The sequence below is a fragment of the Dermochelys coriacea genome, chromosome 21 (assembly GCF_009764565.3).
Source record: "Dermochelys coriacea isolate rDerCor1 chromosome 21, rDerCor1.pri.v4, whole genome shotgun sequence".
NCBI classification, from domain to species: Eukaryota; Metazoa; Chordata; order Testudines; family Dermochelyidae; genus Dermochelys; species Dermochelys coriacea.
Genome location: NC_050088.1, coordinates 16987424 through 17057377, shown reverse-complemented (window position 1 = coordinate 17057377; position 69954 = coordinate 16987424). Strand labels below are relative to the sequence as shown.

General features: G+C 50.0%; 2 protein-coding genes across 2 annotated transcripts; both read left to right on the top strand.

The window, feature by feature from the left end:
- Positions 1-4418: 4418 nt before the first annotated feature.
- Positions 4419-23504, top strand: PSMA5 (proteasome 20S subunit alpha 5). The gene is made up of 9 exons (XM_038379508.2): positions 4419-4732; positions 9257-9323; positions 12448-12574; positions 13990-14057; positions 15363-15470; positions 15575-15633; positions 16606-16708; positions 18497-18583; positions 23209-23504. The coding sequence occupies exons 1-9, from the start codon at positions 4704-4706 to the stop codon at positions 23284-23286; spliced, it is 726 nt and encodes a 241-aa protein (XP_038235436.1). The 5' UTR covers positions 4419-4703; the 3' UTR covers positions 23287-23504.
- Positions 23505-32162: 8658 nt separating this feature from the next.
- Positions 32163-68866, top strand: SORT1 (sortilin 1). Its single transcript, XM_038379507.2, has 20 exons — positions 32163-32382; positions 44394-44453; positions 47397-47470; positions 48870-48972; positions 49482-49652; positions 50037-50110; positions 51658-51707; positions 53031-53161; positions 53550-53694; positions 55612-55767; positions 57154-57260; positions 57854-57956; positions 58223-58391; positions 58808-58998; positions 61204-61393; positions 61917-62033; positions 62675-62783; positions 62948-63054; positions 64033-64156; positions 65130-68866. Exons 1-20 carry the CDS (start codon positions 32194-32196, stop codon positions 65142-65144), a joined length of 2385 nt encoding a protein of 794 aa, XP_038235435.1. The 5' UTR covers positions 32163-32193; the 3' UTR covers positions 65145-68866.
- The last annotated feature ends 1088 nt before the right edge of the window (positions 68867-69954 follow it).

The following is a 69954-nucleotide window of genomic DNA, read 5'->3' as shown; positions in this document are numbered from 1 at the left end:
AAACACCAAGGGGAAGAGTCAGCGAAGCTGGCTTAGGAAGGTTGAAATGATAGCTCTCTGCACCAACCTGCCCCTCCTCCCCCAGCCCTGGGAGGAATTTAGCCACTGGGTTAGTTCCACCCATCATCACTGCAGTTTTGATTCCAGCCAGGGATCTTTGCTTGCAGAGGCTATTTCTGTGCATCCCTCGGGTTCCTTGCATATGTCGGCTTCCCAACCAAGACTGCTCACTCTTTGGTTGCAATGGAGGAGGGGAGGTTGAGGCCACTTTCTGCCATGCCAATCTCCTCCCCAATGGATTTGCCATTGACTTTGGGGACCCTTCGCCTGCATTTGTGTTGATAAAATCCAGCATAAATCTGAGTTGGATCTGGCCCCAAAAGTACAGTCCACAGCAGTGTTCCCGCTAATTTTCCCAACACATGTGTGGAATGAATTTTGTTATGTGCACCAATATGGAGGTGATGTGTGACACATAACCAAATCCATGTGGCGAGGGTGAAGTGAAGGGGTTCGGCGTATAGGAGGGAGCTCAAGGCTGGGGCAGAGGGTTGGGGTGCACGGAGATGATGACTCTGGCTGGGGTCGAGGATTAGGGGTATGGGGTTCAGGTTGCCCCAGGACTCCCCCCAACTCTCTCTCCCTGCAGCAGGACCTGGGCTGGGTGGGGAGAGGCGCATCTCCCCTGGCCGCGGCAGGTCCAGGAGAGGCCAGGCTGGTGCTGCGGGAGGGGCACCTCTCCCCCAGCCGCAGCAGGTCTGTCCGCAGTCCCAGCCACTGGTGACACTCGGGGGAGGAGCAGCAGCGGCTGTGGGCTCCTTTCTGCCCCCTCCTTCCCCCCATCACTGGCAGGCAGCCAGCGGCTGCTGCCTGCTGGTGCTGGGGACGGGGGGTGGAGAGAAGAGCCCTCAGAGGAGCGAGTGGGCAGAGGGCAGGAGGAGAGAAGCCCTGGGCCAGCAGGCCTAGAGGGGATGGAGAGGAGAGGGGCCAGCGTTGTGTACACTGGCTCACAGCGCAAGTGAAGTGGAGTGACATGATGGGTTGCCAGGACCCCTGCTGAGCGTGGGCCTGCCGCCATTATAAACCCAGTGCTGTCTGGGCTGGCGTCACTCCCTGCCACAGCAGATCTGGAGCTGGGGGAGAGGCATCTCTCCTGCCGCAGCCCTGAGCGCCTGCGCGGAGCTTAATAGGCTGCTGTGCTACCACCCAGCCACGCAGCTTAGGGGAAACCTAGCTTCACATCCAAAAATAAACTGGAGTAAAAGGAGAAGAGGTCTCTGTAGGGTGACCAGAGTCCCATTTTTATAGGGACAGTCCTGTTTTTTGGTATTTTTTCTTACATAGGCGCCTATTATCCCCCACCCCTGTCCCGTTTTTTCACAGTTGCTATCTAGTCATCCTAGGCCTCAGGATCGTCCAGACTTTAAGGGGAAAGCGGATTTTATGTCTAGCATTAAAGTTCATGGACTAAGACCACCTGAAAATAAGAGAAGATGCTGACTAAGCTGTGCTGGAGGGCCCTGGTATAATACAAGCCATAAATAGGGTCCTACCAAATTCATGGCCATGAAAAACCCGTCATGAATCATGAAATCTGATCTACCCCTGTGAAATCTGGCTATTGTAGGGAATGAGCAGGCTTGGGGCTCCAGCTGTGCACTGGGCTTCAACTGCTAGTCCTGGAGAGGCTGGGGAGGGACAGGACTTCCTCTTCCCTTGCACAGGTCGCTCCCGGGGCTGGGTCAGGTCACCCACGTCCAGGAACCTTCCCCAGCTGCAGGAAGCTCCAGAACTGCTGGCTGGGAGCCCAGCTCTGAAGGCAGACCACTGCAAACAGCAGCGCAGAAGTAAGGGTGGCAATACTATACAATGACACCCTTACTTCTGCGCTGCTGCTGACAGCAGCACTGCCTTCAGATCTGGGCAGCTGGAGAGCAGTGGCTGCTGGCTGGGCACCCAGCTCTGAAGGCAGCGCCACTGCCAGCAGCAGTGCAGAAGTGAGAGTTGCATCATATGGTGGGGTCATCATCTTTGGAGGGGCCAGCCTTACGTGTGGGTGAGTGGGCAACTGCCCAGGGCTACTTGGTCAGGGGGATGCTGTCATCGTCCCCACACACACACAGCCAGCCCAAGGCCCCTTTAGCCCATGTACTCAGAGTGTGGGAGGGGCAGAGCTGGGGGTGCCCAGCTGGGGGCTCCTAATATGCACCACGCTCCAGCTTCTAGTCCCAGCCCAGCTAGGGAGGGATGGGACTTCCTCTTACCCTGCACAGACTGCTCCCAGGGCTGGGTCAGACCCACCTCCGGGAACCTACCCCAGTTGCAGGAAGCTCTGCGGCTACTGGCTGTGAGCCCAGCTCTGAAAGCAGCACCACTGCCAGCAGCAGCCCAGCCAGGACTAGCAGCTGGAGCCTAGAACATGGTAGGAGCCCCCAGCTGGGGCGCCCCCAGCCATGTCCCTACCCAGCTGTGGGCCCAGCTCTCAGAAGTTAAAGGGGCCTTGGACTGGCTGTGGGGGAGCAGGGAAACCATGGCACCCTGCTGACCACAGGGCCTTGGGCAGTCACCCACATCACCCACCCATAAGGCTGGCTCTGTCCCCTCCAAAAGCAACGACCCGCCCCCGCATACCATGCCACCCTCACTTCTGCACTGCTGCTGGTGGCGGTGCTGCCTTCAGAGCTGGGTGCCTGGCCAGCAGCCGTCCTCTGGCCAGCCAGCTCTGAAGGCAGCTGTGCAGAAGTAAGGGTGGCAATACCTCAACTTCCCTACAATGGCCTTGCAATCCCCCCATGACCCTCTTTTGGGTTGAGACCCCCACCGTTACAATACTGTAAAATTTCAGATTTAAATATCTGAAACAGTGAAATATACGATTTTTAAAATCCTATGACCGTGAAATTGACCAAAATGGATCATAAATTTGATAGGGACCTAGCCATAAGTTAATATCTTACAGGTGTAAAGTCCAGGGACTTGTATGTACATTCAGGAGAAGATAATTCACAAGTGGATTTCAGTTTTCAATCAGTCTCTAAACAATTAAACCTATAATGTTTGTGGAGTGTTTGCAAAACAGCAAATCTGAGATTTACAGAGGTCTGAAGGTGGTTTACCAGCAGTGCTGATAATTCAGAGTTTGTGATTTGTACTTAATTATTTATTCTGTAAAGCATCACAGATATCTGTAAAGGCTACCCCTCCTCCTATCTTAATGATGAATCTTTGGGCTAAATCCTAGTGAACATCTCACTCTTGACTGGTTTGGAGCACCCCAAGAGCCACAAGGAGTTTGGAGCAATCCAAGCTCTGCAGATGGGAGATTAGCTGTGGAGCAGCCAGGGTGCTACGGTGGGAGGGGTGATGATGGTGGGACCAGTGTGTCCCCAGGTGCTAAGGTGTTAGGATAAAAAGCTACGTGGCCTGGAATCCACAGCTCTTGAGAACCAGCATGAGTTACAGCACGAGGCCAGTTTTGTGTGTACAGATCAACCTGCACAGTATGAAGAGTCAGTGTGCACAATAGAAGAGGGTGAGTACAGCAGCAGGCAGTGGCTGCACAGGGGTGTAGCTGCAGCAATGTTTTCATGGATGCTGATGTTTGTGGTGCAGTTGCAATATTGACAATCTCAGGCATTCAGAAATCATGACTGAGGCCCCTTAAAATCATGATTCATGTAAAAATCATGATATTTTAAAACATATTTTAAAAAATAATACATTTTGGAGTATTTTTCTTTCTCTTCTGCTTTTAGAGCTACTAGGATGCATTCACTGTGGGATCTGGGTTTTTGCTGCAACAAAGCAGGGGTGCGGGAGAAATCTTTTTTTAAAATGAATGCCAAAAGTCTCATGCAATCTCCTGATCTCTGCAGGTGGGGCTTTAATGAAAAAACACAACCGTTGTGAGACTTGCCATGAAATCTCCAGTTGTGCCCAGTGACCCCCTCGTGACCAGTAGTAAGTGCTGGGAGCAAAGGTTTCAACCACGCTGGTCTGGTTACTCTAGACCTGGTGCCCAACTGGGAGCAGAAGCCACAGAACTCAGGACCTGCTGGCCTCAGCCCCTTCTACTGCACCTGCCCCACCTCCACCCTGCTGGGTCCTGCCCTACCCTTCCTCTTCCTCCCCATCGCTGCTGAGCCCAGCCCCCCACTTCCCTTCCCTTCCCTTCCCTTCCCTGGTCGGCCCAGCCTCCTTCCCCGCCCCTGCCCCTGCCCCTCCCTTCTGGGCCCAGTCCCCGCCCCTGCTGGGCCCAGCAACTGCCCCTCCCCCCTCCCTGCTGGGCCCAGCTCCTTCCCCGCGCGGCCTGGGCCGGCCCGCTGCTAACACCTGATGCCCCGCCCCCTCATTACCATCTGGCTTCTTCCCCCATCGCAAGGATTGAAGAGGGGGGCGGGATCCCCATACTCCTTAGACCCTGGCAACCAGCAGCCAATCAAGGCTTGGCAAGGGAGCGCTTGACCAATCGCAGAGAAGTAAGACGGGATCCCGCCTCGGATGCCTATTGGCGAGGGCATGGTGACGTTTCAGGTGCTTCACCAATTGGGTAGCGGGGGGCGGGGCCGCGCAGGCGCAGTGCGGAGCCGGTTGCTGACAGGGCCGCTCGCTGGAGGTTTCGGGCCTGGCGTGGGACTTGGACCCGGACTCGGCGTTTCCCTCCCCCGCACGCACCGGCCTTCAGCCCCGCTCCCGTCGTCGCCATGTTCCTCACCCGCTCCGAATACGACAGGTGAGCGAGGGCGGGCCCGCCCCGGCGCGGGCCTAGGCCCAGGATCTGCCTCGTCATGGAGCCGGCCGGGCCTGGGGCCGGCCCAGCCTCCGCGACCCCTCCCGCTGAGCCTCTCTCAGCCGCGCCGCGGAGTCCCCGGAGTGCGGGGGGTGCCCCTCCGCGTGGGGAAATCTGCCCCCGTGAGCGTCCCCGCTCCCTTCTCTCTGCCCCCCCAGCCTCCCCGCCGTCTCTCGGTGGGGAAATCCCCCTCCCGGTCCTGTCCTTGGGCCTCCTCCCTGGCGGTGTCAGTGGGGGTGAGAATGAGGCTTGCTCCTAGTGATTCCCCTTGGTTGATCTCATTCCCTTCCTCCTGGCCCTGAGCTGGGCCTCCTTAGTGGGGGAGTACAGACCCCCCTGTGTCATCCCTCTGGAAGGGTTAAGATACTGGGGCCTGATTAACAGCAAGCTGGTGGAGGCCAGCATTTGGGAGCCCTGGGGAATGGCAAAGGATGCTTTAGCCACCCAGCCTTAATGTCTCTGAGGTAGGAAACTTGGGGCTTGTCTACTTTACGCCCGCCTGAGCACAGCAAGTTTCAGCGCTGTAAAGTGCCAGTGTAGCCAATGCACCAGCGCTGGAGCTATTCCCCTCCTGGGGGTGTTCTTTTTATAGCGCTGGGAGAGCTCTCTCCCAGCGCTATGCTGTGACTACACAAGCCACATTAAAGTGCTAAAGTAAAGATGTGCCCTTCATGTCACGCTCAAAGGAACACCATCAGATTATCCCACTATAGTATTCTCCTTTTCCACTCATGGCACCCAACTCTCCCTGAAGTCTCTTGAGATTAAATGCCAATAGTGCTGCAGTATGGCTAAAAGTCAGATGTAAAGCAGCAGTAACCGAGTAGAGTCCAAGTTAGCAAAGCCATTTTGGCTCTGTCCACACTACAATTACAGGTGGCCGTAGACTTCATTACAAGAAAGAGGCTTATTAGGAAGACAGGTAATTGTAGAGTAGTTAGAGCCTTGTCCCTAATTCAACATATTGTGCCTTTGTATTGTAATTTAACTGTTGTTCCCAAACACTTGGGCCCTGTCTATGCCATAGCTCAATCTGCTTTAAATATGATGGTTGTTAATAAAGTGTTAATATAGTTTCCCTGATCAGAGTACATGAGGCCTACCTACTCACGTTAGGCCTCCTACTGTCTGGCTTGCAACTTCAGAACTATAATGTAGGCAGGGCTTAAAAAGCAGGCTGGGTTAGTCACAGAAGTGATTCTGAGTTTTCAGGCTTTTGGTTTCGTTTTTAGTTGGATTGAACACTGTTTTGTATGGCTATAAAACTGCCATCAAAGCAAATAAATAAAAGCTACTCTCTCAGAAAGTTTGGGTCACTATGTAGTCATGAGCTAAGCTATTCGCGTGGATGTGACAAATGTGAATTGAATATGCACCCTTACACTCTGACAAGTTTCAGAGTAGCAGCCGTGTTAGCCTGTATCCGCAAGAAAAAAAGGAGTACTTATGGCACCTTAGAGACCAACAAATTTATTTGAGCATAAGCTTTCGTGAGCTACAGCTCACTTCATTGGAGCATCCAATGAAAGCTTATGCTCAATTAAATTTGTTAGTCTCTAAGATGCCACAAGTACTCCTTTTCTTCTTACACTCTGAACATATTTGGAATTGTTCAAATAATAATTTTGCAATAAAAACATGGCTGATTGTTCCTCACACAGTTACAAATCCTAATACAAACTTGCAATTGTATTCCAAAAGTATTGCAATATATTCTGATATGACAGCAAAGTCATTGGGTACAAAAACAACACAAAAATATAGAGATCATGATGAGACAATTTTTCATTGATTTGAGTTTTATTGCTGAGAAAAATTCAAAGTTAATTAACTTTGATAAATGCCTGAGTCGCAGCTAATACTTTTACCTTTTCATGGTTTTGTTGTGTGTATATATAATTCAGATGTCTAAGGTCCTGATCCTGCAAGGAGATTTGTGTGGGCAGAGCCCCACTGCAGTCACTGAGGCTTTGTGTGTGTGCAGTAATCCGACCACAGAGCCCCATGCAGGTGCAAGAGTCTCTCCATATGGAGCTTATTGCAGATTTGAGGCAGCAGGGTAGATCCTTTCCATGGTAGGGTATAATCCAGAATTCTGTTGGAGCAATTAACCCCTCCCCCCCAAAAAAACAAAAAACAACTGAGTGACCCTGAAAGAGTGTTAGCAGAAAGATATTTACAACTTCTCTGATGTACTGTAAGAATACTATATACATCTCACATTTCTATCATTAAAGCTATTTTCCCCACAGTATTTTATGTGCTGCAGGGCGACTTCAGACTTGCAATGTGGTGGGGGTAGTTAGGAAGAGAGTAACCGCAAAATGTAGCTTGTTGCTGCTGTTGCGAGTTGTCTTAGTGTCCCATTGAGCAGTTTCTTCCCATCTGAAGTCTCTTCAGTTGTCAGCAGCTTGATCATTCTACCCTCTTCAGTATCTCTTTGGGGATGGGAACCAGCATCTGTTTTGCCCATCCCTTGCATGATGATCGTCTTCATGGGAGCAGCTGGGGGGCTCTTTCAACAGCAATTCCTAATGCAAGTTTGCCTGCAAATTGTGGATCCAGAGCAAGATAGTACAGGCACCCAGGCCTTCTAGCTCTAGATTTTGGGTAGTTGGTGGGACAAGACTGCTTGGATTCCTTCTCGAGCATTTGTAGGAGTGTCTCTTCTCTTCCCCCCTCCCCCCCACCCGCTTTCCACTCCCTCACAAAGGTTTAAATAGACATTCCCTTCATCTCTTTCCACCAGTAGATTCATTTCTTTATTGTGGTATTGCTCCTCTTTCTAACGGCCCAACCCAAAATACCAATTAAGTCTCTTTTATGAAGAAGGGGTAATGCAGTATTGCTAGACTAGTCCAAGATTTTTTGTGGGTAGTGGCATGGAATGAGTTCCTGACATATGCCGGTGGCTGTCTGTGCTCCGGGTACCAGTATCTGGACCAGTCAGCTGGGGCACTGTGCTGTACCAAGTATGAAGTTGCATACAGTTATATTTAAAATGATACTGTCTTCCAAGGTAAGGCAGGAGTCACGTGTTAAGAAATCTCCCAGAGTCCCCACAGATTTCTGGATGTTAGTGGAGCATTTGGTGGTGGTGTTGCATTCTCTTAAGCTACATCTGCACTACAGCACTTGCATCGGTGCAGCTGCATTACTGTAGCGCTCTAGGCCCCAGTTTTTCAAAGTACAGGTCACGACCCATTACTGTGTTGCGGAATGTCAGGCATTGGGTCGCTTTGCTGATTCAAATTATAACTATTGTTGCTGTGCAGCAGCTCTACAGGGCTGCACAGCAGGGACCTGGAGAGGAGAGAGGTAGGGGGTGGATGGGAATTGGGGAGGGTAGCAAGTGGGGGCTTGGAGGGCTGCTGTGAGCCTCTTCCCCGGAACTTGTTGCTGCTGGCCTGGAGAGAGGGATCCTTTCCCTGGAGCTCTGTGCAGAGGGAAGAGAGGCCTGTGCTTGGTGCTGGCAGCTGGCAAGGGGGGAGAGAGGCAGGCCCCTCCCCCAGAGCTAGCTGCTGGGGTGGGGGGAAGAGGGCTGGGCCTGCCTGCTGCACCCCAAATCCCTGGCCCCAGCTAGAGCCCTCATCCCTCCCCCCATATCCCAATCCTCTGCCCCAGCCCTGAGCCCCGTCCTACATCTTGAACCCCTCATCCCTGATCCCACCCCGCAGCCCTCACCCCCACATCCCAACCCTCTGCCCCAGCCCTGAGCCACCTCCCACACTCCTTACCATAGGCTTACTAAGGCTAGTGTCTAGTGTTAGTTATGTAAAGGGGGTTAATCTAGAATGTATTGCAATATTATGATTTTATGAAAACTCTAGTCAAAAGATATAATTATTTTGGGTCACTGGCATTAACAATTTTCTTCAACTGGGTCATGAGGAAAAAGTTTTAAAACCACTGCTCTAAGCCAACAGGAGAGCTCTCCTGTCAGTTTAATAACTCCTGCCTCTGCAAGAGGTGGTAGCTATGTAGGTGGGAAAAACTCTTGCTAAATATAAGCAAGGTAATAGCCTTCCTGAGCCAATGGGAGCATACACTGTTTAGAGTCCAGTGGCCGTTCTAGTATCTGCTTGTGGAAGATCCCTTGAAGCATTTCTCCCCACAATTATAATTGGACCCACTGGAGTTCTAGGGCATCTTCTGCTTCTTTGTCCAGTCCCTGCTGCTCTTTCACTCCTTCCTCTTTTTAAACTCATGGATCTGCATCCCTCTAGTCAATATCTGCCATGTTGGTGTTCGCTTTCTGAATATACAGATGTCATGCTGCTGGATGAGGAATGTACATCTATAAACATATCCAGCCACTGACTAAAATGCCATCGTTCTGCATTACCAGCTGACTTGACTTGGTGCCATTAGGTCCCTCTGCAGAGTAGAACCAGGAACTATTTTCTCTGATGTTTGTCCTTAAGTTTTTGGCCTTTTCTCTATCTCTGATTTTTTTCTTAATTGCAGGGGTGTGAATACCTTTTCTCCAGAGGGGCGGTTGTTCCAGGTGGAATATGCCATCGAGGCTATCAAGGTATTGCAAACCTCATTCATTGTTAATACATTGCTATCTATAGCCCAAACGCTCTCAGTTGTGATCGGGCTTAGTCACTAAGGATGGGAGAGCTCTTAAGAAAAGTCCTGTTGTTCATTTAAGTAGTTGACTGTCTTCATTTGAAGTGAGGACTGAACCAGTGCTCTATCATTATTTATTGTTCCCTTTTTATACACACACACCTGGTGGATCTCTTGTGTTCATACAGTGATGCTGGTTAATAGTAATCCTGATGACATCTTGCAGTTGAGAGCCAATCCTGTTCCATTGATGATGTTCGTGGGCTTCGGATACTGGCAACAGGCATGCCACTTATTAACAACTTTTTCTGGAGGAAAGACCTCAGCTGCAGGCAGGTTTGCAGGGCTACAGCAAGGAAAGGAAGCGCTTAAGGCTGCACAGAACGTCTGTGTGCTGTGTCCTGCTCTAGCACTAGTGCTTGGGCTTGGTAGGTCCCAGTGCTTCCTTCTCCGGCTGCAGCCCCACAAACCTGCCTGTGACCAGGAACTGCCATCCACATCCATAGTGGCCTGTGGTACCCACGTCCCAGCCTAATGGGGGATCCCCTACCAGAGTCCTGGCACTATGGGTTGGGAGGGGAGGCTGTGGGATGGGCAGCAGTAGGGAGGGAGACTTCAGCCCAGATCCTGGGGCTTTCCATGGAGAGTGTAGGTTCTGAGGCTGCACAAGGCTGCACAATACCTCTCCCTGTGCTTTCCTGGCTGCGTCCTGGCCTGACACCGGGGGTTCGGGCTGTCCAGTGCTTGTTCCCTGGCTGCAGCCCCGCAAACCAGCCTTCTGCTTATTGGCAACTTCTGGGTAGCAGCAATTTTTACTGGGAACTAAGAGTTTGCTAATAAGCAAAATCCATTGTATAATCAATTGAATTGAATGTCAGTTAACACTTAGGAACACCACAGCCTGGAGTAGGGGAAGGGGAAACCTCTTCCCCGAAACTACACACTCAGCAAAAGCTTGGGGAAACTATTGAACGCTAACATACTGCCAAATGTTGTTAGAACCGGGTGGGGGGTGTCCTGGACACTTGAGATTATTAAAGATCCCATGGCATTTTTGAGACTTGGTGTTAGCTCCAACATATAAACCAAATTCTTATTTGAGTAATTACATTCTACCTCCTTAAATGCCTCCCTGTAGCTTCAATTAAAAATATTCACTTGATGCCCTGAACCTTTTTGGGCTAATGGAGCATTGCATTCTGGGATGTGTAGTTTCCACATACCACCTCTCTCAAAGATTACCAGATTATAACTGTACTCTATTCTATGTTAACTAGGTGACCTTTATTTTCTTGGCTAATTGCCAAAGAAACCTGGGGTTTGTGAGTGCCAGTTTATAATGGTTGAATGTTCTTTCTATTGCAAGTGATGCAGTTGTCTCATTGCACATGCACAAGATGTGTTTTAAATTAGTTGAGAGATGGAGGTGTATTTTTTCTAATATATGAAGAAACCAACAGTTTCTCCCCAAATTTGATGCGGAGGGTTTTAGTGTAAGTGGCGTTAAGGAAAGAAACCTTTTTTTTTTTATAGGTTCTTCGATAGCCTCTATTTAGGGATTAGCGTTAAGGGTCCATGTAGATGAATATCTTCTCTGTGTTACTATTTCCCACTCAAACACTTTGGCCACAAGGAGCAGGCAAGGTGCAGCTATTCAGTTTCATCAAGTTTTTGGAAGCAAAAACTCTTAAATGCATTCTAGTAGTCAGCATGTTGATGCATTCATATTGCTCATAAAATACATATAATAAAGCTGAAATCTAATCCATAGGATAAACTTGCTTGTCTTTATTGTGAGTTTCACCAATAAGCCTGGAAATGAATTAAATTTATGCAGCTCAAATATTGCCTTTAAGATGTTTGGTACATTATTCCATGTATTGGGAGTGCAGGGGGATCCTTCCGTGTGCAGGGAAATAAATTGGGGCAGTTGGTAATGCAGTCTTTGCAGGACCTCAAACAATCATATTTTGTTTCATAATTACAGCCAAAGCTTTGAATGTGGTTCAGGCAAGATATATACTTAATAAGGGATCCAGGTGGTTCAGTCTTTAAGAAACATGCAGGTGAATATGATGCGACTTCCAAAATTAGGGAATTCTTGTGTGGATTTGACAGTGGCATGATTTAGGGCTTGTCTACATGGGGAAATTTACTGATATAGTTATAAAAGTAAACTTCCTTGTGTAGACATGTTATGAGCAGGCCTGTGTGGCCTTTGTCAGTCACCTTACTTCATTATTCCCATTTCCCTGTCTCTGAGAGGAGTGTAATACTTAATATCTCGGAGGGGAGTTGAGAATGCAGTAATTAAGGCATGAAAAGCAGAATTTGGTGAGAGTGCAAAGTACCTCTCTTTCACTTGGTGAAGACTCCTAAGTAAATTCTGCAGATAGTAAGAGATTTCACAGCAAAGGAAAGAATAAAAGTGACTAAACTAATACAATTAATCTGCAAATATTAGTTATATCCTGTTTTATATCCATGGAAATCAATGCATCTGATTTTAATTTTGTTCTGCAAAAGAAAATTCACAAGGCTCTTTTTAATCTGTAAAAATAAAAAAAAAATTCATTTGAGATTATGGTATATTTTAGGGAGGAGATTAATTACTAATCTGCAAGAGGGTTTCTGGGTCTCAATGAACTTTCAAACTGCACATCCTGAGCAGCTTAACTTCAGTTCCCAGATCAAATTATGACCTCTTAGTTTAGCTCTCACTGTGCATTATCCTGTATTTGTTGTGAATGTACATAACTGTAGATACATTAATGCCGCGGTTCTCAAACTTCGTATCACCACGACTCCCTTCTGACAACAAAAATTACTACACGACCTCAGGAGAGGGGACTGAAACCTGAGCCCTGCCACCCCAGCTGGGCGAGGACGGCAAAGCCTGAGCCCTACCCCGAGCTACTGATGTTGTAGTACAGTAATGGCATCATTCTGGGGGATAGAGGTACTACAAATGATGTAGGTCAAGATGAGCATCCTCATTTTGTGTAGATTAGATACCAAAGTGTAGGCGCCCTAATGATGTTGTAGATTACGTGTGATGGTGGTAACTGTGTATGTGTTCTTAGCTTGGCTCCACAGCCATTGGGATTCAGACATCAGAAGGTGTTTGCCTGGCAGTGGAGAAGAGAATCACCTCCTCACTTATGGAACCCAGCAGTATTGAAAAAATTGTAGAAATAGATTCTCATATAGGTAAGAGTAATGCAGGTTTGTTCCTTCTCATGGTAAGGCCTGTCATATCCTTCCAGCCCTGGACGTGTAATGAAAGCTTCTCCAGAAGAGTTTCATGAGAGACTTGTCTTGAAACATGGTTTCTGAAGTCATCTCAGGCCCTCACGTGGCTTTCTTTGGTGGGAATGAACAAGCAACTCCCAGCAAATACAGGGTGCTGGTTACTGGTTTTCCAGGCTCCAGGCCAGCAGGACATAGTTGCAGGAAGCAGCAGCTGAAATGCTCTTTCTGTTTGACCTCCCTAATGAAAACTCATCCCCAAATTTAGATCTGGGAGGGTAGGGAATTATTGTAATGTAAAGGTTTGATTCCAGGCCAGTGTCTGTGCTGGGAGCTCACTGGTTGGATCACTAATGTTAGACTGTTCCTCTGTGCTCAAGGCAGCTTATTGCAGCTGCAGGGGGCCCAAGGAAGATTGACTGGGCAGCTTAAAATACGTCATCTTAAAAAATTAGAGCCCTCCAAAGCACTACTCTTCTAAGTGATAAGAATTGGTGTGGGCTGTGCTGCTCGTGAAGAGACAGGCTAGATTCCCAGGAAAAACCTTTCTCCTCCGCTTTCTTACACTACAGCCCTTTCCACAGCTACCAGAAGCCATATGGTATTGCAGGTTGAACAGATCAATTTATTTATAGCCGCTTATTTCAACCAGCTACAAACATGCAACTTTGTGGCATTCTGTGTGTATATCAAACACTATTAGGCAGAAAGATGACTCTTCCAATACTTAGATTTTTGGTCAATAGCCCCACAGGTCCTCCCACCCCAACCCTTCACTCTCACACATTTAGTAGGTTCCCAGCCTAAATTCTGGCTGCCTTGTGCTACCCAGCCACTAATGAATTCACCCTTACATTATGCCACCTATGTTCAGGAAGCTGGTGAGTGGCTCCCTGTGGAGCCTGATTGCTGTCTCAGACCTCTTACTATGCCACTGCCAGCTAATAGAGAAGCAGCCAGCCCTCTTTTCAGGGGAGGATGACTTTATTCTTTCCAGCAGGTTTGGCTAGTGCCTTGGATTCTCTTCCAAGGTTTCAGATTCGGTTCCTTTGTCAATTCACTGCAATAGTGTTTTTTTGCATAGCTCTGTATACCGGAATGCCAGGCATCAGCCCTGATAAGCCATAGCTTTAGCCATCTAGCTAAGTAGTAGAATATTGCCTATCTGGCAATTCCATTTGCATCCAGTGTTCTTCACTTTCTGACCTAAATTATTGTATAGTGTTACTGAATGCTGTTACACAGCACCACATTTGGTCCAGTGGGTGAAGGAGTACTTATGTCACTAGTAAAATGCTTTGGGGATTTTGGAGACAAAAGTGGTAGATAACTTAATAAATGAAGTTATTTGTCACACTCTCTCCCCTTTGTTTCAGGCTGTGCCATGAGCGGATTAATAGCTGATGCAAAGACTTTAATTGATAAAGCAAGAGTGGAAACACAGGTAAAGCTTTCTCTAGTATCTCAATACAATGACCTGACTCTGAGAATAGATTATTTTTCTGGCCAATTGGATGGTCCCAGCACTTGCAGACCTGGGTAGCAAAGGCAAACAATGCTGAGCAGGAGGAGAAACTCGGAGCCAAGCCCAGCAGCTGAAATTTCACAGGTGTTTGGCAGAACTGACTCTCTCACACTTAAAGAAAAGGAGTACTTGTGGCACCTTAGAGACTAACAAATTTATTAGAGCATAAGCTTTCGTGAGCTACAGCTCACTTCATCGGATGCATTTGGTGGAAGTTTTTTTCCATCAAATGCATCTGATGAAGTGAACTGTAGCTCACGAAAGCTTATGCTCTAATAAATTTGTTAGTCTCTAAGGTGCCACAAGTACTCCTTTTCTTTTTGCGAATACAGACTAACACGGCTGCTACTCTGAAATCTCTCACACTTGTTTGTTTTGGTCTTTTTAGTAGTGAGAGCTTGGTATGAAGAAGGAACTGCATTAAATTCTGTTGTAGAGGAGCTTTTCCTGGGGGACTCGGAGCTGGTATGGGTGGATAAAGGCACATCAGCACTGTTCGTCCCCTTCTTTTGGAGTAACATGAAATCCTTCTCTCCTTTCAGCTGAGTGTAGTTCTAAAATGCACTGACTTTGCAATCACCCTAGTAGTGTCCCAGGGTCTCAGGAGTCCCTAAGGGAGCAGTAAACTAGTAAAGGGACCAATCCACTACTTCTGAAAGAAGCCCTTGTGAATTTGTATTATTTCCAAATTACTCGGTTTTTCCCATCCCAAACCAGGCCATGAAGATACTCTTCTTCTGAGAGGCCCATGTCACAGACACACATCCTTTAGTTTGGCATGTCACTTCTGAGCAATATAGAGCGTTCCTTGCATTATCTCCATCTTGTGATTGAATGTACTGCCCTTGTAATGCCTCAAGCCCCTGCCAGGTCAGGGAATGGAACTGGAGTCCAGAAGCTGGGAATGGGTGACAGGGGATGAATCACTTGATGATTACCTGTTCTGTTTTGTTCCCTGTGGGGCACCTGGCATTGGCCACTGTCAGAAGACAGAATACTGGGCTACATGGGCCTTTGGTCTGACCCAGTATGGCCGTTCTTATGAGTCTCCCGCGTGGCAATGCAGAGCACCATCACAAGACTACATGGCAGGCCCATTACCTTTGAGACCCTTTTATTCCATCAGAGCATTGGCTTTTGCATGTGTCCTGTTGAGAATCATGCGCAAGAACTGGCATTTGGAAAGGGACAGGTAGTTCAAGCCCTTGTATTATCTTCTCCTAGAATCACTGGTTTACATACAATGAAATCATGACAGTAGAGAGCGTGACACAGGCCGTATCCAACCTAGCCCTGCAGTTTGGAGAGGAGGATGCTGATCCTGGTGCTATGGTGAGTAGGTGCTGGCACAGGACATGTTCTGAGTGTAAAACCATTGGATTTCCTTTGCCTTAACAGTCCAGGTCTCTCTCAACCCTCCTGTGGTTTTGTTACAGTCTCGTCCATTTGGTGTAGCGCTGCTGTTCGGAGGAGTCGATGAAAAAGGACCCCAACTGTAAGTTCAGTTCTCTCACTGGTTCATGCTCTTCTTGGGAAGAGGCAGGGCTTCTACCTGAAGCACAAGATAGTCTTATTAGACAAGAAATAGGGAATTGCATAGAAATCTTCGGCTTATCTCCGTATGTGCCTGGGATGCAACAAGCTGTGGTGGTTCCCTTTTCAGTGTTGAACAGAATATGTTGCTTGCAGTAAATCCTGATTTTAAGTTTGATTTAAAAAAAAAGTTGAGAATAAAGTGAGAGGGGAAGATCTTTCTTACCCTTCCCCAAAGGACTAGCGGAACCACTTGTAACATAATATCTGGAGCCTGCTATATCATTCCTTAGGGAGGGGGTGGGAGCACTTGTAACCGGAAACTCTGTGTTTCCAAGATCCAGACCTTCCTGGAGTGGTGAGGGTGGGGGGTGGAAGTTCCATGAATGCAGTGGGAGGAACAGCTCAGTCAAAAGAATCTCGAGCTGAAGGTCTGTCTTTCTGGGTAACCATGGCCTGGGTCCCTATCAGAATAATGAAAGAGCCTGTTCATGTGAAATGCTTCTGCTAGGGTTGTGAGTGATAGTGACAGAAAGGGGTGCAACTCTAACTCTAATTTGGATACCCTGGTTGTCTATTGGGTTTGGCACTTCCTTCAGGGCATTTCTTGACCTTTCGGCCCTTTTGGAATCTTGGTCTGAATTTCGTCTTGTCCTCCAAATGCCAGCAGGAGTTACCTGCTGCTGGTGTATCTTGTCTCAGCAGCCCCTCAAATCTACCATACAGGATGATGCTGGCTTTAGCCAAATAGCATGTACCCTGAGCCTCTGCCTCAGGATGTCAAGCAAGCTGCCACTATCTAAATTTCACCCGATGAGTCCTTAACTTCCAGCTGTAAATTGGGCTCTGCAGAGAATGTTTCATTATTGTGAATCTTCTGGGGAACCCCTTGCAATACTGTGGCATAAGACACTCTTACCTGTATTCCTGGCAGGTTTCACATGGACCCTTCTGGGACATTTGTGCAGTGCGATGCCAAAGCAATTGGGTCTGCCTCGGAAGGTGCACAGAGCTCCCTGCAAGAGGTTTATCACAAGGTAATGGAATGAGTTCAGAATTACACCTGTTGATTAGCTAGCTGATGTCTGCAGTGTCCTGGGAAGTAGATATTACCCCCACTTCATGGGTGGGGAAACTAGGTACGGGGCTAAATCCAGAAGGGTAGTACCAGAGAACTCCGATACCATGTTATGGTATAAACACACTCCCCAAGACGATATAGGGACACACTGACCCCTCCTAAAGATAAGTTCAGGATGACAGTGTGATGGATAGAGATGTTTTGATTGAACCAACAGGCACAAGTTTAAAGGGTGGTAACTCACCACGTCGGAGAGGCAATACGTAACTTGTTTGTATCAGTGTATAAAAGAGGGATTGCCGAGGGGGTGCCTCTGTCGGGGCTAGAGGGGAGCAGAAGGTCATGCCTGCTCGCTGAACTGTGCCCATTGTAATGGGTATACATGTGTTAAGTATCCCCATAGAACAAGGGTTCTCGTAACAAATATTTTGGTGGCCTCAGAGTGTGGCCACCAACTTTTGCTGGTGGCCGCTCTGACAAACCAGGCTCTCTGTCTCTGCCTCCTGCAGCCCTTCAGTGAGAGCCGGCATCAAGCTGGTGGGTCGGGAACTCACCAGCCACTTGTGGAATCCCAGGCTCCCTTTGCCTTGCCCGGACAGGAGCAGAGGAGCTGCCCAGGGGAGCGCCCCAGCAACTGAACACCGCAGCCACCTCCAGTGCCACGCACATCAGCCCCACATGTCTCCAGAGGTGCTGCCCGGAGCCCCTGAGGAGGCTGCAGGGTGCAGATCCCTTCTGGTGGCACCAGCACAAACACCAAGCCAGCGCATCTCGCTGCTCTTGGTAACAGCTATTCAGGAGCAACAGCTGGGTGCTGCAGTTAGAGGCCACTGCTTTGCTCCCCCATTCTCCACTAATGCTTCGGAGGCTTTTGTGGCTGTAAAAAAATCCGCTGGTGGCAGCATTTGAGAAACGCTGCCATAGAGTCTACCGGGTGCTAGGTTTGTGCTTTGTAAACAATAAACCTGGCCGAACGCCTTTGCCACTGAACCGAGTCTGTGGTTTTCTTGGGCAGTTAACCCATACAGCAGACTTGGATCTATCTGGTCGGAGCCAGTACAGTACAACACGCACGCAGCCAACAACTGATAACAGCTAGTCATCCGTTCTTGGGTATCGCATAGATCATTGGCTCTGGACATTGGCTCATGGGGGCCTCACAGGTTAGAGCATGAAGAGCTCTGTGACTATGGAGGCCAATTTTTCAGAATTGTTAAATCATATTACTGCCCTTGTAATGCCCCAAGCCCCTGCCAGGTCAGGGAATGGAACTGGAGTCCAGAAGCTGGGAATGGGTGGGGATTTCCTAAGACAGCCTTATTGAGGTGACCAAGCAGCTGCATTTAGATGTAATAAATGAGACCTAATTAGTGTCGTGTTATTTTTTGTGATGGAGATCTGATTTGAGTTTTGTAAATGATACTGCTGTAGACAGAGAGAAGGGGAGATCTGCATTATTATACACAAAAAGGAAAACAATGTACGCAGCAATTTAGTTATTACCTTGCCTGAACTACATTCCTCACTAGTGCAGTGTTGGCAATATATATAATTTGGTGACATTTTGATTTTCTGCCAATGATAGCTTGATATAATATTTTGGAGCGGGACAGAGGGAGGACACGACTTTTGGAGAGGATGCGATTTTCTTTTTCAAAGGACTGGTTAAAGAGGTGTGTGTGAGAAGCTAAACAATGAAGCTGAGTGGCTAACTTTTTTTTTTTTGGCTTGTTTTATTTAACAGTCAATGACACTGAAAGAAGCGATCAAGTCATCCCTCATCATCCTAAAGCAAGTTATGGAGGAGAAACTGAATGCAACTAACATTGAGGTATGTGCTGCTGCCTTGTTCTCCCTTCGACAAATGCTGTAGGAGTTGGTAGCATTTGGACTACAAGAAAAATCTGTCCTGCTTCCCTGGTCCAAGTCTCTGTGGCTGCACAGCAAGTATCCCCTTAGGGTGTCTCAACTGGTAATAGGTCAGGGTTGGTTTTAGATATTTGTCAAAATAGCAATGACTGGGATGAGAGGACTTTAAAACAAGGGCCAATCTGCAACTCTTAAGCCTTCAATCTCTTCCTGAGGTGGTGATTCTTGTCTGTTTCAACATCTATACACTTCTAATGTGCTCATTGCCATAATATCAGTGTATTGCCACATAACTCCGTGTGGCATACCTGAAGTAAGAATGAAATCCTTAATCTTTCTCTTGATTTGGGCTCTTGGGAAAGTATTGCTGGGCTCTTCTGCCCTGCTAATTGGAGAATGCTTGTCTGAGTAAATATCTGAATCCTACAACACTCCCTGAGTGTGGCTAGACTTGACTTTGTATTACTCTCCAAAACCTTGAAGGGGGGGCCCCTGCTAAGAGCACTAACACAAGATCTCAAGAGTTGCCAGAATTGACATGTCATGCCAGCTGGGTAATTTTTTTAGGGTTTTCCACTGCCATCCTTTCTTGTCACTTCCAAGGAATGAAAATTATACCGCTTCAGGACTTTCTATTCTTAGTCTTGGATCAGTGCAAAAAAATAAGACCAAAGAGATGGGTTTTCCAGACTTCAAATCTCTGGGAATGAATATGTAGAGTCTGTGTTAATCTCCACTTCCCGGTGAGGAGTAGCAGCCTTGCCAAATGTAATTTGGTTCAGATATGCTAACACTTTTTTGTGGGGCAAATAAAAATAATTTTTTCCCTCTTATTGTCCATCATGGTAAAGGATAGGTGAATAGATTTCTTTTGAGCAAGGCTGGTGTAAAACATTTGTTTCTATTTCTGGCCATTTACAAGATAACTGAACCTTAAAATCATGTCATTCTGACTACTAACTTGCTCTTCTGTCTCTTCAGTTACGGATGTGATTTCAACAGCTGCTGTCTCTAGATGGTAACTTTCAGGCTGAAAGAAGTAGGCGCACACTCTAATTTTGGGTGCCTCTGTTTTTGACTGCCCACCCTGAGATGCCTGGGGCCTGACTTCTCAGAGTTGTGAGCTGCAGGTGCCTTAGCTCTGGCAGTCTGAAGGATTAGTTGCTGAAATTATAATGGGTGTAAGGTGGGGAAGCCAAGCAAGATGATGATCAGAATGACGTGATTTTACATTTTTGTATCGCACAACCTACAAAAGCACAGAAATACTTTGGGTCCAGTATAAATGCTCTGAAATCCAGTAAACTTCCCTAAGCACCATTCCTGAATAGTACCAGCAATAGGAGAGAAGTTTAATGACTGCAACAAAAGCTACTAGCAATAGGCATCTGATGCTAGATGTGCTGCTTGTGTCTAATATTAAATGCTGCTAGTGAGCCCTTCTGAGATGACAAACTGAGCTGTCCTAGAGAGGAGAGATGGAAGAGAACATGCCAGGTTGCGTTTGCACACTCGGAGCACAATCTTGTGCCATCCCCAGAAATGTTCCAGTTAACAAGGACTAAGTCATGAGCATTTTAAAAGGGTAGCCAGCCCCTTAAATAAAATTGGGCTCAGCTTTCCTTTTTCAGTCCGGGTGTGCTCTAGTTCAGTGTAATGAGGGTGAGGCCTCCCTGGGAGTTATAAACAAGAGGTCAGAATCCTGAGGTACAGTTTAGAATGGAAGAGAGTCCAGAGACTTGAGAGTATGGCGCTCAGAGGAAGAGCAGAGCTGGGCTGAGAGCTCAGGGAGGAGATGCCCATGAAGCCAGATCAGGCTGGGGAAAGCAGAAGGCAAGAAAGAGGTTGGAGATTGGGCACCTACAAACTTCCCCTGGTAAAAGAGTGCTGAAGGCTGAGAGCAGCAGAGGGTGAACTGGAGAGCCAGAGAGGGCTGAAGGATGGATGGGTGAGTCTGCTGATGTCTCCAGGCAAGAGCTGGAACTATATCTGAAAAGGAACAAGGGTGGAGAGAAATCCCAGCTAGAGGTGCTGAGCTGGGGCATGTTGAGAAATGCCAGAGCTGAACTTGGTGTTGGACTGCTGGGACGAATGTGCTTTTTGGACTGTCCTGGGGGCATCTTTGTTTGTGGTAGGTAGTGGGACTTCTAATAAACTAAAACTGCAAAAAGGGCTACTTATGTATTCCAAAGGCTGTACTGAGTTTATTTGCATAATAGAGGGAAACTGAGGCAAGGGGCCACTTACAGGGCTGCCCTGAGGCTACAATGGGGTGCCCAGTAAGGGGCCACACATTTACAAGCATGTTTGCTCATTATTACTATCTTACAAATCAGTATCTTGGTCAGTGAAGCTTTCCTCTGAATGACTGACTTATAGTACAGTGTGTGAAGAAATCAATGCAGAGTAATGTGTACAGTATACTTATGTCAGGTCCTCATTTAACAGGGCTTAACTGTCCTCAGCATAGCTCTGTATGCATTGAGGAATCACTATCAGGTTTAAGTATGAGAATAGTGTGCTGAGGATTAAAGGGGCACTGTAGACTGAAATCACCCTTCTAGTTGAGAATGTTTGACTTAGTTACTTTATCTGAAAGGCTAGAAAGCAAACTGAAGAGAGTTAAGGTTTGTTTTTGTTTTTTGTTTTGTTTTTTTACATTTGACAACACGTGTGGCTTTTTTCACAGAAGTGGGGTGGAGAAAAACAACATGAGAATGTGGCAAAGGAACAGTTAAAAATATTCGTTGACTGCAGGGCTCAGGAGCCAGTGCAACACCTGAAACATCTCTCCATTTGCTTTTTCAATGTGACTGTTTCCCTTTATTTAACCTCTTTCCTTACAGACAAGTCTTAAAATCTAGAGCAGTGGTTCTCAACACGTGGTCCACGGCTGCTTGTGGCCCAGTCAGCACACAGCTGCGGCCCATGTGACATCCTCAGGGCCATACAGATAGTGTATATATATTGTGTGGATGTGGCCCACATAACACACAGAGAGCTGCATATGCGGCCCACAATGGTAAATAGGTTACGAAACACTGGTCTAGAGTTTGGACAAATTTGTGTCGTTCACTAGTCTTTGAATAGTAGTTTGGGTGGGGCATGGGTAGAGTTGTACTTAAAGGACTACCCAGTTAAAGTGGGTCCAGTATCTTAGGCCAAAACTGTCAAAAACAGTTAGTGATTTTAGGTGCCCAACATGAGACTCCTTAAACAGAGCTGTCTTTCAGAAAGTGCCAACCACCTGCCATCTGAAAGCCAGGTCTGGTTAAGGTGTCCCATTTTGGACACTCAAAATATTCATCATTTTGAAAATGTTGGCCTTAAAAGTTCTTGACCTATTTTTATACTCTTCACCTTGTACATCTTTGACATTCTTTGCTCCCCTGCTGGTGTCTGTGGGTGAGCACAAAGCAGTGCCAATGGGGCCCAATGGAAGCTCCAGGGCATGCGAGTCCAGGGTTCTTTTTGTTCTGCACTTCTGTGCCCAGTCTTTCCTCTTCCATTGATGTGTGGCAGTAGCATATTCCCCGTTCCCCAGAGAGTGAAGACTTCTGCCCCGCTTCCAGAACCCAGTACATCCCAGGGCGGTCCAAGGAATGAAGGTTCTGTGCCACACACGCTAGCAATCACAGGTGCTCCCCAGTCCCCCTTGTCAGCTACCACTGCATTTGTTCCTTACCACTATCTTCCCATGTCAGCCCCATTAAATGGCTCTACAAATATTCTGTTGCTCATTTTCCAATTTCTTCTTAATATTTTGGTGCTTGGTCCATGAAGCCTCAGGAGATCCATGCCCTGCCCTGCCTTGCCTTGATAATGTGCCTCTGTCCTATTCTCGCTTCCGGGAGAGTGAACTTCCTCTCAGCCCAGGTCCCCTTGAATCCTTGGCCTTCTTCCTATCTCCATGTGAGCCACTACACAGCTGATTGATAGAGGGCAGTGACAGATGTTCACTACTGACCAGCTCTGTATTTGAAGTAATGACTTTGATGCAAATGGCCTCTTTGGTTACCAGTTTCCCAAAGATACTCAAGCTTGATATTAACAAATTGTCCCCTAATGATTTGAGTTAATAGTCTCATTTTTAGAATGCCTTTGTAACCAGGGTTACAAGCCCTGTCCTATTATTACAGAAGAGGGAAGCTGGCTCCCTAATCTTGCCTCCTGAAGATGGTGGTCCAAAAGATGTTTGCCTGAACCTGATTAGAAATGGGACTGGGCTGAACTGCAGCTTGTCTCTCCCTGCCGCCCCGAAGTTTTCTGCTGAAGAATTAGTGCGAACTGGTCTGTCCCTGCAGAGGGAGAAGCAGCTGAACCGGAGAGTTCCCAGTAGATGTTTCCCTGAGCTGCTGCTACTATGAGGAGATTGAGTCAATTAGAAGCTATTTCTGCAGCAGGCAGCTATTTTAGGGAATCAAAGAACATGTTACTGGCTGGAAAGATCTTGCTGGGCTGGCAGATCAGGCAGTCGAGAAGGAACAGCTGCTCCATCTCTGGCAGTTTCTCTGTTCCATGCCCTGTGCTGTCACTTCCTCACGTATGCAGGCAAATGCACTGAACCCTTTCTTCTTCTCCTTCCAGCTTGCGACGGTGGAGCCCGGAATGAAGTTTCACATGTATACAAAAGAAGAGCTTGAAGAAGTCATCAAGGATATCTGAAAAACAAGGAGCTTGAGAGAGAGACTCCCTCAAAAGCCTCATTCCCCGATCTAAGCGAACTGACTTCTTTCAGTTCCTTCGAGTACCCATGATTTTATTTCCAGCAGCGTATGTGCTTGCTCTTTGTAGAAGGCTCTAATGGTTTTTTTTTTTTTACATGTTCTGTACATAAACAATCTACAATAAGGCAATGAGAATAAATCCTTTTGTTACTCTTATCTTGATTCTCTTGTAATGGAGTTCTGGGGTGGGGGGAGCTGCAGAGCATAGAATGACCTCTGCTGGTAAACTGCTGCAAGGTAATACAGTAAGCCCTGCACCTAATATATGTTCTGCAATTGGGCATCCCTAATAAAGCTGCTCTCCCTGCCCTGCTATGCACACTGCTTCTCTGGACAGCATTGACTGGTGTTGCCATACATGGCACAACCTCCAGCACCGACTCGGGGGGGGGGAAGATCCTTTCTGGCAACTCCAATGACAAAGCTCCCTCTTGTGGAGAATGCTGTAATGACATACTATCTGTAGTCAAACATCTGATCCAATGTCACTTATCTGAGATGGATCCCCCTTTGTGTATCCAGTAACTAGGCCCCTGCTCATCCAGATTCATCACACCCATTCTCCTTCATATGTCCAAGGCTTGTCTGTAGTTTTGACTTCTGTTGAAGGTTGTGAAATCAATAACTAGATTTGACATTCTTTCTTAAGAGGAGCCGTAAAAGTAGGACCAAAGAGCATGGTAGGATACTTATACCCTTAACTGGAAGTTAATTTTAACATACCAAAGTCCTGTGACTTTATTTTCATAGTAAATTTTCAGAGTGACTTCATTTTCCAGATGTGAAATTGCTTTGAGATTTATGGATGCAGTATTGTCCTGTTAACAATCTGCCTAGTTTCATTTATTTCTGGTGACTGTCATTTAGATCAGTGTCCTTTTTGCTTATCTAGTGTAAATCTTATCCCTGTACTTGTCTCACTTTTGTTCCCAGTTGAGTAAAGCACAGAATTAGTTTCTCTAACAAAAGGAGCTGTAACTTCTACAGCACAATCTGGGTACTGGGGATTAATATCAATGTGTATTGGATTTTTAAAAGTAAAAGGAAGCTCTGCTTAATCATCAAACCAAAAAAGTTTGTCCTTGTGAAATCAAGGTCTTATTTTACCAATGCTATTTGAGAATGTAGGAGATTAGCTACGTGGTGGTTCCTCCCAGTAGAGGCCTGTGACTACAGTTCTGTTGAGTGGGTGGCTCTTTAAACCTTTGAATATGGTTGAGGGTGGATCTACCTGTAGTTTCACCTTGTCTTTCCTATTTTAAAAATTAAACAGTTTCATAATGAAGAAATTAAAACTTCTTGTTTTTTGTGAAATAAGCAACTGAGGTAGCATTTTTTTAATACAGGCATTGAGAGACTCTGAGTAGTGCAGAGAAGGAAACTTGCTCTGGCAAATGGGAATACTTAAGACATCAATTTCTGCAAAATTTACTGAAACAGAAAACTTGTATTCTTATGCCTTTGAAAAACCTTTCCACTGTGACTCTGAAGTAGAAGCTGTTTCTGTCTCCAGCATTAATTTCATGGTTGCTTTTTGCTTTTTCAAGCCACAGCATGAAATTGACAAGACTGATCAGTTTCACTGTTGCTATTCCTTAACTTGTGGAAGTCCAAACACCAAGAAAATTGGGTCAGTTTCCTTTTGCTGTTGCTTGGGAATGGTCTGAGCAGCAGCAAAGGGGGGCAAGGGGGCTTTTTAAGCCAGGAGGAAGATCTCATAATGGAGGCTGGGTAAGGTTAGAGTAGCAGAGCCCTCTCTCACGTTCCAGAAGGCTAGGCAGAGGGAAAACTCATCCTTCCAACTGCTGGGAGCACGAAAGTTTCAAATCTAACATGAACAGACACATAAGGTGGACCCCCAAGCAATGTCCAGAAAGCATCCTTATAGGAATCCCAGCATCATCTCTTTCTAGTAGCAAGAGTGGGAGGCTGGACTTTACCAGCCAATTGTCTGCGGACCTTAAAAAAACAACCATACTAGTCAGACCAATAGGCCATCTAGCCAAGTATCCTGTCTTCTGACAGGTTTCAGAGTAGCAGCCGTATTAGTCTGTATTCGCAAAAAGAAAAGCAGTATTTGTGGCACCTTAGAGACTAACAAATTTATTAGAGCATAAGCTTTCGTGAGCTACAGCTCACTTCATCGGATGCATCCGATGAAGTGAGCTGTAGCTCACGAAAGCTTATGCTCTAATAAATGTTAGTCTCTTAAGGTGCCACAAGTACTGCTTTTCTTTTTGTCTTCTGACAGTGCACAGTACCAGATGCTTCAGAGGGAGTGAGTGGAACAGGGCAATTTCTTCACACCAGTCGTGATTTTTATAGATCCCTATCATATTCCTCCTTAGTTGTCACCTTTCTAACCTGAACAGTCCCAGTCTGTTTAACTTCTCCTTGTATGGAAGCTATTCCATAACCCTAATCATTTTTATTGCTTTGTACCTATATTCACTCTTCATGGAGGCTTCCGCACGCTATTGTATTTGGATTCTCTCATTGCTTCAATGGACAAGTGTTCAGTTGGCGTTGACTTAAGCTCTGGGTTTATTTGGTTTTATGACTTCACACATGGGAAGCGAGTTTGATCCTGGATTTGCAAATACAGTTGCATGTTTTGCGAGTGTAGCGGTTGTTGAGGGGAGAGTTTGAGGCATTGGCCTTATGACATGCTCTCTTCTCCTGCAGAGATCTCTCATGCCACTCCTCAAAAGTAGACACACAGCCTAATGGCACTGACCTCTCCATATAGGTCTGTCCAGTGCAACAAGTTCCCACTTTTCAGTGTCTAGCATGCTTTGAGATTTGGCCTTCATTGTGCCTTTATATCTAAGGATAGGTCGACCTTTAGAGTGGGTTCCTGTGCTCTGTTGGCTGTAGAGAACTGCTTTTGATATTCAGGAAACCTCCATGCAGACCAAGTGCTTGACCCAGCAAGCTGGGGGAGCGTGCTGGATGAGCATGCTTTCGATGCCAGAGATTTGACACCTCTCAAAGACTTAAATGTTGGGGCTCCTTTTGTACCCCTTGATGTTGCAGATGGATTTTAGGCAGCGAAGGTGGATGCTCTCCACTTGTTTGATGTGGCATCAGTACAATGTCCATGTGTCGCAGCCATGGAATAGTGGGGTGCGTACAACAGCACGGTAGATTATCTTGGTTCTGAAGCAGACTCCGTGCTTCCTCTGGAGGAGCCTGTGGGTGAGCCTGCCAAATGCCAGTCTCATCATCCAACATGGCATTGCTGGAAAGCATGCTACCTAGGTAACAGAATTTCCTGACCGAATTGAGGGGTGTATTGTTAATTGTGACCATGGGATCATTGTGCTCATACTGCTGCTGATCTGGTGTTGGCAGGTAAAGGCTGATTGTAAAACCAAAGCATTTTGAGGCATAGGTAAAGCAGTTCACGGTAAGCTGAATGTCCTTGGGCGTGTTTGCAATGAGGGCACAGTTGTCAGCAAACAGGAGCTGTTCTAATAGCTGTTTGTTTACCTTGATGCAGGCCCTGAGTCGCTGTAGATTTAATAGACCCACCCCCATCCAATCAGAACTGGATGTGTTCTTCTCCCTCCATCAAAGTCCTGGAACGTGAACAAGAACATGGCTGAAAAGACAATGGCAGAGAGAATGGGAGCCATTATGCACCCTTGTTTGGTGCCACTGGTGACGGGGAAGGCGTCTGAGTCACCACACTCCATCACCCTGTCCATCATGCCACTGTGAAATGGGCAGATGTCAGCAATCACCTTCTCTGGGCAGCCACATTTAAGAAGGCATTGCCATAAGCCCTTGCAATTCACAGTGTTGAAGGCCTTGGTTAGGTCAGCAAACACTATATACAGGTCCTTGTTCTGTTCACGAGCCTTCTCTTGTGTTTGTCAGGCTGAAAAAGTCATGTTTGTGGTGCCACAGCCAGCACCAAAGCCACACAGTGACTGAATCCAGTAGGTGAAGGACAAGCCTGTTGAGGACAACCCAAACAAGGATCAGACAGCAATGAGATTCTGCGATAGTTGTCACAGCTGGATGTGCTTCCCTTCTTCTTGTAGAGATGGACTATGAAAGCATCATTATACTCCTGTGGCACCGTACCCTATTCCTATAGAACCTTGAAAAGGCTGGTGGGTTTCCTGATAGGTGGGCAGCTCCACATTTGTACACTTCAGGTGGACACTGTCAGGGTGTGGTGACTTTAACTTCATATAAAGAAAGGTACATGGGCAGCTCCTCCAGGCCAGGACACGGCTGGAGTGAGTCAGTGGCATTGTCAGACATGGTTCAGGAGATGATCAATGTACTTTGCCCAGTGAGAGAGAATATTGTCTTTGTGTGTGAGCAACCGGTTACCATTGGCTGAAAGGACAGCGACTGTACCACTGGTTTTTGTGCCCCACATAGCGCTCAAGGTCTTCGTGTCATGCTTGTCAGCAACTTTCTGAAGTTCTAGAGTTTTCTGCTCCCACCAGTGGTTCATCATCAGGTTTGCAGTGTTTGGCCTGACGCTACCAGGCCTTCCTTGCTGATTTCTTATCCAAAATGTAGGACTTGTGTGTGATGTGCATAGTCTCCACTAGCCAGTCTATTTCACAGTCACAGTCATTGAACCCGTCTTGGAGTTTCTGCCTTACAAAGCCAAGTACCTTGGATGTGACATATATGAGCTTCTGCCTGGTTGCCTCAGTGTCTGTGGAGTTCTCTGGTACTTCAGCTAATGCAGTCTCCAGTGTCTGTTCCAACTTTGCTTGTTTACTGGGGTCTTTCATGGCAGCTCATTGATCTTCTTTGGTGGTTTATGGTGTCTTCTAGGGGACTCTGAGAAGTGTAGCGACATGCTTCTCGCAAGCCGATGGTCTGACCAGCATTCGGCTCTTCTCAGACCATGAGTGATGTTGCACATCTTTAATGTCTTTAAACTGTACAATTACATAATCCATCATGTGCCTATTTTGATCTGGGATGCATCTATTTTGTCTTGGCCTGTTGGAAGACTGTGTTGGTAATGGTGAGATTGAGCTTGGCATACTTGGAGACAAATAGTTGGCTGCTGGAGTTTGACCTTCCAATGCCATGATGGCCTAGCACCCTATTCCCCATGTCAGAACTGGCTCCCACACGGGAGTCTCCAAAAAGGCCTGCTCTGTCACCTCAGGAGGATGAGCTCCATATCTGCCCTACTCAGTGGAGAACGACCGTCACCGTAAGGCCGCCTGTGTGCAGTCTCGTGACTAAGGACTGCCAGCAGCATCCTCTGCCTGTCCCCGTCACCACAGCATTTGGGTAAGTTGATTACATTGAGTGAGTTAAATGAGTTTGGCTGAACAACCAGCACTATGAATGGGGGTTTAAGTGAGAGAGGCTTGCACAGAGCCTTTCCCATGCTCTCACCCAAGCCGCTGTAAATGCCACAAGCATGGCAGCTGACATGGGTGCAGGATTTGTATTCAGAGTTGTCTTTCTCCTAGATGAGCTGCTGAGCTGAGCTAAAAAGCCTCATCTACCATAATCATACTGATTGGCCAATGACTACTTTTACCACACAGATTGCCCTTGTATGCCATCGCAAGATATGTGCTTCATTGACCTGAGTATTATAATCCCTGACTCATACTTTTCATCTGTAGATTTTAGTAAGTCTCAGCTCCATTTTAGAGATGGGGAAACTGAGGTACAGAAGTGAAGTGACTTGCCCCAGGTCACAGCCAGCGGCAGAGCCAGGAATAGAATATAGGTCTTCTGACTCCCAATCCCACTCTGCCTCCATGCATATTCCTCACGGGCCTTGTCTGCAGATCTATAATCTCAAAGGTCAGTGCCACTGAAACTTGAAAAGAAAAGTAGGATTCAGATATCTGGAGATCAATGCTTGTGTTTCCATGGCTTGGGTTAATATGATGTACAACAGCACATTGCCTTTATAGTACCATTCTTCTCTGGTTCTCAACTGCCGTACAATTAGTCGTGGTATGTGACTAGAAGAATCCTGCTGTTACAGGAGATGGTGCTGTTCCTTTGACTTGACTTTTCTAGGAAACAAAATACAACAAATGCATCTTCCCTGGGTGGGACTCAAAACAAAGAAATGTCCTTTATATCCTATCCTAATCACCTGTTTACTGGTACCAACTATCATGTGATCCTGCCATGGTATTCTAACTAAATCAAGGCTTTGTGTTCTGATCTCTGATCCCTTAGCTCTAGGGAGAAAAACTAAATACTTGAAGTTGTTGCAAGTCAGCCAAGTCAAATACAAGTAGGGCATCTTGGAATAATAGATTTTGCTCTCTTGCAAATGAGTTTCATCTGGGCTCTTTTTGCTGCCTTTCCATGGCACTACTTGGGTGATATGTAGTGCCTCTCAGGCAGTTGTAGAAATGTCAGATATTTGTCCTTATATTTTTTCAAACATGAAATCCAAATGAATGCATGGAAAAATAGTGTCTGTGGAGGGGATGACACCGATATAAAATTAAGCTCTTTTCTTGGCTGCAGCCCCTCCTCTCATTTGCTAGGGAGTATGGAATGAGAACAAAATGAAGATCCAGAAACTGCTGATTTTTAATCTGTTTGCCTGGTGACTTAATCTGTGGCTTTGGGCAAAGCAAAGTTACTTAACCTGACTTCTACATATCTGCCAAAGTGAGATAAGCTATCTCACTTCTGCATAGTTATGAGGCTTAGTCACTGTAAAGCTTTCAAGATGGTGAGTGTTATACAGTTGGGTTAGGAACTTTCTCCTTTGCACCTTCCCTTAATCTGAACAGCTGTGAACTCCATACCTGCCTTGGGCTGAAGGGGGAGCTTTTATCTCTTTGATGATTCCAGTGGTGGGTTCTGTCTCATCTTACTTTCCCCATGACCCCTGCCATGGAGTTGGAGCTTAATTTGTTACAAAGCTGCTCTTTACCCTCAAAAAGCACTTAACATTTTTGTTTGGGGGTGGAGTGACACTCTTCAAACAGCAGCATTGCACTGCAGGACCTGAGGTTTGGTTTCCTTTCTAGGATTCTCAGACCGTGTATGTGTGTGGACATGGTATAACTATCTTACATAACATTTTAAATGTGGATTTGTAAGGGCATAATTATAGCCCAGAATGAAAAACATTTCAAGATGTTTAAGCTAGAAGAGGGCATAAAAGGCATTGAAGAGAAACCAGTTAAACGTGCATGTCCATTCACTGCTGGAGGAGGCAGAGACGCTGAACATCTTTTCCATACTTTTAATTAGTAGCTAGGATCTTTTTACATTCCTTCTATGTAGTGCTATATTGCATCCCTTCATTGACTCTCCATCTAATTCAAACTTACTGGTTTACTAATCTCGCATGTCAAATCATTTGTGCTCCCGTGTCCCCCTCCATCTTCTTGTTGTACTGACCCTTTCGCTTCCAGTGTTTGGTTTCCTGTTTCCATCATGCTACTTGCCTAGGCCTGGATCAGTCTGTGTTCTCATCCACTACTAAGCTCCCCCTTCTCGTACTTTCAGTCTAATTCTCCAGTCCCCAAGATCCCTGCAATGTCTTGTCTTGTAGAGGGTGAATTTGGGATTATAGGTGATTTATAATGTCTTCTAACCTTTGCAAGCAGCCATCTGTTTAATCCTGCTAAATCCTCACCTGTAATTAGAAGCTGCTTTCCACTCATGCCATGGTGTCACTGTGGGTTGGAATTGAGGTTACTCTTGTTCCTGCCTAATTTACCATGGCTTGCACTGCTCAGAGGGCCAGCAAATGACCTTCTGATGTTTAAGCTACAGCTGCATTTCAACTTTGTCCACAGCCAGGATCATTAGAAACTTTTAAAACTATTTCACTGAGACTTGCACATTCACCTGACTCCAGAAGCTGGAGTTGTAAGAAAAACACTGTCAGGGGAGTGGTGATACAGCCAGCTGTGCTGGCAGGCTCCATCCAAGTCCATTATTAATATAGAACCAACATGGAGCAAAAAAAGCCGCTGTGCCCACCTCTGGGTGGGGGGGCTGTAACTCAGGACTCCTGGGTCCAGTAGGGGCTGCGGGGTGGTACAGTCCTGCCCCTCACACAGCGCCCGGTGTAGCTGGTGGGAGTGCGGAGGGACTAGGCTTCCTCGGTGTGCTGCGCCTTTAAATGCTCGGGGGGGGCGGGACTTGCAGACATTTCCAGGTTGCAAAATAGGTTTCAGAGTAGCAGCCGTGTTAGTCTGTATTTGCAAAAAGAAAAGGAGGACTTGTGGCACCTTAGAGACTAACCAATTTATTAGAGCATAAGCTTTCGTGAGCTACCGCTCACTTCATCGGATGCATGCAGTGGAAGTGAGCGGTAGCTCACGAAAGCTTATGCTCTAATAAATTGGTTAGTCTCTAAGTTGCAAAATAGTGTCTGTCAAAATTCAACCAATTAAAAAAAACCTGCTCTGTGCATCCACTAGCCAATCAGAGAACGGTCGCGGGGTAGATTAGGCTTGGGGGAAATAAGATTAACCGTGTGTCTAGCCAATGAGCGAGGCGTTCTGTGGTAGAAGGTGGTGCTTGGGCCCTATGATTGACAAGGAGGGAACCTACTCAGAAGGTAAAGGTCTGCTCAGGCTTGGCCCACGTGACGTTGCTAGGGGGACGGTGGGAGTGCTTGCTAGGGTAGAGACGGACAGCTCATGAAGCCAATCAGAAGTGTGAGGCTCTCGCGGCCACACGAACGGGGAACGAGCCATCAGGGAGGGCGGGGCTTGTTTCCTGGAGCGGAGACTGCCGTTTCCTTTAACCAATGAGACGTGGCAGATGGGTGCGTGCTGCCCAATGGGGTGGCTGTAGGCGGGGCGCGGCGAAGCCGGGGTCCGGGCGCTGGCAGGGGTCGGGCTGGTGAGTGGCGATGAGGCTGCGGGAGGCTGCGCTGTGGGGGACCCTCCTGCTGCTGCTGCTGCTGCTGCCGCCGCCGCTGCCCGGACGCGGCCGGCTGGAGGGGGCCCGCGCCAGGCTCCTGCGGAGGCGGCGAGCAGCGGAGCCGGGCTGTGGGGAGCTCCGCGGGTTCGAGCCCGTCCTGGGCAACAACACCTACCAGGTGAGGGGCCGGGACCCCGGGCCGCCAGAGCGCCTCCCCCCCGCCGCTGATGATCTTGCCCTGCCCGGAGTAGGGGCTGCTGCTCTGCCAGCCGTGCCTGTCTGGTCTTGGGGACTCCCAGGCTGCCTCGGTCTGTGCCTCTTAGCAGAGCCCCAAGGGCAGCAATTCACTGCAAGAGGAGGAAGGTGGGGGAGCTCTTGTCGGGGCCCCCGGGAGTGCTAAAGCTGGCCCTCCCACCTTGTTTTCTAGCACTGATTCCTCTAGTGCTTTCAAGACATCTCAGCATACAATCGCGATGGGGGGTTAGGGGGGAGTTGCTTGGGGACTGGGCTTTGTCTGCACAGCCAGGAGCTGAGGGGTTAAGTTTGTGTAGAGCAGGTTCCTGCCACCTGAGTGTGTAATATGGCAAATGTCAATGTGACCTTTGGTAAGTCACTTCCTACGTTGGTGCCTCTGTTTCCCCTCTATTGAATGGGGATAGTGGACCCCATTTTGCCTGGAGTTAGAGAGGAATCTTTAATGTCTGAGCACTTGGTTTACCTGCATGTGTCAGAGAAGGCCAGAATCGGGCTAGTCTGTGCGCTATAGCAGGGCCATAGATGGAAGACAGAGAACCCTTGAATGTTGTGTTAAACACCTTGATGTGTCTTCACCTGAACAGCATTGTAACTTCTCCCTGACTTTCAAAGTGAGATTGAAAACAGGGCACTCTTCTGATGCTGAGTGAGCGGCATAGGGGCCCGTGCTGCTGCTCCCGTGAGATTAAGCGTCTGAGGCACTGAGTCTTGTTGCACCTTGGTGCATCCTTGGAACTCTGCAGCAGCAGGTGTTGTTTTTTTAGAGGCATCTGTCATTCCTCTTTCGCCCCAGTCATCGGAGAGCCACAGTTCACTGACTTGGTACAGTGCAATTTCTCCAAAGATTGCACCTGTATGTGTACTGCAGGAACCTGTGCTCCACTGACCATGGGCATAGGGGCATAGAATCAAAACTGTAACAGGCCCTTAACTATAGCAGGGCAATTCAGTGCTGCTGGTGCATTAATAATCTGCTGTAGAAAATCCTATTATTTGGTTCTTTCTGTACCCCTCCTGTCTCTCCATATTCCCTTCATGGCTTTAGCAGATGTTTGTTTCACTCTTTGTGTTTTTCTTTGTGGTTTAATTCTGTACCTGAGATGTATTACCTTTTGGGGATCCCCTGAGAGGCAGAACTGTGTCTGGCAGGCTTATCTTCCCCCCCTCCCCCCACACCTTACCTGCCTCAAATAGGTGAGCTTCCAGGCTGCTTGGAAAGGCAGAGGTTTCCTCTACTCATCCCACAGAGCCTCTGGGCTCCTGCAAGCTGGGCAGAGAGTCCCCCTACTATTCCCCTTCTTTCTCCAGCCTCCTCTTTGAGCCCTTCTTTCCCCTAGGAGCAGCTCCAGTGTTTGCCTCTGCTTTTAGCTTTCCAAATTAGCAGGTGCTGGGAGAAAAAGACCTAGATTCTAAGGCCAGAAGTGATGATCCTGGTCAGTTTTGCTTACTGACTGCAGTATTCTCAGTGCTCTTGTTAATTTCATGCTGCTGTTTGGCAAAGCTATGAGCAGAAGTAGAGGCACTGTCTGCAGACTCGGGCACTGCATCGATTTGCATGGACTTCACATTTGGAAGGTTTTCTTCACAGCCATAAGGACCAAAGCCTTGGATTCTGTAGCAACTAGTGGCGAAGTCCTATCGCTCACCAGTCAGTAGTAAACTGACTTGCCTTGGGTTTTAAGCCCATTTCTATCAGCCTCTTCTGAACCTGATGTAGGATCAAAAGTTGGGATTTATTTGCTTACTCTTCCTGACATGTTGGGGATATTTAATCCCAATGTAATATTACATCATTTGTGGGTGCTGTATCCTGCCTTTGTGGTGGATGTGCTCTATGGTATAATGGTATTCTGCAGTGTATCTGCTGTCATCTTATTCTTTTTGGAGCCTGTGGTGAGACTTAAGTCTTCTCGGGCTTCCAGAGTTGGCAAAGCCCTTTACTAACACTGAGTTTAGCAACCCAACCTCCCTGTAACACAGGCAGTTTTGTCCCATTTTATGGTTGAGAAACTGAGGCTTAGAGAGGGCAAGTGTCTTGTCCAAAGCCAGCATGTGACAGAGCTGGGAACAGAGCTGATTCCTGTTTCTTTGTCTGACCCACAATCCCATCCTCTCCCCCTTCAGTGCATAGCTTCTGTGGACATGTAAAAAGCACTTCGTGTCTAAAAGAAACAGGCTGTGTCAGAAATCAGCATTGTTAAATAACATGGTGTCTCAGCCCAGAGAAGAATATGAGCATTTGTTTGCTAGGACTGGCAGTGTTTTGTCCTAGCCATCTGCGATAGAATGGATTGTGCCTGTTGGAGACTAGAGAGCGAGCCATAACTCTTACACTTTTATTATGGGCCTCTGGACTCCTGAAGTGGGAGTGAAATCTGGTATCTTCTTACATAATTGTCAGCCTCTCTCTTTTTGTTTAGCTTGCTCTCCCCCGGGCCTTGAGGGTCCTCTCCTCCCAGAGTCTTCTGCTTTATGCTTGAGAGGCCCTACAACTCAGCTATGACTGTGTGTGTCTGTGGGGAATATAGTCTGTTCCCTGGGGGGGGGGGGGGGGAAGAGGGTCTGTCAATGTTCAGTCCAGGGAGGCCTGGCTGGAGCTTTCTGTACAACTGAAATGCTGCTCCCTAGTTGGCCAAGTCAGATGTCACGAGACACTCCTTCCATCCCCTCCTTGCGCAGGCCGGTTAAAGTAACTTCCCAAACCCTCTGCAGATTGCTGGCTGGTAAACAGCTCTGTCTTACAGCAACACTTCTTCCTGGGATTCTCGCTGTACTGGGATGTCAGGTCCAAAGCTTCCAAACAGCAGCATGGGTGAGGAGAGGACCAGTGGGTTTAATTCTGTTGATTGCTGGGGTTTCCTTCTCTGATCAGATGCTGAAACGTGTGCCCATGTGTGGCTGCCTCCTGAAGGGTTTGAAAACTTCCTAGCTCAGGAGTACACCTGCAAATCCAGGGTGGGGTGAGGCAAGGCTAGCATCAGCCTGTGTGCTCTCCTGCCTTAGCTGCCAAGTTAATGCATAGCAGCTGCCAGCCGGCTTGCGGAATAATAGCAGCTCCTCCGCCCTCTGCAGGCGTTTCTTCTGGTTAAACGTGCCATATGGGCAGACCTCTTCGGGAGTGAAGTGTTTTCTTACCTTATATGTCAGAGGCAGCGTGGCCTAGGGGCCTGCACATGGGACTGCGAGACAGCAGCTCTGGGATTTCCATCCTAGCTCGGGCACTACACTGGTTTTACGCCTTGTGTAAGCCACCTGAAAGTATTGCAGAAAAACCCACTGCTGGCAATGCTTTAGCCTTACAACACGGCCATGTCTAAATACAACAGTAAGGGAATGATGCTTGAGCTTCCCTGAAAGCTGTGGCCCGGACATCATACAAGGGAGCTGTGCCCCATACTGATGCATCGCAGTAGTTTTGTCAGAAACCATGTGGCTGTGGGGACAAGAAGTGAGATGGCCAGTTGCTTTGTGCCATCGCTGTCCCTGGAGCAACACTGGGTCTGCCCCTCAGTTTCTCAACTGTAAAATCGGAGGCTACCCCTACCATTAGGGAGGGATATGGAAAAATCGTTGATGCTTGGCGAGCAATTTGAAAATAGAAAGTGTTAAACAGCTGCGGAATGTTAAACCGAAGGGGAAGGCCTCGGAGCCGTTTGTCCGGGATTTGGGAAGCTTTCTGTGTGCGATCTCTTACCTACTCAGTGGCATTTTGGGTTGCTCGCTGGAAGCCTGGCAAACAGCTTTTCTCTGAAATGAAATGATTCTTTCCCTCTAAGCAGGGTGAGGTCCCAGTTCGATGTGAAGAAAAGAGACTTGCTGGCAGCTGACATGGGCCCTGCTCCAGCCCTGCTCATGCTTGAGGACATTTCATTTATTCTGTGTTCAGAGCAGCAATCGTCCAAGCATTTCCCAGCAGAGCCTGAATTTCCAGTTTAGAAACAGTGTTGACCAGCAGCGTAGGACATAGGGCAGCAGCTTTGCGATGTGAATGCGGCTCTGACGGTGGGAAAATGGGAGAACTTTCTGCTGTCCTGCTTGGTCCCTGCTGTACTTGTCAGCCTTTTGCACTCTTGTCCGAGCTCGATCCGTGCAGAAACCACCATCCAGTTCCACTGAGCCATCGTTGGCTCAGTGGAGCTGGGTGGTGGTTTCTGCCCCACTGCCTCTAGGTTTGGGAAGACACAATGCTGTGTTTGCAAGGCTGGGAAGGTCAAGTTCTGAACTCCTCTGGTTTCCGGGGGGGATGTTGTTTTGAATGATCAAGGGCTGCAGATGCAACCAGCTACGCTTGCTGTGTAATTAAACGGGAGAGATGGCTTTGCTGAGTGCCGGGTCTCTCGATGCTGCTGTCAGCGGGGACTAGCCTTCCCAATGGCAAGGGACAGGGCACCTGGATAAGGAAAGGCTTAAAATAAAATTCCTAGCATTCCGTCTTCTCTTTATCTACCTCCCAAATGTAATTTAATCCGGTGGTAATGAATACCCAGCAGGGATATAGTGCTCCCATTCTGAAGACTTCCAGTGTGCTTTGTAGGAATTGCATTGGCTGCTTCTGGGGTGGAGCCCAGCAGTTGCCAAACAGCCACACTGCTCCATGGTTTGGGAAAGCAATAGAGAACCTTGTATCTAACAATGTAGTGGGTGTTGGGATTGGATGAAAACACTGAGGTCAAAGCTTCTATTCTTGAGGAAAAAGTACTTGAGGTCTCTAATGACCATAGGTAGTCAGGTCCTTGCATTTAGATCTTTCCAGAGAGGAAGAATGGTCCAGTGGTTAGGGCTCTGGCCTAGGACTTGAGAGACCTGGGTCCAATTCCCAGCTCTGTCACAGACTCCCTGTGTGAGCTGGGGCAAGTCACTTAGCCTCATTTTGCTCAGTTCCTCGTCTGTGCAATGGGGATAATAATAACTGAGGAAGATTGGAAGTGCCCAGATAATGGCAGTGCAGCCATCTAAGTACCTTAGATATCGTATCAGAAAAATGGCTCCTATAGCATCTGGATTTTCATCAAGGATGTTTCTTATCCAGCTACAGCACAATCCAAGCCTGTGGGGTAGATGTGGGCTGTGGTTAGATGGGCAGGGTCTTCTAGATTTAGACTGATCCAGTAGGTCAGCCTGGCTGTTGGCAGGACTCGGGCATTACTATCCCCTGTATCACTGTACTGGATATACTCTTCTGACCTCGTCCTGTATTTTGCATTTCAGGAGCTGGGTGGCTTGTTTATGTGTAGGGGAACAACATGTCTCCCAGGTGACTGGGTGGAAAGCTTCCTCTCGCTGTAGATGTATTGCACAGTCTCCTGTTAGCACATGCGGTGTGGACATGCTGGGGTGTATGTCAGAACGTGGCTGTGCAGCTTTCAAAAAACCCTTAAACCTTGGCAGAGTGCTGAGTAATGGTGATGCCAGACTGCAGGAGCTGGGAACGGATGCTAATCTCAGTGTCTCAGAATCCCAGTGTGCTGACAGCTGCATTTCAAAGCACGATCCCTGTCAGGATAAAATACAGGGTTAGGAAGGACAGAAGAGGGGGCTCTTCCCTTCCAAAAAGCAAATCTTAGCTCAGTCGTTGGAGACTTGAGACCCCTGTGCTCTCTGCCATATCTACCTTCCTGCGGCACTGATGGAGGGGGCCTGATGTGCCAAAGGCTCTTAATAAAAGGCCACAGTGACACAAGTGATCCATACTTCTCACGGTTTGGTTCACCACAGGGGTGACTTTTTTTCCTCTGCCCTTCCCAGGGAAGGGGTCAAGGTCCTGCCCGTTCAGCTGCTGCTCCAGGATTTAATGGCACCAGTACATGCTGAACCTGAACCCAGCCTAGCTCTCCACATTGTGATTTGATTTGTTGCCTTCTGTCCTGTCTGGTGCCTCCTGCACTAGTCCGCACTGTCTGCTTATGCTCAGGCATATTGCAAAGGCCTCAGATGCCTAGCAGGGTTTTTCACTCCTACCATAAATGAGGATTTAAAGTCTTTGCACAGCTGATTGTTCACAGGAGGAAGTGAGCACTGTCCAGGCACAGACGGGATAGAACTTGACAGATCTCGTCCCTGCCTAGCTCCTTTAACTTCTCTTCCCAGGTGCTTAGTGCTAGATAGATGCTCTCTAGGGGGTCAGCCTCGCTGATCCCAAAGGTCCAGTCCACCTTGGAATCTAGGACAGTGTGAGCCATGTGCGGGCTTGTCTGCGCAGGCACTTTACAGCGCTGCAACTTTTTCGCTCTGGGTGTGAACCACCATTTCCACCACCACCACTCCCCCCCCCCCCCGCCCCAAGCGCAGCAAGTTTCAGTGCTGGAAGGTGCCAGTGTTGAGGGGCGCGGCTTCCCGCACTGGGCCACTGTCAAGTGGGTGGCTTTTTTTTTGTTTTGTTTTTTTAGAGCGCTGGGAGAGAGCAGCAGTGCTTTAGCCTTGCCAGTGTAGACTAGCCCCGAGTTCCCCCGTCAGCTGTGAGCTGAGGCAAGGGATGCCACTGAAGAGGATGCTTTGGCTGTACAGTCCCCCTCCTCGGACGGGATGAGTGCCCATGGCTGCTCTACGCCAGCTGTTCCTGTGGGAGCAGCTGGGGCCCTTGCTGTGTGCTTGCCATTGTCTCAGCTTGTCTCTTGGGAAAGAAACCACTAAAGGTTGGCTGTGGGTGGGATGGGGTGGGGGATGGATGGGAAGGAGTGAAAACTGGGTTAATGTTTTCTTAATATGGATACTTGGCATTTCTATAGTGCTGGTCACTGAAGGATCTCAAAGCAGCTTGAATGTCAGTAAAGCTTCAGTGACTAACTCTCCTTTTTGAGATCCATTCTAGAGACTGGGGAGAGCTGGAAATAGGACCCAGGAGTCTTTATTCCCAGTCCCCTTCTCCAGCCCGCACACAGATGTGGTAGGGTCACAGGAAGTGGTGCTGTGGTCCGAAGGGGCACTCTAATACTGGAGCAGCATAGCTTTCCTGGACTGCTCCCTTGGTTGTTCCTGAGGATAGCTGTGTTTTCACTGGGGGCTTTTCCCCTAGGCCCAGCCTCCTCGTCCAGCAGGGGAGCTGTCGGACACAACTGGCTAACCTTTCCTATGACAATTGGACGTGATGTGCATTCTCTTGGCTTTGGAAAATGTCCCTATTTCATTAGATGTCGTGTTTGACGTTGTGTGTTGTGAAGATGCATAGCACATCTGGGCCTTTATTTTTAGCTATGCTCTTAAGAATGTAACAGGGTCAAATCATCTTTAATAAGACCTGAAATATTAAACACAAGGGCATTTTTCCTACTAGTTTTGCCAGAGACTTCTCTTCGAGCTTCTACACATGCACCTTGGAAGGCGTTCCCCTTCAGTTAGATCACACCAACACCGTTGCATACTTAGCCAGAGCATGCTGCTGTTGCCTTCTAAGGCTCCTGTCACTGTAATCTCCTTCTCTAAGTTGTGTTGATAATAGAAGAGCTGATCAAATGGACACTTCTGCTTTTTTAAAAAAGCACAACAAAGCCTGTGTGTCCTGGTCAGTTTCCAATTGATGTGCTAGCTCCTAGCTCAGCGGTTCACAAACTTTAGCAACCTGAGGACCCCCGTTTTGATTTAAAAATTTTCATGGACCCCAAAGTCAGCTTCTGTTTTTCCCCAGAGGTGCTCAACCCCTGCTCACACCAGGCTCCACCCCTGCCCCTCCTCTTCCCTGCCTCTGGCCTCCCCTGTCCCTGCTCCTCCTGTTCCCTCCTGCACACTGCGGAACAGCTGTCCAGCGGCATGCAGGAGGTGCTGGGAGGGAGGGGAAAGAGTTGATCAGTGGGGCTGGTGGCCCCGGACATGACTCGCAGACCCCCAGAGGTCCGTGGACCCTGGTTTGAGAACTGCTGTCCTAGCTCCCTAAAGCCTTCCCCAATAGCAGTTGGATTGCACCATCTTTTACGCCTTGACCTCAGCCATTCCTCTTGGGCTGTTGTGCAAGCGCTGCATGACCGGCTGTTTGTGTGGTGCTTAGCAAAATGAGATGCTGATGTTGGTTGGGTTCTCCAGGTGTTACTGTAATGCAAATAATAACAAACAGCTGCCATGTTCCATCCCAGAGGTGGTTGCATTTCAGTGCCCTGGGAAGAGATCTCTTCATGCTCCTTACCTGTACACTATGGTATTGAGGCTTAGCTGTTAAACACTCTGTGATCACTTCTAAAGTGCAAAGTAGCTTTCCTTCTGCCTCCCTGAGGGATGGTCAGTGTTGAAGTGAAATGCCTTTGAGTTGCCAGCACCTGTGCTAAGGAGTTGTGTGTGTAACCAAGTTTTGACTGCTTGAGAGGAGTGCGTCTATCCTGCTTCTAGTCAAGCAAGCCCTGAATCCGCCCCCTAACCTTCTAGCATGGTGATATCGCTGGGTGTGCCAGCCTTTCTCATGCAGAGAGTCCTCCTACGTTTAGACAGCAAACTCTGTTGCCACTTTTGTGCTGCTGCAGATGCCACTCCTAGAGTTCCTAGTTCAGCACCTGCACTCCTGCCGTGGGCCAAACGTCATCTCATAGGAGGTGGGAGGACTGCTCTCCACAGAGCCCCTTCTAGCTGTAAGAACTCATTGCAATGTACTTGTAATTAAATGCTAAGCCCATCTCTTCCATTTCTGCATGAAGAGGAGCTGTCATGCCATTAAAATAGTCCTTTATTAACAGAAACTGAGCAGCGGGGGATATGCTACCATGAAGCTTGGTTACTGATGGACCTGTAGGCTGAAAACGCGAGGTCTTTTACACTGCTGTATAGCAGAGGGGCCTCCTGTCACATGGCCATCCAGTGAATGATTTGATGGCCTCATAACATGAGGCCTGGCGAGATTAAAGCACAACTTCGTTCCCAGGGAAACAGAACCTTCCCAATCTTGCTTGGCTGAAGTGGAGGGGGTTAGGAAGCCTGTTGGGATTATCGTGAGCCATGTGCCAGGGGAGTGCCTCGGTGCTCTCGGAGAACTCTCTCTGGCTCAAAGCAGCATCTTTATGGAGCTGCTCCCTCCTGGGAGGAGGGGAGCGAGAAGGCGGGTTTGCCTGGGGTTAGGGATGGCTAGGACAGTAATGCAGAGTCGGCTTCCGTGTTTGGAGGTGGCTGGTAGGGAGTTTTTTGCCAACCATTTGTAAATTTCCCCCTTGGGTTTCCTCTCGCTCGTAGGCCCTATGTTGTCTGGATTACGTTCACTTTGGCATGTCTGTGACCCCTCTTGGTATCCCTGGTCCAATCTGTCACGCACATAGCTAATTTACATTTCTTCCATTTTTTTAATGAGATGCTAATAGGTGTCTCTCAGATGAATCCGCTAATCCGCACTGGCTCTGGGGAGGAGGGGCACAGCTGCCCTGACTTCTCTCCCCTTTTCTGCAGCTCACAGGTTCTGCTCTGTCTGCACTGTACCATACCCATCCCCCTTACACTGACACACCACTGAACGGATGGGCCAGCCCCTGCCCCCTGTATGCTGTACATGTCCTTTCCTCTTTCCTTCCTTTGCTCGGAAAGTCCTCTGCCGCCCCTCTCTCGTCCAGAACTTTCCTCCTTCACCTTCCTCATGTGGCCAATCCCTGGCTGTGGCAAGTCCCATGTGTGTCTCCATGTCTTGCTCCTCGTCTGCTGAAAATCCCTCCCCTGTCCCCCAAAGTCCCACTTCCCTCCACTCAAGCACATGATCAGCCCCTTCCTGCACACTCCAAAAGGTGAGACTGCATCAAACTCCACATTGTTCTGGGTCCATTTCAGAGTCACCCAGGCTAGTGACACTCCAAGGGCTTGCTCCAGCCCACGTCTTGGATTTTCCATCTTCTACTCCTCCTGTTTGTATAGCATCAGCTCTCTCTGGTCCAGCTCTTTGTTGGTGCAAGAGCCTTTTCCACGGCCTCCCTATCTCCCTTCGTCTTCCTTCTGATCTCCCCAGGAGAACTCCCTTTTGCACAGGTCTGGCATAGCTCAGTAACCGCGTAGGCACAGCCCTGCCCCTGCACTACTGAGGCCGCAAGGTGCCGATGGCTGTGAAGAAACAGCATTCTGCACTCTCCCCAAGGTGTTGCTTTGGTCTCTGCTCCCCTCCCACCCCCTCCAGCAAAGGTAACTGGACGCCTGAGGCTGAAACTGGTAGCACTTCTCCTGTCGCAGTCAAGGTATTGAGGGCCTCTCACAAGAGAGCATTACAAGGTCCCAGGTATATTTCCATGGTGACTGTCTGGCCATCTCCCAGGTCTTGCCTGTAGAATGCTGGGATTCCTGTTCCCAGATGCACAGGTATTTCAGAGTCACTGCTTTGGGAGGGGGAGAGGTTTCTTTGCCTGCAATCCAAATCTCAGTCTGTGTCCTATCCAGCTCAGCCATTGATCTAGGATTATGGCGCAAGTGCCTGCTGAGCTGTAACATGGAGAGCCTCAAAATGTAGTGAGATTGTGAACAGATTATGAGGCAACCTTTGAGACTGCAGGGCAGGGCACTGATGGCGTTTATTGTTCTGCTCAGGAGAATATTTGTATTGCCAGGTTCCTCCTTGGCACTAACATGGCGCTAGCTAGCTAAATCCCAGCATCGCTGCTCTGCTGGCTTCGTCTCTCTGAAGTCCCTCTGGGCTTTTGAGGCCAGGTCCAGTTTGTCCCCTTGCTTAGTGGGAGTGTTCTGTGCACCTTTTGCTGTGCTCCTGCCTGGTAGCCAGCAGGAGCTGTGGAAAATGCTGTTTGGACGCAGATGCCTTTGCAAGCTGGCAGGGCTGCTCTGTTTACTCTAGTGCTTGTGATAAAGTGCACAGCCCAGTTTTACTGCTCTGCAAGGCCAAACAAATGCACCAGTGCATTTCTCGTCAGTATGGTGCTGCTCTTATGGGTGACTAGTAATGTCCAGCAGGAAAAGAGTCCAGCTCTGTTTAACTTTCAGCCATTACTGCCCTTCTCGATGCCAGCTGGCTGCTGGGGAGCTCCCTGATAGGAGAGGCATTGTTGTTAACTCATGAGGGTGTGGGATCTGGGAGCAGTCTGTGCTGCTCACTCCTGTGTTCTCACAGGGCTGGATTGTAAACGATCTCCTGCTTCATGATGCTTGTGGGGCTCTGGCTTTAGCAATGAAGCCCATTAGGTGAGAGTGACCACACTGGGCAAGCATCTGCACTTCAGCAGAACCAAAAGTGAAATCGGCTTCCCCTAGCAGAGCTGCTATCATGCGTGTGCGTCAAGGGGAGACGCAAGGGGAACCTTACTATGCTTTTTCCATATTGCAATAACTCGCTGATGAGTATCAAGTGCTAAGGGGAAAGGCCCCAGGCCCCTGCAAAGCTTTGGGGTAGAGACAAGATGGCTCTGTAGTTCAAACACGAGCACATCAGCCCCTTGGAGAGGTGGTCAGTGGGGGCTGAACTTAGCACCTTTGGCCCACAAAGCATGAGTACTGCTTTGCTCTGCCTGCCCAGCATAAGCTGTCTAGCGTTACCTGAACTACCGAAGGGGCAGGATGGTATCGAGCGAGAGAAGAGGACTCTGGACACCTGCCCATGAGATCTGCCAAGGAGACACAAACTGATGAGTTGTCACACGCAGGGTGCGTGGCAAAAATCCATTGGGCATTTCAGTAACATCCCATGTAAGGCGATGTGTGTGGATCAGTGAAGGAAGCCACCTGAGGGAACATGAAGCTGGGAAAATGCCCCTGGTGGGGTATGTCTCCTGGCTTTATTGATTCAGCAATAGACTGCACAGGTAACCCCAGGCGACCTGTGATGAGAGGGAGGGAAATACCAGTGAGCTGGACAAATCCTGGCTGGTGGCTGGGTGGTTATTACTGCCTTGGGATGGTGTGTAACCAGGGGGTACTCCGCCATGCAGATCAAATTCCTCCTGATCCTCTCCCCTCCGGTGACAGGAAGTAAAGGGGCTTGTTGCCTGATCTGGGGTGTGGAGCGTGGAAGTTTGGATATGACTCCAGTCTCTTTCCTTGCAGTATGTCTTTGATGACTTCAGCGGTACTGTATCGCTCTCCTGGGTTGGAGACAGCACTGGAGTAAGTAGCGCATTTGATCTGAATGGGCTTTGAAAGGTAACCCTTCGAAATGACAGGTATTGAGGGGAGGTGAGCAAGCCGGAGAGGCAGCTGGGAAGCACCACTTCACTTCCTGGAAGCAGTGTTCACCTTGAACCTTGGGCACAAGCATTCCTGACTATTGAACACTCCCAGCGTTCTGCATGTCCGTACATTTAATCCTGCCTAGGAAGGTCCCTGGTGCGGGCTGGTCTAACACTCCAGCTAAATTACTGTAGAAGCCATTATAGTTAAAAATGGCACAAATCTACATAACCTACAGCAGTGGCGCAACCTACAGCAGGGGTGCAGTTATGCTGGTAGAACTGTGCTTAAACTGGTATCGCTTATTTAGGTACAGTTACAGGAATGAGCTACACCGATAGGACACCTTTATCCTGATGTATCTGTGCCCGCCCTGGAGGGTTGCATTACTTTAACTCTCAGTACAAACCTGCATGTAGACCAGCATGAGACCCCTTCTGCAGCAGCTGCTGCGGGCCGTGGCTGCCATTATGCTAGCAGGGCCCGCTGCCCATTGGCTGTTGTATCTGGCTCTGTCTTGCTCCGGAGGGCCCAACATTTAAATACATAGAAATAAAAATAAATATTTTAAAATTAACCCCCCCACCCCCCCCCGCCAAACTCTTCCATCACCTGCCTCCCCTCTGGGGAGAGAACAAACTGGAGGCAGCAGACATTGGCGGAAGGTACCCAGGTGTTACAGGGATGATGGCAGCACAAGGGTCTATACAGATTCGAATGGGAGCGTTGTGTTGTATGACCCTGACGGGTTGGGGGAGCCGCCCCCTTTTGCTCTGGTAAGAAATGGCCAGCAGGGCTCCTTCCTCTTGAGCTAGGGATGGAGGATTTACACTGCCCCATTGTTGGCCTCGGGGGGTGGGGCAGGGATATGTGCTGCCTCTTCCTTCATCTGCTGCACTGAGACGGCCCGTGGCCCATTGATGCTAAATCCATCTTGAAGTCCCAGCATCGCTGAGAGCCCAGCTTCCAAAATAGATGCCTTATTTGCAGTCTGAATTGGAAGTTGAAGCTAGACAAATTCAGACTGGAAATAAGGAGTAAATTTGTAATGGTGAGAATAATTAACCATTGGAACAACTGACCGAGGGGCATGGTGGATTTTCTGTTACTGCCCATCTTTAAATCCAGATGGGAAGTTTGCCTAAAAGATGGGCTCTAGGAATGATTGTGGGGCAGGTCTCTGGCCTGTGCTATGCAGGAGGTCAGACTGGATGATCACAGTGGTCCCAAGTTCCCTAGGGCCATGCGGGCGCGCAGTCACCGGGGCCTGTACTGCGGAGGAGAGAGGTAAGGGGCATGCAGGGCTGTGGCAGGGAGAGGTGCCTCTCCCTTGGCCATGGGCTGCTGCAGCAAGAAAGGGCTGGGGGGAGTCCTCTCTCCCTGGGGCAGCTTGCACCCCAAACCCCTCATCTTAACCCCAGCCCAAAGTCTGCACCCCCAGCCGTAGCCCTCAGTGCACCTTGCCCCACCCCGCATCTCAACCCTTTGCCACGGTCCCAGCCAGAGCCCTCACCCTCTGCACCCCCAGCAGGAGCCCTCACCCCCCCCCCAAATCCCAACCCTCTGCCCCAGAGCCTGCTCCCCCAGCAGGAGCCCCCTGCCCTAGCCCTGAGTCCCCTTCTACACCCCTGCTACTCATCACCTCCATATTGGTGCACATAACAAAATTAATTCCGCACATGGATGTAAAAAATTAGAGGGAACATTGCAATGATTCCTTCAGGCCTGGGGATCTATGGAAGCTCCAGGCCTTTGAGGAGTGGGATGGTGCTGAGCTGTGCTCTTGTGTGACTAACGCTCATTAGAAGTGTCTGAAAATGGAGCAAGGGAGCTGCTGCAAGGAAACCTTCACAGCCAGCACTGCTCGCTGAGCAGCTGGCGTCGGAGGGTTTGTCTGTCGAGCTATCACAAGGCGGCTGCTCCTCCAACCCCTGGAATTGCCCCTCTAAATTACAGCTCCAGGCAGGGCAGGGCTGGGCTGTCTTTATCAGGCAGAGTAACCTACACTCCTCTGGGCTCCCGCAGGAAAGAACTGCTGAGGCAGCCAGCCTCCCTCACCTGCTGCGTCCTGGGCAAGGCTCTCGCAGAGCAGCTTGGAGGCTCAAGCCCATGTCTGAAGTTCTTAGTCTCCCTAGAGTCATTGGCTCAAGCCCTGGCAGAGTTGGTTCAGCTCCTCAGCCTCCCCATGTGTGGGCCTGCAGGGCAAGACCTTACATCCCAAGGTCTTGTCTGGGCAGTGGACATCAAAGATCCCTTGGCCCTTCTTATGGGGCGAATGGTGTGTCCTAAAGCCTGGCCAACAACCCCGCCCTTTATCAGTGTTGTGCATTGTGCTGTCTATTGCTTGGTGCCTTCCACCCTAGAAGCGGCTGCCTGTTGGAAGGTGAAGGTGCCGTATACTCCTGTAAGACCATCTGTAGATACTAGCTTGTGGCACTTGATACCTTAAAGACATTGGGATTGTCTTTTTCTTGTGAAAAATGGGTTGAGACAATAACCTGCCCCTGCATTTGGCTGGAGGCCAGATGGCTGTCCGACAACAGCACACACAGCCTGCAATTTGGGGGTACCTCGCCAGCAGACTCCTTTCCCGCCCTGGCAAATACAAACCTTTTTGGCCAGCGAGTCCCTGTCTTGCTATTAAAGCTGCTCTCCCTGGGAGAGGGGTAAGAGTGGGGTGGAGGGTTGGTCAAAGCACTAAGTGACTGGACTGAGGCGGGGTATTTAAGGGGCTGTCAACCCCCTTCCCAAGGTCAGTAAATCCAGTGGAGGGGGTATGAGGGCTCCACTCACTGGCCGCCAGGCCGGGGGCGGGGCTGCTAATGAGTTCTCCCTGATGGCCCTCCCCAGGATTGACTCTCTGGTCCTCTCTTTGGCCAGGTTATTCTTGTCCTGACCACATTCAAGTTACCGCTGCTGTTCGTGAGTTTCAAGCAGTCCAAACTCTACAGGAGGTGAGGCTCCCGGTGCCAGATGCATGCAGCTGATTTGATTAACTTGGTGGATTAGCGAGCTGCATTGTCTGGCTGTCGGACCTGTTGCTGCAGCTCACTCGTTCGCTGGAAGCCAGCCCTAAGGGTGGCGTAGCCACTGGGGGAGGAGTTGGAGGGAGGCTGAGCTGCCAGCAGGCTCAGGCAGCTTCCTTGGGGTGTGGTGGGGGAGGCAGGGCTTCTAAACTGGTGCCGAATCACTCCACTGTGTCACCCCCACTGATGGGTGCCGGGTTGCCATACAGGAATGGGCGATGCCTCGAGTGGGGATAATTGCCAGGGGTTGGGTGTATCTTGTCTCTTCCTCTGATGTGCCTGGGAGAGTGTGAGGAATGCAAAGAAACTCTGCCCAGCCCAGTGGGGTGGGCGTGCTGCAGGGTGACAAGAACAGCTCTGGGCTGCTCAGCTGCTCTGGGAATCTGGGTGTTCAGTCGCTGAGACCATTTCCATGCCAGTGAGGAGCTAGCACTCGATGATCCTGGTGTGTGATGCCTGGTCACTCACTTTCTTCTACCAAATCATGCCCTGGTTCTTCATGGGCACGTGTGACCAGTACCCACTGCTTCCCAGACGCCTCTGCACTGATGCAGAGGATTGTGGGATTAGAGCTCATTGGACACTGGAATATTCTCAGTCCTGGGTAAACACCTTTTTTGGGGGGAGGAGCCTGTAGGCTGGAGCTGAGCAATGCAGGACTGGTCTGGTGGTCTTGTGACTCCCTTTTGGGCTGTTCCTGGTCCTGGGTGATTGGAACTCTTGCAGGTTGGCTCCTCCTTAGCTCGAGTGCTGGAAAAGGGGCCATTTGCCATGGAAAGTTTCCGTTCTTTGTCTGGTAGCTGCACTGAGCAGCTGCTTTGAGTTGCCCAGCACATCCCTTCTTTCAGGCTCTCTAATCCCAGCAGTTGTCCCTGAAGCATCACTGACACCTTGTCCCCTGTGCTGCATCCCAAGGTGTCTCCTAGACCAGGGGCTCTCAACTTTTCTCTGTCTGAGGCTCCCCGACATTCTGTAAAAACTCCACAGCCTACCTGTGCCTCAACAACTGGTTTTCTGCATATAAAAGCCAGGGCCAGCATTAGAGGGTAACAAGCAGGGCAGTTCCCCAGGGCCCCACAGCACAGGAGCCCCCGCAAAACTGCATTGCTAAGACTTCTGCTTCCGCCCTGGGTGGTGGGGCTCAGGGCCCCAGGCTTCAGGCCCATGCGGCGAGGATTTGGCTTTCTGCCCTGAGCTCCAGCGAGTTTAACACTGGTGCCGCTTGGCAGACCCCCTGAAACCTACTCCCGGTCCCCTGGGAGGCTCCAGACCACTGCTTGAGAACCACTGCTCTAAAAGAGTCATTATCTACTTTCTTTCCTCTCAGCGAGGACTATGGAAAAACTTTCGTAGACGTCACTAAGCTCATTAACCACACCTTCATCCGGACGGAGCTCGGGATGGCCATCGGACCAGAGAACTCAGGGAAGGTAGGAGACAGACAGCTGCTGATGTGCTCTTGGACAGCATGGACTCCCTTGAGCTGCTCCTGAGTCAGGGATGGAGCTGGCCTTCATGAGGGCTGCATTCATGCTGCATAGCAATGCACTTCTGTTCATTAAAATGCAATTCTCCACATGGCAGTGCTGACTGGTGTTCAGAGGAGGGATGGTGGTGTGCTCTTGGGTACTGCTCCCAACACTCCACTTACCTGCTGGGAGATTGAGGGGAAGTCCTGTCAAAGCTCTGTGCCTCGGTTTCCCTGTCTGCCTATCTCTCTGGGGCTTAGCCAGAGCCTGTGAAGCACGTGGAGCCCCATTGCCAGGAAATGCACGTTCTGATCCCATTGCAGGGAAATGGGGACTGAGTGAGCCACGCAAAGTCCATTGTGTTGGAGCAGGTCAGTACAGCCGGCGCGGGGGACGCGGCCGAGGCTGACTGTCGCAGTGAAGGCGTGTGCACCCTCGCTGACCTGGTCTCCCTCTTGCTCCTTGTCTAGGTGATTCTGACTGGGGACATACCTGTGCCTGGAGGGAGCCATGGAGGAAAGATCTTCAGATCGTCTGATTATGCTAAGAACTTTGCTCAGACAGATCTCCCCTTTCAGCCCCAGAGTCAGGTCATATACCACCCGCAGAACTCCGACAACCTGCTGCTCCTCAGCACTGAAGTAAGAGACAGGACATGTCCCACTCCCCTTGTCTCCGCTTTCGTACATAGCGCCCCGGGTGCGCGGAAAGATGTCCTGGGATGAGTTCTGTAGCGACACCTGGTGGGGTCGGGTGGTAGCATCCCACAAGGGGAAGAATGACAAATCACAGCTGCTGTGTCCTTTAGCTCTTTAGGCTTCTGGGGGATGAACTTCTATTCCTGAGTCTGAAACCTACAGTCGGTACTTTCCAGGGAATGTTAGGTGGCCTTGTATTTAGAAGCCCTGATGTGTGTTCCATTTCAGAGGGTTGGCTCTGCATTTTTTTAGGCCAGATGCTATTTGAAGCGTTAGAGGTAACACAGCCAGTAACCAGCAATCCTGTCTGACTACTGAACTTTTCAGAACAGTCTTTGGGTGTCCAGGAACTTTGGGGAGAAGTGGGAAGAAATCCACAAAGCTGTTTGTCTGGCAAAATGGTGAGTAGCCGAATGGTAACTCGGTGTCCGCTGCTCTAAGCTCTCCCGCCAAAGGAAAGCAGGAGATGCTCAGCACTGCTTGTGGCTCTTCCATTGACACTCCTGCACTCTTTTTCTGTTCTCTCTTTTCCCATAGAGGAAGCCCAACAGCATGAGGGGCACATGCCACTCATGTTTAATACGCTTTAATTTAGAAATAAGTTTCCCATCCCACTGAGGGTAGGGGAGCCTTCCCTGCCACAGTGCAGTGTCCTGGACTCTGATTCTTTCATCAGGAGCCGCAAACTGCTCTCTAAGGGTCGGGAAAGCATGGACTGAGTGTTCCCTCAATGGAAGCCTCCACTCTTTTCAGATGGAGTATCTAGAACTCCGCACACAGCCACGGGCCTCTGGCTGGGCTCATCTGGTAAAACCTGCCTGACTGGTTTCACCTAACTGTCTGATCTGGAGCCTCCCCATACCTGGCCAGCTACCCTCCCTTACTGGGGTTATCTGAGTGTCTGTGTCCATGACACGCTTCCTTTAGACCGTTAGCAGCCTGATAAATACTCCAGTTCCTGCTTGGCTGCTTCGCTTCTCTAATGTGTGTATAAACTTCTGTGCCTGTGCTGTATCCACTCGTATCCGATTCTGCTTACGGGTGCCCACAATCCTCCTTCCTGGCTGCTACAGAGGGAGGGAGGGCACCTAAAAGGTGAGAGGAAGTTGGATTTTTTGGAGTTGAATCCCAGTTTGCTTAGTCTCTCTGGATTTTGAACCCCTTGGAGTCAGCAATACCACTAAGCATTCTGGTCCTAGATACCAAGATGACACGTGCATCTGGTAGCTTTCAGTTCAGACTGGAACAGTTTAGGAACCATGGGCTTAGGTGCCATGAGCTTGTTAGGTCTCAGCCCTGCTTCTGGTAAGTAGAAGCTTCATCACAAACTTACTTGAATCTAGTCAAACTAGTTCTTCAGTGACTACCTGGACAGGGCCAGTGTGTGCGGTATGGATGGTATTTGGTTGCAGTTCACAAACCCCTTGGATGTTCCCCAGACTTTTGAGCAAAAGGACCCACACTTCTTGTAGCAAAAGGCCTTGTAGCAATCCTCACTATTGCATGTGTTGTAGAATCCCAGTATATCACTGGGATACAAGCTGTCCCTGCTCAGGGAGTCTGGCTTCACCTGTGTCCCCATGTTGTGTAAAATTATGGGTATGTCTACACTGCAGTTGGGGGTGTGATTGCTGCCTATGTGGGCATACCTGTGCTAGCTTTAATACAACTAGTGCAGCTAAAAGCAGCAGAGAAAACATGTTGGTAGGGACTCTGGCAACATGTTCTGGGTCCGCTTGTATAGCCTGCACCTGTGTGTGTGCTGCTGCGTCTTCATGGATATTTGAGCAATGCGAGTTAGAAGAAAGCTAGTACAGATCTGCCTCCCAAGCTGCAGATACACCTCCAACTGCAGTGCAGACAGCCTGACGCAGCTGTTGATCTGCTTTTCTTATATCAGCTTTCTAAGCACTCATGGTTTTTTTTCCCCCCTCCTGTCTGTTTCTAGGGGCCCGAACACCACCATCTTCTTCACCACCTACCTGAATGACTCCTGCAGTAAGTACTCCCTGGTTCCAACAGTTGTGCAGTATCAGAGAATCAAAGCCACTTTGTGTGTTTGAGGCCAGAGACTTCACAAACCTTTTCCCTTCAGCTTCATGTTCTGCAAACACCTTAATAAATCATCAGCTGTTGGCAACTGACTTGTTTGCCCAAGGAGCTGGGGACAGGCCAGTGAATGGTCCTGAGCTCAAATGCTCTGGAGGTTGTATAAAGCTAATCGGTGGCTATTTTAACATGCGATTCTGAAACCTGTCAATTCTTTGTGGTACCCCTCCTGCCAGGTACCATATAAGGTGACTTAGATGCCTGGATTTACAGGTTAAACAATTTATGTAAATTACATCTCCAGTCTGTTTTAAATGTAGCAGTCCTACAGGTCACAATTCTCCAGGCGCTCTCCAGTGATCACAGAGAGTATGACGCCGTAATACCCTCACAAAACTCTGAGAGCAAACTGATGGGTTTGCTGCTGGGGGAGTTGGGGAGGGAGAACAGGGGCCGACAGTGCTCATGCTACAGCTCCTTAGTGTGTGGTGGGAGAGCTTGGGTGTTGAGAAGTGGGGAGAGAGGGACGTCTAGGGGGAGAACTTGATCTCCTTAGGGCTTCCCGGAGACTTTATCACTGCCAGCTTGAGATGTGATGGTGGGATCCCAAAAGGTGGGTGATGTCGAGCACAGATGGCTCCACCCTGCTCCAGGGCTGTGAGTACAGAAGGTGGAAAGGAAGCTGAACAGGCCTGTGTTGTGAACTGGAGCCAGGGTTGTCTGAGGTTTCAGGGGGCAGCCTGGTGTGGACTCCTGCCACTGGGTAGGCTAAGGCTCAGCTGCTGAGCACGTGGGCACTGCCCGGTGCTGGTCTGGCGCAGACAATCTAGCAGCCTTTCGAGCTGGCTGATGATCCAGGATGAGGTTCTGCCTGGAGTGTGGGAGAGGCCGGGCGAGAAACTGCTGTGGTGATGCAGGAATGGACTTGCGGTTGGGGGGTCAGCACTTCCCGACCTCGGAGTTTGTCTGCACTTAAAACACTGCAGCAGGTCAGTGAAGACGCTACCGATGGCGACGGGAGAGCGTCTCCTGCCAGCGGGGGTATTCAGCTCCCTGAGAGGCGATAGCTGGGTCACCAGAGAATTCTTCCATTGACCTAGCTCTGTCTACACTGGGGGCTTTGGGTTAACTGCTTTGTTCAGGGGGGTGGATTATTCACACCCCTGAGCAACGTAGTTACACCAGCTTCTCTTCCTTCTGTAGCCATGGCCTCAGTGTCCCCACCCCCACCCTCCACTGCAACAACATGAATTCTCGTTTCCTTCTCTTAAGAAACTGATCTTGGGTTTTTGGAGCTAAAGAAAACCAGTGACTTTGGCAAAAGCTTCAAGACAATAGGAAACAAAATCTACTCGTTTGGTCTGGGAGGTCACTTCCTGTTTACTTCCGTGGTGACGGAGAAGGTAGGAAATTTGCTTTACTCCTTTCCGTCTGGCTTCCAGGTGGCTTTGAGAGTCTACAAAGTCACGGCCTGTCTTTGTTTCCATGTGGGAGGCTGTGGCCCGGGTTTGGATACATGCCCTGGTTTGGGTTTGTGGGTGCAGGGTCTGTGTAAATGTGATTGTGCCTTAAGGGGCTGGGAACAGGCAGGGGCATAAATGAGCATGTGGCTGTCCAGATTTGCTTATCCCATTCCTGTGTCCTGATCTAGTACCAGGACTGTTCTCGCTCCTGCTTCTCTTCCCTGTCACCCTCTCCGCTCCCTCTAGGCCCCAGGAGTGTAGGCACTGATGAACGCTTGAGTACGATAGTCACTGGTGGTGCTGCATAAAGATTGTGCTTGCCTTCTAGGGCAATACAAGGAGGATCCATGTCTCAACTGACCAAGGGGAGACCTGGAATATGGCCCAGCTTCCATCTGTGGGTCAGGAGCAGTTCTTCTCCATCCTGGCAGCTAACGAGGACATGGTGTTCATGCATGTGGATGACCCTGGAGGTGAGTGATAGAGGGCAGGTGGACAGGTGTGTGCCTGAATAAATCCAAATTTCAGTTCCAGTGCTTCATCCAGCTGGAGCTGATTGTAAATCTCTACTCAAGAGAACACTGTAGTCTTCTGATAGCAAACCCTAAGAGCCTAGAAATGCAAAGCCAAGCTGATAACTCGCGTAACTCCCCTGCCTGTATGTTCTAAGTTTAGAAACAACAGTAACTTTGTCCCATTCTGCACTGACTTGCCTTGTATACCCACTGCAATTCCATGTAGGAGGCAGCGTTCTGAAGGAGAGTCCAGCAAGGGCTCTAATACCTGGTAGCCCATGGCTGTGGGAATACCATAGCCCCATGCAAAAACTATGGTTTTGTACGTTGCGTGTCTGAGATGCATGTGGTTTCCAAGCTACCCTGTACCCCATCATTTAAGTTACCTAAGTTTTGGTTCACACCTTAAACTATTCCCTTAGAAATATTAGCCTCTTATCTGTGCCAAATCTTTCACTATGGCACGGCATTTGAAAAATCTGTCCTTTGAATCTTATAGTCCTGAATCCAGCCTGCTTTGATGAAGAAAAGTGCATCAGTCTCCTTTATTTTCTCTGCAATTGTTCATGGTCTTGGAGGGTAAGAGCAGCTTGTAGTGATGGAAAGACAAGTGCTCTTCAGTTTAAATTCCCCAGTGCAAACTAGGAGCAAGACCAAAGCAGGCCAGTTAGATCACAAGTCTGTTTTCAGAGTCGCTGACGCAGTCAACATGTTTGTTGCTGGAAAGTAGGACTGTCTTGTGAGTAGTGATACAAGGGCAGAGTTAAGGTTACCTTAATATTCTTTAAGACTTCAGGAATTGGTCAGTGTTGGGGGTCCTGGCAGAGCTTGCAGATGGCCTTGCTCCTTCTCAGACCAGTCCCTTTGTGGAGTCTTCCTTTCTAGTGTCAAGACTGGACACCCAATGTAATTCCCTGCCCACCCGTTCTTCAGTCATGGAGAGAGTCGCATCAGGCTGGTGGCCGCATGGAACAGGGATTGAGGGGGTCCCCTCTGTGCTCCTTGCCACTCTCCCTGTGCCATAGCTGTATGTGTCACATGAAGTTGCTTGTCAGATACATGTAAATACTTAAATTTTCCCCCCAGATCCCTCTGCAGCAAACTCCTCCAAGGCACCAGGCTTCCAGAGCAGCAGATTAACCCAAACTTCTGCTTTCTAGGCTGCAGGCTTTGAGAGTTACTGACTGCCCGGAGTTACGCTGAGTGTAATCCTCACTTCTGCACCACTGTCTGGCTTCAGACTTGCCGGGAAAGCTGTCCCCGACACATGATCACGCCTGTGACATTTCAGTTGCACTGGTTTTGATTTGGCAAAACTAAGGGGCTCGGGATCAGTACTGGGCTTCAGACAGAGGGAGACCCTTGCTCAGATGACCCTGTTACCAGAATACTGTCGTTGGTTTATCCTCCAACACCCCTCTGGGGCAGGGCTGTTATCCCTGTTGTACACATACTCATGGTCTGTGATCAAGCCCAGCATCTGTCTAGCACCCTAACTGCTGAGCCATCGTTCCTAGCAAAGCAGAGAGTGAAAGTGCTGTCTCCAAGGCCAGCTGTAAGTAGAAGCAAAGAATTTGGCATCTGGCAGCATCACACCACGTGAGCGCTGGAGTTCATGGGCCATCTTTGCTTCCCCTCTGGGACTTGCTACTTCTCTCTGCCCCAGGTGCCCCCGCCATGCGAAGGGGGGATAAATCGCTGATGCGATGCTATGTCAGCACTGGCAGCGTAAGGTGCAACTCTGGCATGTGGAGACTTGAGTCTGGGTGTGACCAGGAAACTTCCCTGGCCTGGTAACCTCGATGGCGCTATCTGATTGCCCAGCTATGTCTGATTGCTCCTCTTCCAGAGCTTGATCATCTGTCTGTCTTGCAGATACTGGATGTGGCACAATCTACACCTCCGATGATCGAGGCCTCATATACTCCAAGTCCCTTGAACGGCATCTCTACACTGGCATTGGGAGTGAAACTGACTTCACCAATGTGACCTCGCTGCGGGGTGTCTATATCACCAGCGTGCTCTCTGAAGGCAAGCGCTCGCTCTTGGGGGATGGGCTGCACCCAGCAGGATGGCTGCGTTTAAAGCAAAACCCTTGGCACCGGGGAACGGCCCGGGGTAAAGCATCAGTCAAGCCAGAACCTTTCTCTTGAACGCCCCTCCCTGTTCCTGGGGGTATGATTCTCCAGGGGTCTTCACCAGGCCTCAGGAATGCTTTGGGGCCCACAGAGGCCCAGGAAGGATGGGGTGTATCTCTGCTGTCCTTTGCCTGCTCCTGTTTGAGTTGAACCCTTACACTGTCTGCAGGGTTCGCGTGGGCCTGACTTACATGACTGGATAGTGTGCAGTCCTTGCTCATGTGAGTAGCCCCATTGAAGTCAGTGAGCCCAGTCCTGCTCCCATTGATGCTGGTGGGCCTGCTCACAGGAGTAAAGTAACGGCTGGTCCCTAGGTGCAAAACAACTTTCAGTCCATCACCTTTTCTCTGCTCACGTGTGAGTCTCCTGCAGAGCTGGAAATGGCCAAGTTTGGGTTCAGCCCAGAGGTCTTTAGAGGAGAGCCTGAGTTGGCTTCCAAAAGCCTGGACAGATTTATTCTGGCTGGGAGAGGGGGTGAGACCTAGACCTTTCGATACACAGGACTCTACTCATTGAGCTTGAAAGCATCAGGTTGTTGGCAGAGCCCCGCTGGGGTTCTGTGCTGCTCAGCAGTCTATGGCGCTATGCAGGCACGTCGGGGGGGAGGAGGTAAGTGGGCACCGTGGGGCGTCGCTGGGAGGCGAAACAGCGCTCTCACTGGCGTGTCTGAATTTTAGCTGAAACAGTGCAGTGATATACAAAGGGAGGCGAGTAGTCCATGGCAGTATGAGCTAATACGGTGAACAGACACTAACTGTGCCATGCAGGACCAGTCTAACTTTTAAGGCAGAGCAGTGAGGGAGCCTGGCTGGCTTAATAATGATTTTAAAAATTCTTGAAACTTGCCCGCTCCTCCTTTGTCTGCAAGGATGGTTCTTCACCTCTGCTGTCTCCTGGACATCCTGCTGGTGTAACTGGGGAGCTTTCTATTGGCCCATTACTGAACCAGTCCTTGGGGTCCTACTAGAACTGGAACAGAGACAGTGGAGTGATTGCAGCTGGAGAGAAACTCCTCAGTGCAGTGTAGCAGAGCGCTCTACACTGGGAAAACGGTGCAGCAGAAATATATGTGGGTCAGCTGCCAGGGAGAAATCGACTCATCACCTTCTGCTGCAGCCAGGCTGCCTGGCTCATGGGGGTGGGATGTCTGCTCGATGGACCGGGACAAGGGTCACGTCAGACCGTATTGCTGTCTTCAACGGGAGAGCGGAGTTGGAGTGAGCTGAGTGGAATACAAAACACCAAGGGTTTCACACCAAGTGTTCCGCTTCCCCTCCAGACCGTTCCATCCAGTCGGTGATCACCTTCGACCAGGGCGGTGAGTGGTTGCCGCTGAGGACGCCTGTCAACGCTAAGTGTAACTCTGCAGCAAAGAACAAGGAGGAGGTTTGTCTGTCTGGGGTCTCTGCCAGACACAGTGTGTTCTCATGAGTCCCGGGGCAGCCAGGCTCAGGTGTGGGGCACTGCCATGTGTTGGGACACAGGCAGGGCAGACTTGGCCACATAGTCCATTTTTTGTAAGCAGTCTTTTATTTAAGACCCCTGCATCTTCCCATGTGCAAGTCCAAGGGGACCTATTTCCATGGCAGGGCTAGCAGCCCAGACACTGCAGCATCAGGCCTGTGTGTGGCAACTTTCTGCTCAGTTTATTGGCATCCTGCAGCATGAGTGAGATGTGTAATAAAGTAAAGTTCAATAGCGACACCAGCCAAGACTTCACAGTGTGTTAATCCGGGCTGTGGGGTATCTTTGGGGGGAGATGGCTGCCTTTCCTGTGTGGTTGGTCTGTGCCTCGCACAAAATGGAAATGGCAGAAGCAGGTAAAGGTCCCTGGCTCTACGTTAGTTGAGTGACCCAGGGTGGGCACAAACCTGAGCTGGGCTTTGCTGAGATGCTGGTGGGAACATGCCAGGAAGACACCCCCCCTCCCCCATGTGTCGTCTTGTCTCCTCACCTGGTTTCTCTGGTGTCATTTACAGTGTAGCCTTTACATCTATGCATTGTACGGCATCTCCCTGAATCACAACGTGCCCATGCTGCCTCTGTCTGAGCCCAATGTGGTTGGAACAGTCATCGCTCACGGTAACGGACGCGACTGCTACGAACACAGGGAGAGGACAAGTGGAGGGGTTATGTGGGCGGGGCAGGAGGGGACTCTCAGAATCCATCCTCTGGGCCTTGGGCTGGCAAGTGACAGGTTTAATCCATTTGGGGTGAGTTGCTCGTTCCTACAGAGCAAGGCTGTGGGGCAGGGGAAGGTCAAAGGAAGCAAGTCTCAGTCTGCCCCTGAGGAAGGGACACTTCCTAGACTTGCGCTAAATCCTGTGGTGTTGGGCACCATGTTGCAGGCAGCGTGGGGGATGCCATCTCCGTGGTGAGCCCAGACGTTTACGTATCGGATGATGGGGGCTATACCTGGGCACGGGTGCTGGAAGGACCACATCACTATGCCATCCTGGACTCCGGGGGCATCATCGTAGCCATTGAGCACAGCCTCGAGCCGATCAATGTGATTAAGTAAGCTTGAGCTCCACTTGCTAAAGGGGGGGGTGGAAGGGGGTCTGTTCCCTGGTTCTGGGAGGCTCTGGCAAGCTGTCAGCTTAGCTCTGTCCATATCTATTGGTGCTGAGGGAGGAACTAGGCTGCTGTTGGTCTTGGGATTTCCCCTCCCTACCTTGTTCTGCAGCTACTCAAAGGATCTTCCATGGGAGTAGGGCTGTTGAGAGGGGAAGGAGCCCTCCTTTGGGTAGATACGGCTTTGTGCTTAGCACTCTGTCGGTAAGCTCCCCCTTCTGGGCCTTCATGCCTGTCTGCGCAAGCCTGTCTTTCCACACCTCTTTGCCTTTGAACGTAGCAGAGGGTCACAGAAAGTTCCACCTGGTCTCTCCTTGGTTGTGAATCCAGCTCCTCATGGTAAGCCTTTTTCTATCTAGGTTCTCGACGGATGAAGGCCAGTGCTGGCACAAGTACACTTTCTCCAAGGAGCCCATTTACTTCACGGGTCTGGCGTCGGAGCCAGGAGCCAGATCTATGAACGTCAGCCTCTGGGGCTACAGAGACACTGTCTTGCCCCGCAAGTGGGTCTCCTACACCATTGACTTCAGTCATCTCCTCAGCAGAAACTGTGAGCATCTCTTGCTTCCCTCCTTTCCATACAGAGATGGGGGTGGGGTAGGGCTGCTTGCCTGCTAAGAGGGGCAAAGTTGGGGAGCAATCTGAATAGATGAGTACGGATGCGTTCAGACTAGTGATACAGACTGGGTAAGAGGTGGGAGTTTCAGCTCCCATTACAGTGGAACATCTTCTCCAGAGAGGCTGCTACAGAGTGGCTGTGCCTCTCTGCTATAGACTGCACACATCGCCAGTCAGGCCGACTCGTCTAAAGTTCCCCAGCTCCTTGTTCCCCCCTTTGTAAAGACGGGCACCAGTTGGCCCTTTGCCAGTCTTCCGGGACCTCTCCTGTCATCCAGGAGTTTACAGATACTAGTGCCAGTGGCTCTGCGATTCCTTCGGCACCCTGGGGTGAATAGTATCTGGCCCTGTGGACTTGAATTCGTTCAGATTGGTCAGAAGATCTGACATGTTCCTTACTTATTCCGATCAGCATCCCTTCCCCTTTATTGTCTAGGATAACTTTGGTTGTCCTCTGGTCACATGCTGTTTTTTGTGAAAAGAATGAAGCACAGTGCGCAATGAGCAGCTCTGCTTTCCTGTAACCCATTACCAGCTCCACGGAGCAGCGGGATCACACTATCCCTGATCCATCTTTTTAATCTGACGTATTTGTAGAACCATCCTTGTTGTATCTAACATTTCTTGCCAGTTTCAACTTCATCCTTGCCTGGGTTTTCCTGAGTTTACACTCTTGCTATTCCCATGTCTGCTCCTTAGTGACGTGCCCCTCCCTCGGTTTCCTGGATGTCCCTTTTGGTTTGTAGATTGCTAGAAAGCTCCTTGAGCAGCCCCGCCCTAGGCTGCTGCTACAGGTGGGGTAGTGCCTATGCTGTGACTCCCTTGCTGTAGCATTGCGCTCCTGCACAGAGCGGTCATTTAGAGAGTTTTTTGTTTCTGTGGCTTGTCTGTGGTGAAACCCATGAACAGAGTGTGAAATGCTGCAGAGTCTGCAAACAGCTATGAGACTAGCTCTGGGTGTGAGAGCTGGAACCTTCAGCTGACTGCTGGAAGTATTGTCATTAACCGTTGCACTGCTGGTCACTGCAGGAACACTGAGACAGTGTGCTTAGCCCACCCGCCCAAACTCCCACACCTCTCCAGGGGGTCAAAAGTCCCAATTACCAGTGGCTAGCACCTCCAGCTTCATCCCAATCACTTCCATGATGCAGTTAGTGGCTGAGCAGCATGCAATGGAACTTGCTGTTCACCCACCTCTGTGCTGCCCTCCTTCAGTACAAGCCTTCGCTCCTGAAACGTGATCGCAGCTGTGCTGAGCCTAGGCACAGCCTTGGGTTTCATCTTGGTGTGGAGAACTTGGAGGTGTAGGGGGCTTTGTTCTAATGTGCCTGCCTCTTGCTAGTGGTTAGAGCAGGCGACTGGGCAAGTCATGGTGTGACCTCGGGCAAGGCCCAGACCCCTCGGTAAAACAGGCCTGGTTCCCAGGCTGCAGTGATGCTTTGAGAGCCTCTGCTGGACACTGCCATGGTAACATCTTGGACACTTGGTTGTCCTGAGGGTTGTATAAATGAGAGGAGTCTCCTGTGCTCAGTGCAGAGCTCTGAATCTTCCCAATGTGCTAGATCTCACGGCTCCTCTGAGATGGGTGTGATGGGAAGTGACATACCCACAGCCAACAGAGCCAGGATAGAAATCGGGGATTCCTGGAGTTAATCTTATGCACGGTCCTGTAGCTCCCCAGTGAGATGAGAGGTAGGCTCACCTAACCCCTGTAGGCTACTTGGGAACCAAGGTTCCCTACCAGTATCCCGAGATCCACTGACAGCAAATAACTTCACCGGGCAGTCAAAGCCCTGTGGATGTTGCTAGGGTTTTTCAGGGCAGATTTTAGTGTTGACGGAAAGGAATGTGGTTGTTGCTGGCTAGAGCAGGTGGTGTAAAATCTCTTCTCCTTCATGGCCCTGCCAGTGCCCCCCAGGTATTACCCATTACTGCCTTTCCTGCGGGTGGGCAGACTGTCCTGCTTCATTGTGCCCGATTCTGTAGGAGGTTGGGCTGGAATGGCCACACTCCTCTTCTTGCTTTCAGCGCTGTGACCCGTAGCTCTGGGGTTGGCAGCTGTTGCCTAGGGTCAGTTCCTGTCTTCTCAATTACATCCTCTTGTGCCCGGAGTCTGATCACCTTTCCCCTCTCGTAGGTGAGGAGGAGGACTATACTATCTGGCTGGCTCACTCCAGCGAGCCCGGCAGCCGCACTGATGGCTGCGTTCTGGGCTATAAGGAGCAGTACCTGCGTCTCCGCAAGTCATCTGTCTGTCAGAATGGCCGGGATTATGTGATGATCAAGCAGCCATCTGTCTGCCCGTGCACGCTGGAGGACTACCTCTGGTACGGCGAGCAAAGGCTCGCTCCCCTTGCATGGCGAGGGGTCCGGCATAGTCGGGCAAGGGGTGACCTCTGCTCTGCTAAGGTTACTAGAGTGGCACTGCATCAGGTGGCGTGCTCGGGTGGTGGCGTAGGAGCTGCCTTTGCACGGGACCTGCTCATGTGGATCATCTAGCCCGGTGGGCATGTAGGGTTTGTCTCAGAGCATCACCTAATGAGTCAGGGATCCCATGCCTAGTGCCTGGTGAAGGCAAACCCACTCAGAATGCACCACACATGGTGCTATGCTATAACTAGGGGTGGGGGGCCCCTAACCAGACACTGACTTTCCTATGGTGCATGTGGGAGTGCCAAGAGCTGACCCACAGGCCTATCACAGCCTGTATCCACTTGGCTAGAAAAGTCCACTGCAAGTGCTCCAGGACTGTCTGTGATAACGCTCTAGCTGGCTAGGTGAAGTGCCCCCCTGAGCCATCGCTCAGTGTGTCGCTCATGCCCGTCTCTGCTTTTTGTCCTTGCGCTGCAGCGATTTTGGCTATTTCCGCCCTGAAAACCAATCTGTCTGTGTGGAGCAGCCGGAGCTGAAGGGCCATGACCTGGAGTTCTGTCTCTATGGCAGGCAGGAGCTGCTGACGACTAGAGGGTAAAGTGGCTTTTTAACAGGGTCGCTCAGCAACCACTAGCCCTAGATAGGGGCAGAAGCTGCAGCAGTGTGTCAGGGACTCCTGGGAGCAGGGGGATAAATCTTGGTGCTACCATGGCACCGTACTCCCAGTGTGTAGGGCTACAGGGTGGGAATTAGGAGGACCTAGGTTCTGTGCCAGGCTGTGTCACCAATTTCTGCTCTGGGCAACGATGGTACTTCCCAGCCTGGCCCCAGGGCTTTGGAACAAGTGCTGCTGTAGCATATTCAAGTGGGAAACTGGCCTTCTGGTCCTTGGAGGCCAGCGATGGGCACACAGAATGGATGTGGATGCGGATGCCCCTGCTGGTCCTGTGCTGTTTGTCAGCGAGCAGTTGGTCATGGAGCCAGACCTCAGGGAGCTGCCCAGCTTCAGGAGGCTGTTCCTCTGGCCCCCTAGCAGGTTAGAGCTCGTGATCCCCCAGCAGGTCTGGGTGCAGTTTTGGATCTTGGCTAGGAAACCACATTGCTCTGCACACTTTTCTGCCCCTCCCGGGGTGAGATTGATGTCTCCAGGAATGGCCGGGCAATCTCTGAGCTGGCCTGGGAAGATCCCTCCTGATCATCAGGTCCTGCAGGTGCTTTCTTCCCTGACATTCCAGGTATCGTAAGATCCCGGGAGACAAATGTAGCGGTGGGAAGAGTCCAAGCCGTGAGGTGACAGACCTGAAGAGGAAATGCACCAGCAACTTGTTGACCCCCAGCCAACTGGTAGGTGATAGCAAACCATGTGGGGAGCCAGCCAATACCAGGCCGTGAAGTGCTTTGGGATCCTTAGGGCTGCAAGGTTCTTGTACAAATGCCAGGGACTGGAGCAGTCTTGGTTTAAATTTCATGTGTTGTGAATGTAGTAAAGCTTTTCTCTTTCTCTGCAGTCTGCTGCCTCCAACTCTGCTCCCATAATCCTGGCTGCTGTGGGTGTGATGCTCCTCAGCATCATAGCTGGAGTCCTGATCATTAAGAAATACGTCTGTGGGGGCAGGTAAGGTTTGGGAGGGGTTTCACATGCAGTCGCTCTGGGTGAAGTATTACACATCTCATAGATTTTAAGGCCAGCAGGGACCATAGTGATCATCTAGCCTGATCTCCTGCACGTCACAGGCCACAGAGTCTCACCCACCCACTCCTGTAACAGACCCCGAACCTGTGGCCGAGTGATGATGTGTTCAAATCATGCTTTAAAGACTGTGAGTTACAGAGAATCCACCATTGCCATTAGTTTAAACCTGCACGTGCCCCGTGCTCCAGGCTGCAGAGGAAGGCGGAAAAACCCCAGGGTCTCTGCCAATCTGAGCTGGGGAAAAATTCCCTCCCAACCCCAAATCTGGTGATTACTTAGACCCTGAGCATGTGGGCAAGACCCACCAGCCAGACACCTGGGAAGGAATTCTCTGTAGTAACTCGGAGCTCTCCCCATCTAGTGTCCCATCACCAGCCCAGTGACAGATGGGCCACATGCCATCGCAGGACATCTCATCGCACCATCCCCTCCATGAACTTATCCAGTTCAGTCTTGAAGCCAGTTGGGTGTTTTGCCCCCTCAGCAGGTACGGCCATGCTGCAATCCAAAGTGTGAGTGCAGCACCCTGTCCAAAAGCAGCAGTGTCGTCCGGTGGCACAGGCTCCGGCGCAGGCTGTCGGAGATCCCGGGCTCCTGCTCATGTTGCTAGTGGTTGTATCGCAGACTTCAGTGTAGGCATATCCTGAGATGGCTCTGAAATCTACCAGCTTCAGTTAAGCGAAGATCATTGGTGGTAAGCAGCTGCTGTGTCCTGTCCACAGTCACTAACCATTCCACTGCAGAGTACAGGGCATTGTGAAGGCCTGGAAGTCTTCCCCCAGTGCTGGCTGCTGTCCTTCCCAAGCTCCTAGGGCATTAGAGGTCTTGCTGTTTGACATGCCAGAGGTGCCGAAAGACAGCATGGTGTGTCCCTGACCCTCGTGTCTGCTCCACCCCCAGGTTCCTGGTCCATCGCTATTCCGTCCTGCAGCAGCATGCAGAGGCGAATGGGGTGGAAGGGGTTGATGCTCTGGAGGCAGCCAGCCCCACAAATAAAGGGGGCTACCACGATGATTCTGATGAGGTAGGTGATTGGCGGGTGATGCAGATGCAGCAGAGAGCAGCGCCTGAGCACGGCACGTCCTCGGTGTCCTGGGGAAGCAGGGCTTGAGCTGGGATGGGGTTAAAAATGGATGCTGCTCCCATGCAGTGGGGTCTGAATGTCAGGACCATATGAAATACCCCTTTGTCTGAGCAGCCCTGCAGCCCACAGCCACCGGCAAAGGGAACTTAGGGCTGCTGCTGGAGAATCTCCTCCCTCTGTGTCATCCCCAGGCTTCAGGAGGCCAGGCTGGTCAGGGCTGAACTGCTGGGGTTGGCCTGCTTGCAGAATGAAGGCCCTGAGCCGAGCCGGGGAGCAGCTCCAGCCAAAGGAGCCCTTGGGGGGCTGGGTGGGCAGGCCAGGGAGTTCTGAATGGGGCAGCTGGTGGGCTGGAATGTCTTCAGTGGCTTGGAGAATACTTGATCTTGGGTCTCCCACTCTGCCTCGGTGGGGCAGGGCTAGTTCACAAGCATCTTTGAAAGCCACCCCCGCATGGGCTGAATGGCCTGCGTGAAATGAGTCCGTCCCAGTCCTGTTCCTAGGTGGTCTGTCTGAGAGAATAGCACAGCGGGACACTGGACACTGCCCCCACCCCCAGGTCCTTAGCCCTCTGGCCCAGGAAGCCACATGGCGCATGTGAGAAACTTTACACTGCAGTGGTGCCCATCCTGTCAATAACAGGATGTCTGTCCTGGGGCCGTTAGGCTGAGGAGTGGGTTTGTGCTGTCCTGGTGGCTTCGCCCACCATCCAAACTATCACACAGGCTGAGACCTTCACACAGTGCTGTGTTCCCTGGGGTTTCCTGAGCATGTGGGGATGGCAGCAGGCGGGGTGTCCCATTCTCTCCCATTCCTGGGGCAGGAGGGGAGTGGTCCTGGCCTGGGATCAGGCTGAGATGGGGGAGGCTCTGGCACTGTCTGCCCTGAGGGGTGAGCACTCCTGTTCTTTCCTCAGGACCTCCTGGAGTAGGGGCATGTCGCTCCTCGCTGGCACTGGGACAAGTGGGTTTGGACACTGCCACGGATCTGAAGAACAGCAACTGCCTCCTCCAGCCCTCGCTTCTCCGCGCTGGCTGCCTGTCCCTTTCCGAGGAACTCCATGCTCCTGTCGCTTCCCTTGAGACTGTCCAGAGCCGGTGGGGGGTGGGTGGGGGCGGGCTTAATTTATCTTTATTTTAACTAGATTTCTTTCCAGCTTTTTGTTTTTTAAGGAAGACTAAATAGGAAGGTTAAACCAGCATTTCACTAAGCACTAACCATTACAAAGGTGCAATTCACCCTGCTGCAGAGAGAAGGCTCTTAACTCCAGCGTCACCCCTCGGGGCTCATCTCTGCCTCGGCGTGGCCTGGGCAAAGCTGCTGCTGGCACTGGCCTACCACCACCACTTCACCTAGCGTGGGCAGGCCTCAGGGTTCCTGCCAGGACGGCATGTCACTGAGCCAGCACCCTGCAGGGCCACGTGCCAAAACAAGGGGGGCAGATGCCTTGGATTTCTTCATCAGAGAAGTGATTGGATGAAACCAACGTGGCGCGTAAAGTTGAGTTCATCTCCACACCAGGAGTAACTGCTGTGACTGGCCCTTGTGGAACCGAAGCACTGAACTGGGAAAGCACCATGTCTGCAAACACTGGCAGTAGCAGCAGGGGAGGGAAAGGGGTTGTTTTCAGTTCTGGAATAAGTGCAGCAGAAAACTTGGTAGGAATAAATCTCCTGCTTGCTGGTGTGTTCTTCGGGATGGTGGGAAGCGTGTTCCAGGTGAATCTGTGCACTGAAATGTCAGTGCTCTGGCGAAGAGCCCCAGGGCTTTGTTTAATGGAGCGGAAGAGAAAGGCTCCTATTTTTCTAACATCTACCTGTCCCGTCCCCGTCCCCCCCCGCCCCAAAGTGGTAGGAGGCCAGCTGTTTGATAGCTCCTAGAAGTGCTGTTGATGTGGCCAGGCCTGGCGGTGGCTCACAGACACACTGCCTATTACAAACAGGATCTTCAGTGCCCTGCCCTTCCCAGCAGTACCGCGTTTGGGTGTGATGTCGCCTGACAAACTGTAAGCTGCTGCTCTAGGTGCATTTCCACTCAGCCGAGTACATTGTGCAATGTGACCATGTCCCTTTTTAAATGTCCAGTTGTCCTCTGCAATAGATGCTGCCCCGCTGATTGCGGAGGGCGTGTTTAGGCCAATGTCTGATTGGCCTTTGCACTTGGAGGGCTGGGTGATAAAAAGTGAATGTATAGAACAGTCTGACAGATATGACTGGTGTTCATTCTCCAGGGCTAGGTCCCAGTGGGCTGCCATTTGTCCGGTGCCTTGTTAGGCACCAGCATAGGCCAAGATGCAAGGAGCATCGTTCGACCACAGGCCGACAGGAGTCTCAAGGACTGGTATTTTTCAAACTTGGCTTATTTGAACTGAGCCAGGGCTTGTCCAGAATTGTCCAGGTTCCTGTCCCATTAGCAGCTTTCCCTCAACTTTGCTGCTCTTGGCCACATTAAACCCATTTATTGCAACTCTTCTCGTTGCTAAGTTCCACCCTTGGCAGGGCCTTAGGCATTGCTCTGTTCAGTGTTGCAGCACCAGCTGACTTAAGAGCATAATGTTTTCAAGGGAGCTTGGGGTCTGTCTACACTGCCTGGGTTAGCAGGACTCCAGCTGGCAGACATATGGCTTGAATGTCTACACTCATTTGTAACCCCAGGTTCGGAAGTCTTGAACCCTGGGTCCCAACCTGAGCTCCAGCATCTACTGCAGTGTGCAGGTCTGAGTCCAGCCACCGTCACCCCCAGGCTTCCTAGTTCCTTCCTTAAACGTTGCCACTGAAGCTCTGTGTTCATGGTGCAGCATGGGAAAACATGACTGTCCAGGTGACAAAAGAAATTTGCCCCCAGGACTGGGGGGGCTTTTGGCAGACTCCTGGAGCATGAGCCCAGAGGGGCTGTGTTTATACTGTGTTTATACTGCAAAGCAATAGGGTTTGAACCCTGGGTCCCAACTTGACTCAGGCTCACATCCTCCACCCCTGTGGGGTCCTGGGTCCAAACCCTGGGTTAGCATGATTTGTGTGTAGATGAAAGGGGGGTTAAGCTTGAGCCTGAATTCGAACCCTGGGCTTACGCTGCAGTGTAGACATACTCTTAGGCTCCTGAGTTTCACTGAAAGACAATAGGATTTAGGCTCCTAAGTCAGTTAGGTGTTGCAAGAAGGAGTGGAGCAGCCCTTAAATACCTTCACAGAAATCTGGCTGTAAGCTACCAAACTCTTGTTACCCTGGGACTTTCCTTTAAAAACTTACAGGCAGAGCCATGCCATTCCTGTGGCCACTAGAAAGTGCTGTTTCTCTGGGTACAGCTGGAAGGCTGCTCTCCGAAGCTGTGCTATGTTTTGGAGTAGCCTGTTGCAAGGGATCGAATGCTCTCTGGCTAAGAGAGAGGCTGCTCGGTGGTGAAGGCAGATCTGGGTGCATTTTCCTGGGCAACACATTGCCCAACTCTATCCTTGTCCCCCCGTATCCAGGCAGTCGTGTAGAATAGGAAAGAAGTAGCTTAGCCTGTTTGCCTGGAGAGTTTCTGGCTCCCAGACTTGGTTTAGCTAAATTTTTTTAAAGAATGAGCTTTTGGGGAGCTTTTTCCTTTAGAATTTGACTAGCAGCCAAATAGCCGCAGCTGGCCAAAGCTCCAGGAGAACTCAGGGTCCATGTTCCTCGCCAGCTGGGAACAAAGGGTGAAGAATAAATGAGAGGTGGCTGCTGTGTCTCTGGGAGGCTCCAGCAGACTGTCTCAGCACAGACACCTGGGGCAGAATCAGATGGCCATGGCTCTTAGCACTCCAGGTGCCAGCCTGCAAGGGGAAACGGAAGCAGAGCATTTGGGGGATGAGCTGGTGGGCTGCATGAATGTAAAACTCTGGCTACGAATTCTCATGCTCTTGAGACCAGCCTATTCTGAAGGAGTAGTCTCATCTACAGGCTATCGAGGAAGCTAGTAAACACTGGTTCTCTTTTGCACACCCCCTGCCCTATTTCCTGCCCCTAAACCCATCAGCCTTGATGTTCATTATGCACGTGGTACGTTGGCGCAGAGAGCACCTGCCCCCCAGGAAGCTTGTGCTCCATGGGGATGAACGCAGTCCAGGGGAGAGACAAATGACATTTTTCTGGTGGGCGACAGTGCATTTCCCATGTGCCGATGCCCTCGCTGGGTCATGCGACAGCAGCCTTCCTTTCCCTGAGCAAAGCGCGCTGATAATGCTGCAGCTCTGTCCCTGCTGAATGGTTGCTGCCAGAGCACTGCCCTGGGGATGCTGCTGTCATGTGGCATTAAGCCCAATGCTGCCCCAGTACCCTTGGTTTACCAGTGTGGCTGCAGGGCAGATCAACACAGGGATGCTGTGCCAGGTAGTCAGCCCGTGCTATGTCCCCACGTAACTGAAGCCAGAGCCCCTGCCCTCCCATGGAGAGTATCTCAGGGTCCAGGTCCAGGGAAGGCACACGGGATGGGATGAAGGTGTGTGGCGTGTTCTGTAAACAACCCTGGCTGGGGTATAACTTTATACTAGAGAGACAGGGTGGGGAGGGGATCTTTTATCGGCCCAATGTCTGTTTGGTGAGAGAGAAGTCAGGGCTGGGGAATGACTTTGTACTGGGATTTTTCTGTATATTTGCAATATTTGGGTTAGAAATAAAAGCCAAATGGACTTTATGTTACCTGCTCTGTGGGAGCGGGAGGGGCTGGGTCCTGCTAGACTCCTCTAAAGTGCCCTCTCCCACCTGGCCCAGCGACACACCTTAGCAGACCCCTGGGCACTGTAACAAACACTAGGTACTTTCTCTCGGGCCCAGTTCCCCCACCAGCTCTGGGTTGATTTCTGAACGTGACTAGCCACTGTAACACACTGTCAGGGGATAGCGGCATGATCAATCTTTAGCCGTGTGCCCCTCTTAATGGCTCCAGTAAGTCTGTTACTCGGGTGGCCACTTCTTTGGGAATGCACTGATGTCAATAAAATGTACAGTTGATTAGTCCTGTTGATTCTCTATCTTACCAGTGGCAGAAAAATTCCCCTCCCTTTGCTCACATGATCCTTCTGCCCTGCAGAGAGGGGCAGGCTTCCATGCCTGGCGTCCGTAAGGGGAGCTGCATAAAAGCAGTGAGATCTTGCCCTTGGGGCGGGAAGCCTGGGAGCAGGGCATTGGGAGGCTGTGCCGCGGGCCAAGGCCACTAGTGCTGGAGGCCTTGGGGGATTATTGGGAGTCTGATGAGGGCTCAGACCAAAGCAGGTGGCTATTGGGTGAGTGTAGAGGCTAGAACTGATCCATCCCGCCCCTCCCCTTCCAGGGTCTAACTCAGGAGCCCACTGCACAACTCCCCAGGGCAGCTTGTCCCTGGGCAACTCCCCAGGGCTTTTGAAAGGAAAAGCTACTTTCGTGTTTTGAAAACCTATTGACAGAACGGCCCAGGGCTTTGTGCAGCCACTGTACAAACCACGTCCCCGTGCGCTGTAGAAAGCCAGTTCCACAACAGGCGTGGTCAGCATGGAAACTGGCATGCTCTGCTGGTGAACGGCCATTTGTTTGTTACTGTCGCACCTAGGAGACCTGCTCAGGGATGGGATCCCCCGTGGTAGGGGAACAAAAAAACTGTCCCTGCCCTAAGGCATTGGTGGTGCTGTACTGTGTGCACTAGACACCTTTGGGCTCTTTTAGAACCTGTTTGTATTGTGGTAGCTGCCTGGGATATGTTCACACTGCAGCTGGGCATGAGCCTCTCAGCCCAAGTAGACAGACCTG

Coding starts and splice junctions, on each gene's coding strand:
- PSMA5 (XM_038379508.2), top strand. CDS start 4,704: ATGTTCCTCACCCGCTCCGAATACGACAG. Junction 9,324..12,447: donor ATGCCATCGAGGCTATCAAG/GTATTGCAAACC, acceptor ATGTGTTCTTAG/CTTGGCTCCACAGCCATTGG. Junction 14,058..15,362: donor AAGCAAGAGTGGAAACACAG/GTAAAGCTTTCT, acceptor ATCTTCTCCTAG/AATCACTGGTTTACATACAA.
- SORT1 (XM_038379507.2), top strand. CDS start 32,194: ATGAGGCTGCGGGAGGCTGCGCTGTGGGGGACCCTCCTGCTGCTGCTG. Junction 62,784..62,947: donor TGTTGACCCCCAGCCAACTG/GTAGGTGATAGC, acceptor CTTTCTCTGCAG/TCTGCTGCCTCCAACTCTGC. Junction 63,055..64,032: donor AAATACGTCTGTGGGGGCAG/GTAAGGTTTGGG, acceptor CTCCACCCCCAG/GTTCCTGGTCCATCGCTATT.